Source organism: Podarcis gaigeae (assembly GCF_964106915.1).
Source record: "Podarcis gaigeae genome assembly, chromosome: 15".
Classification (NCBI taxonomy): Eukaryota; Metazoa; Chordata; class Lepidosauria; order Squamata; family Lacertidae; genus Podarcis; species Podarcis gaigeae.
The window spans coordinates 20,493,872-20,547,663 of record NC_139692.1 but is presented as its reverse complement, the minus strand read 5'-3'; the positions used below and the strand labels follow the sequence as shown (position 1 = coordinate 20,547,663).

General features: G+C 46.2%; 3 protein-coding genes and 1 long non-coding RNA gene across 11 annotated transcripts; 2 read left to right on the top strand and 2 right to left on the bottom strand.

Moving 5' to 3' along the window:
* The first annotated feature begins 5,030 nt into the window (after nt 1–5,030).
* Nucleotides 5,031–8,086, top strand: LOC310832410. Its single transcript, XR_014558271.1, has 2 exons — nt 5,031–5,348; nt 6,116–8,086. It is a non-coding gene; the product is annotated as an uncharacterized lncRNA (long non-coding RNA).
* LOC310832326 (alpha-1,2-mannosyltransferase ALG9-like) lies at nt 7,600–39,900 on the bottom strand. Of its 4 annotated transcripts, XM_083714018.1 has the most exons (18): nt 38,185–38,379; nt 36,849–37,005; nt 35,954–36,157; nt 34,923–35,081; nt 28,166–28,304; nt 27,722–27,856; nt 26,997–27,067; nt 25,867–25,955; nt 24,256–24,391; nt 23,139–23,226; nt 22,413–22,518; nt 18,487–18,609; nt 15,939–16,093; nt 15,128–15,257; nt 14,062–14,209; nt 12,130–12,259; nt 11,483–11,613; nt 7,600–8,619 (listed from the first exon to the last, which is right to left on the bottom strand). In XM_083714018.1, the coding sequence occupies exons 1-18, from the start codon at nt 38,366–38,368 to the stop codon at nt 8,496–8,498; spliced, it is 2,409 nt and encodes an 802-aa protein (XP_083570144.1). In that variant the 5' UTR covers nt 38,369–38,379; the 3' UTR covers nt 7,600–8,495. The 4 variants fall into 4 exon arrangements, with proteins under 4 accessions (XP_083570144.1, XP_083570142.1, XP_083570143.1 ...); XM_083714016.1 differs by lacking the exons at nt 34,923–35,081; nt 35,954–36,157; nt 36,849–37,005; nt 38,185–38,379 and adding an exon at nt 29,742–30,016; XM_083714017.1 differs by lacking the exons at nt 7,600–8,619; nt 11,483–11,613; nt 12,130–12,259; ... (9 more) ...; nt 27,722–27,856; nt 28,166–28,304 and adding exons at nt 32,956–34,325; nt 39,880–39,900.
* A 5-nt stretch (nt 39,901–39,905) lies between these two features.
* On the top strand, nt 39,906–49,335 carry CFAP68 (cilia and flagella associated protein 68). 4 transcript variants are annotated; one of them, XM_083714164.1, is made up of 5 exons: nt 44,499–44,732; nt 45,166–45,217; nt 45,555–45,782; nt 47,673–47,739; nt 48,591–49,335. In XM_083714164.1, the coding sequence occupies exons 1-5, from the start codon at nt 44,677–44,679 to the stop codon at nt 48,767–48,769; spliced, it is 582 nt and encodes a 193-aa protein (XP_083570290.1). In that variant the 5' UTR covers nt 44,499–44,676; the 3' UTR covers nt 48,770–49,335. The 4 variants fall into 4 exon arrangements, with proteins under 4 accessions (XP_083570287.1, XP_083570289.1, XP_083570288.1 ...); XM_083714161.1 differs by lacking the exons at nt 44,499–44,732; nt 45,166–45,217 and adding an exon at nt 39,906–40,024; XM_083714163.1 differs by lacking the exons at nt 44,499–44,732; nt 45,166–45,217 and adding an exon at nt 40,647–40,739.
* Nucleotides 49,259–53,463, bottom strand: CRYAB (crystallin alpha B). Of its 2 annotated transcripts, none has more exons than XM_083714176.1 (3): nt 53,016–53,463; nt 50,075–50,200; nt 49,259–49,609 (listed from the first exon to the last, which is right to left on the bottom strand). In XM_083714176.1, exons 1-3 carry the CDS (start codon nt 53,211–53,213, stop codon nt 49,406–49,408), a joined length of 528 nt encoding a protein of 175 aa, XP_083570302.1. In that variant the 5' UTR covers nt 53,214–53,463; the 3' UTR covers nt 49,259–49,405. The 2 variants fall into 2 exon arrangements, with proteins under 2 accessions (XP_083570302.1, XP_083570303.1); XM_083714177.1 differs by having other exon boundaries at nt 50,075–50,197; nt 53,016–53,444.
* Nucleotides 53,464–53,792: the final 329 nt, after the last annotated feature.

The window sequence follows — 53,792 nt, the reverse complement described above, 5'->3', positions numbered from 1 at the left end:
TGACCTAGTTGCTGTCTCTTGGCCTCAATGTTGCATCTGTAAAATGGGAATATATGACCTCTCTTTCACATTGCTGTTGTGATTGCAAAGACAATAAGCACCTTACAACTACTAAAACGTTTTACCCAGTGGCATAGCGTGGGTTGTCAGCACCTGGGGCAAGGCAAGTAGTTTGCACCCCCTAACCCATGGATTTGCGCCCCCTAACCTGTGGATTTGCGCCCCCTAACCCTAACCCCCAGATATTGCACCCAGTGTGGCTGGCCCCCCCTGCACCCCCCACGCTACGCCACTGGTTTTACCTCAAGTGAGCCTCTTTGGATCGGCAGAGGGGTTTGAGTTCAAGACCAGTGAATGGCCAGGAAGTGTTTTGTGACTTGCCGATTGAGGTGGGTTATTTATTGACACTTGCCTTTCTTTCTCTCTCTCTCTCTTCCAGTGAGCCTCAAGCTCTGAGGGGTCCGCACAGCCGACACTCCTTGCCAGAGCAAGCCTGACATCAGCAGTTGCCAAGGAAACGGGTTTATTATTATATTTATTATTATCAAAACCACGTTCTTTGGAAATTTAACGAAGTGCCCATCCGTCATTCCCTTTCTTGCCACTGTGGGGGCTGGTATCTTGGACAACACCTGGCTGGCATCCTAACCCCTCCAAACAACAACATAACATGTTTGTCCTTAGAGTCAGTGGCTGCCTCTGCAGGCTTGCTGTGAGCAAAGGGAGGGGCGGCATTTGGCATATTGAGTAAGTAGGCTTCCGCCTTGGCTGTCCCTGGTGAATGGGTAGGGGCAGCCATGTCACCTGTCACTGAATCGTAGAAAGGTAGAGTCAACTACCTGGAGGAGCATCCTTTCAGACTGGAAGGACAATGCAGGCTTTCTCCCGGGTAAGTGGGATTACAATGGCAGACTAAACTTTCCGAGTCAAAACAGCCTTATAGCCAGCTTTATCTAGAAACAAATACTGGATCCATTAATCCATTAATAGCATTAAGTCATTTCAAGCATGTTGGAAACCCGATATATTTCTGTTCTCACCCTTCCGTTTGGGCGTTCCAAGGCTGTTGCTATTTTTGTGTGGGTTTCCATCACAAACTGGCCAAATCCCGGCTGTACAATTACTGTTGATGGTTGATGATCAGACTTTTACCGTAAGGGAAGTGACTGGGAAACATCCGTGAAAGTGCAGGCCGACCCTTGCTTTGACGCAACCTCATCTAATCTCCCCACAAATTGGGATGAGTACTCAGCCAGCAAGTTGTTCAGAAGCATCCTAGGATTCCCACTGTCTTACCACATAAATTTGGGGTATGGGTCTGCCCAGTAGTACTTGGATTAAAAAAAAAAAAACCAGCCTGCAAAGCAATTTACACGCACTTTGTGGTAAGAGGTTGTCTGTAGGATTCAGCCACTGTGTTTTTTTGTGACTTGACTCCTGGACTTGATGAATGCAGACCCTCATTTTCTGAAGGCCTTTTGTACATTACGTGTGTCCGACACATATATTCCTCTCTGTGCCAGTATGCTTTTATTTTCTCTTTCTTGTTTTCCAAAGGGCTTATATAATTGTTTGATTTTTCAAATCAGAACCCTGTGGGAACTGCAGCTGCTTAGAAAATGCAAGCACCTCTGCTAACAACGGTTCTCATAATAACCTTCCCTTTTATACCAAAATTCCCAGGGATGCTTTGGAAGCCAGTATCCTTCCAAGTCATCTTAGTGTTGTAAGCTTTCAGGGATCCACCTCTACAAAGCAAGGAATTATGTGGATATTGGGGGGGGGGGGGGTTCTTCGTACCACCAGTTACAAAATATTATGATCATTCCTGTCTCTGCGTGTTCTCCGGCTCTCGGCCTGCAATTCTTGCCTCATGCCCCCGATGCACTTCAAAGCCCACTGGCTCCTGTTCCTGCCTCTCTTTTATCAGCTATTTATTTATCCTTGTTCCAGTTCAAAGTCCAAAACCTTCCAGTCTTGTTTTGTTAACATTTTCCCCCCTCAAAAACAAGCGCATTTTTGATAAACAGCCAGCAGGGCTGGGCTGAGCGTTCTCTTTGTGGTGGTACCAAGGGGAATTTATTCTGGCACTGCGAGGATCCCATCACAGTTGCTCATGAGGAGCAGCAAAGGTTGAGCAGCAACCCTTCCCCCTATTTGTTCCCTACTTAACATGCATGCCAGACCTCTTTATTACTTGCTGTGTTTTGAAAAACAGGGGTCAGATAAATGGCAAGCCCTTATTGGGGAGCACAGTATGATCCCCAAACAGCCCACTTCTTCACATTATTAAAAAACGAAACGATAAGTGAGTCTGGTATTCTTGATGCCACAAATAAACTATTAAAGGTATAATAAAACACCAAGTGCCGTTCAGTGAAATTAGCAACCGAAAGCCTCTGCCTCAAGAAATTTCCAAACGTTTGGCAGTCAGGGAAGTAGACATGGGCAAATACCCTTATACCAATTTGCGCCAGGAATAAGGGATTTTATGCAAGGGGCTCCCCTCATAAAGGGACATTTGAGCAATGGTTTAAAGGAAGGAAAGGTGGTGGCCCCCTGGCAGAGCATCAGAGAGGCAAGGAAGGGGCCACCGCTGCTTTTGCTTCTCCCCAATTCAATCCCTGGGATGCAGCTGGCGCTGTGGGTTAAACCACAGAGCCTAGGGCTTGCCGATCAGAAGGTCGGCGGTTCGAATCCCCACAACAGGGTGAGCTCCTGTTGCTCGGTCCCACCTCCTGCCAACCTAGCAGTTCGAAAGCACGTCAAAGTGCAAGTAGATAAATAGGTACCGCTCCGGCGGGAAGGTAAACGGCGTTTTCATGCGCTGCTCTGGTTCGCCAGAAGCGGCTTAGTCATGCTGCACACGTCCCGGAAGCTGTACGCTGGCTCCCTCGGCCAGTAAAGCGAGATGAGCACCGCAACCCCAGAGTCGGCCACGACTGGACCTATTGGTCAGGGGTCCCTTTACCCTTTACCTTTAATTCAATCCCTGGTGTCACCTGGTAGGGCTGGGAATGCCCCATCTGAAACCTTGGAGAGCCACTGCCAGTCAGTGCTGGTGAGGCTGAGCTAGATTCATCTCTGGTCTGGCTTGGTAAATGGCAGCTTCCTGCGTCTTAAGGGCCATATATCTCAGCAATGGGGGATTTGCTTGCCCACAGAAGGCCCCGCTTTCAAATCCCAGCAACTCCTGTTAGGACTGGGGAAACCTCCAGTCCAAAACTCTGTGGAGAGCTGCTGCCAGCCAGTGCAGGCAATGCTGAGCTGGAGGGACCGATTCTCTGACTCGGCATATATAAGGCAGCTTCCTCCCTTTGTCATTTATGTGAGAGAGCAGGCGAGTTGCACGCTGCGAGCTGTTTCCAGCTGGCAACTGCTGCAGCCCCGAGCCCAGCGCGAACTCATTCTTTCAGTCAACAGCGAGGCTTCGCAACAGCAGGGGGATTAATGCAAAGAGGCAGCTTGCTCGGCTCCCTCCGTGCTTCACCCACCAGCTCATCGCCCCCATAAAGAGGGAGGGGAGGTCGTCACTGGAAAGTCAACGTTAGTGCTTCAGACAGAGAGAGGTAGCCGGACAGGGTGACCTGTGGACAGAGAACAGGGTTGTCTGTTTTTCTCCTGCAGAGTGAGCGGGCCGAAGTTGTCACAGTGCGCTCTTGGATGCGAATCCAGAGGGAAACAAGAGCTCTTCTGAATGCAGATTGAGGCAGCAACTGGGAGGCAGCCAAAACCAACGCCAAGGCCTCAGGCTCCCTGGAGAAAGGGTCGCTGCATTCCTGGCGGCTGCCTGGTCACAAGGCGAGCCTGATGGTGACGCAACGCTGTCTGTTTACTGCCAGGAGCGAGCCCAGGAAAGAGCCTGCCCTGAGCAGACCCTTGCGGTGCCAAGGCGAACTGAGGTCAAGGCTCCTCCTTCTGGAAGCCAGGCAGGGGGTGACGAAAGACCCTGCTAAGGAGGCAAGGCCTCTCAAGTGCGGTGAAGGTGGATTTGGTGGGAAGTGAAGGGGGATTTCCCCCCTTTATTCCAATGGCCTAGTGTGTTTTGAGCATGGGCTGTTTTCCAAAGGGGACAAGTGCTGGCTGGTTCTCAGGACCGGCCCGAGAACTTCTGCTACCTGAGAGGGGGAAGGACAAATTGCATATTTCACGCCTGTAGGGTGGAAGGCAGGGAGACCAACAGTAGGTGGCGCCAGAGCCAATGAAAGTGGAGCCACCCTGAGCTCTTGTAGGTTGAAGGCAGACAGGTTGCTGGGGCAGTGCCCCCTTTTCCCCTAATGCAGCAGCCTCCACTGCTCACAACCCCTTCCATGCACAGACTGGCAGGTGGCTTTTCAATGTTGACAACGTCCTCTGCTGTACCTGAAGGCAGGATGAAGAGCACCTGTCACACCTCATGGTCCACATAGCTCTGTCCTCCAGTACCACCACCACTCCCCTTCCCTTCCCTTCCCTTCCCTTCCCACTCCACCCCACATTTGCTTCCTTCCTCTACCCAATATTAGGGCTGGCCTTTCTAGATCCCCAGCTCCAGATTACTTCTGTCCTCTGGTGAGCCCAATGAGGGGAGGGACGGGATGGGAGTGATTTGACCTCTGCAAATCAACAGACATAGTGGCTCTTGGAAAGTGTCAGGCAGTGGGGTTAAGGGGAAAGGATTATCCATAGATAACACATTTTTCAGCAGCTTTGAGATTTTATCGCGTGTTATTTTGCTGCCTTCGCCTTTTCTTCTTTGAGATTAAGGAATCCACAGGGCGAGCCTCTGGATCCAATGCTTTCTCTGGATGAATTCGTTTTCTATGCAGTTGGGAGTGTTTCCCCACAAGGGACATTAAAACCTGGACACATACCCTTGGCCTCAGGTGGTATATGCAACCCAGCAAAAGCTTCCCCATTGATTTTATAGCACCAGCCTGAAGATGACGAGTGAGACCTCGTCGAAACGTCGCCTAGACACCCCAACTTTTACACGGGAAGACACCCGAGGACACCAAAACCTGCATTCCTGTACCCGTGAAAATCTACGAAAGCATATATATATATATATATATATATATATATATATATATATATATAGTGGTCTGAAGAGGGTGACTCTTTGGTAAGTTATCTTGATCCTTTTTTGAGAGATTGAAAAGTTGTATTGCAAGGAGAGAGAACATTATCCTGCAACCATAGAACAGCAGAGGGTAGGTATTTTGGGGGAGGCAACAGCTCTGCTGGAGCAGTATGCTTGCACCACAAGCTTATGCCTGCCATGCTGACTCACAAGCTTAGTGGGCACAATAGATTGTAACTGGTGTGTGAACTGCTGTAGAGACAACCTGGAACCTCCTCAGAATTTGGTGCTGGTCCAGAAACCCCACCCTGCTTGTGTTCCAGGGTCTGTCAGTTCGATTAGTAATCCAGATGCAGCTGCTTTGTTGTTATGCTTGATAATGTTAGGCAGCCCCGAGGGAATGCACAATGTTTCACCCATTAGGCTGAATACACCCTGTTGTAAAACACACTTCTGATTCTCTTAGTAAGACCCCATTCGAACAGCCCTGCAGTGACCAGGTTTCTCTCACTGAGAAAAAGGTGTTGAAAATTTGGTCATAGATCATTGGTCGAGCCTCTGCCTTGAATGCAGAAGGCCCTGGTTCAGTCCCTCCCAACTCTAGGTAGGGTCAGGAGAGAACCAGTTCTGGTTGATGCCCACTGAGACCATTAAGGTAGAAACAAAGCTAACAGGCAGCACAGCCAGAGCCAAGGGCAGGTAGAGACATCTCTTGATTGGTTGCAAGTAAATAAAGTAGGCCGGTGCAGACTAGCTGAGGTCAGAGCTTGGTAAGGCTGTGCCCTGTTAGCCCTCACAGAGTAGCCTCCACTAGAGGTCACCCTGCCTGAAACCCTCAAGAACTGCTGCTAGTCAGTGTAGACAATGCTAAACTAGATGGGTCAATGGCAGCTTCATATCAGTGGACCAGGGTCACTAGCAGGAAGGAAATACTGGTTCCAGGTCTTAGCTGCAAAAGGATTCATTGGTCATTAATGTGATCGCTCAGAAGTCGGGGAGGGGGGAGTACCCAAGCTTTAATTGAAGCATGCAAAGTCAGCTTTTTACTGCAAGTTCCTGGTAGTGACAAATATTAAAACTCGGGCAACAACAAAGTTCTGTACTGGATGTCAAAGGTTAGTTGAGCTGCAGAAGAGGAATTCCTAAGAAGCAAAGAGCCTCTTATTTTCTCTGGCCAGCATCCCCTAGTTGAGAACTGTGGCAAAAAATAACTGATCTTTATGAGCAGATCTTGCATTGAGGCAGCAGTTTCCTAATCTAATAATAGGCCCCGAGCTTGTTGATGGCATGATTCATGCTGCATTGCATAAACCAGCTGGAAGGGTCGCTCCAGTCTCCAGAACATCAGCTCGAGACATCGTGACTAACAAAACTCCCAGCTGCTCTCTGCCTTTTTGTACATAGCAAGGCACACGTGAGCCTCTTCTTTGCCCTACTGAGCAAATGGGGACGGAGGCCACGCATGCACGGTTGCACCAATGTGCAAAAGCTCTTGTGGTGAGGACGATATGCCTTCATGCAGCCTGCTTTGTGTAGCAAGATATTCCTAGCTGTTAAGAAGGGTTGAATTTTTTTTGCCTTTTGCAAAGCTGTTACAAGGCACAGGAGAGCACAGTTTCGGGGTGTGGGCAGGAGAGAAGCCAGTGCTGTTTAGAAGGACTAAAATGGCAATCAGCAAGTACAGTGTTTAAATGGGACCAGCACTCTCCTATTTCTTCTCTAAAGTATGTTAAAAGGGGGGAAAATCACCAGATTCTGAATCAGGCCACACTGGAGATCCCAGGCAGCCTCTGCTGTTTCCAAATAGGGACCAACTCAGCTGTGGCTGGAGAGGCTAGCAGCTCTCCTTAAGTGTGTTTCTGACACAACCCTTTCTCTTCTCCTCTTCACAGCTTTGCCCAGCCACATCTCCTGCTCTTCCTGTGAGGATGATGCGCCGGTTTTCCAGATTCACAACCTCTGTGTGTTGTTCCAGTGTTGGGGTGGAGATGTTCATTCAATCCCACTTCTGGCCACCCTGGTGGCAATGAATCTTTAGCCTGCAGCCCTGTTCCCATGTGAAATATTTAGTAACGTTATATTTTGTGGAAAAACTTAGCGGCTGCATTTTCTTCCTTACAATTCAAGTGAACAAGGTAAAGTGACCAAAACCAACTCATTTGCTTCTGGGACTGGCTTCCTCAAACATTTCTTCAGAATAACATGTTTTGTGATTTTTTTTTTAACATGCATAAGTTTAGGGTGAAAAATCATCTGCTGCCTCCCACTTCTTCAGGGGCCCCGGCTAGATGCATTAGCTGTACATGGTGAAGGATAGTCTCATTGGATGCTTAAAATGTCAGCTCTAGCCTCAGAAGGGAGACCTTGGCCTTCCCGTCATGAAATAAATCACCTGTTGCTCCCACATGTCGTCAGCACTTTTCTCATCTACTTTTGAGGCTGTGGATGATGCAGTTAGACTGGAGCTTTGGGTGCATGAAAGACAGAGAGAGACCAACACACGCACTTTCCTTCCACACCTAAAACTGCATTTGGGGGGGGATACAAGCCTAATATTTAATCACTAATGACACAGTTTCATAGTACATACAATGCAGACTGAATGAGAAGCCACTGTATTTCACAGCGACAGGTGTGCAGTGAGGAGGAGAGCTCCCTTCCACACTTTAGTAAATTTGGAAACATATTAAGCCAGACATTTCACAAAGAAGCTAGAATGTAGAGGTGGGGAAAGGAAACTTAAAACAAAAAAAACACCCTACACAAACCCATGTTTTGGCAGCAGCTGACAAGACAGACAATGGAGGTTTTTAAAATAAAAACCCACTCACGCACAAGTCAATGTTTCACTAAATTATGTAATTAACAGAGTCACAGTTCTCGAAAGTGCAAGTTATTTCTGCTCCATCTGAGTCAAGGAGGGCCTTTTCCCCTGAAGACCCACCAGGGAGCGTTGTGCATTCCTGCTGGTGAGGCTGTTTTCTCTCTCCAAAAGGCCTCTTAAAACACACACATACACCCCCCTCCCAAAATAAAAACTTCCCTCCGGGGTTGGCGAGATGTTCTGTGGTGGAGGGGAAATACTGAAAGACCCACAGCAGCCCCAGGCTACCTCTCAGCCAGAAACTTGGTAAACGTTCGCACAAACCAAGATTTTTGCTCCTGTTGACTCCTCAGCAAGATGATGCCTTGCTCATACTTTCCAGGAGTTTCTGAAAGCGAAGCAGAGCCTCCAAACAATGGCAGATCAGGTGGTCAGTAATATTGCAGCACAGCCAGCCAAAAAAGGGAAACCTTCCCAAGCATTTCCCTACCCACCCACCACAGCCACTGCCACTCTTACAAAAAATGGGAGTGGGCAGGTGGGATTGAGACACCTGAAGAAGAAGCCAGCATCTTCGGCCGGTTCTCGTTGGATCCCCAGAGGCTCGAGCTAGCCTCCAGCTTTCTTCCTGGCTTGCTTGAAGCGCCGAGGCTTCAGGATGGTATAGTTCATGTACGTTGTGTGCTGGTGGGACAGGAAGGGGATGTAGAAGGCCCGAAAGAACTTTGAGGACCTGGAAAGCCAAGGAAGCTTTTGAAAATAAAATGTATGACACACACATTGCTAGCTATTAATAGCAAACTTGGTGGTGGGAAGGCACCAAAACAGGCCTACCCACAGAGAAAGTGAGGGTTTCTAAGACTCCCTAGATGTGCAGGGGAAAATTAGAACATCAAGGGCAGTTGAACATCACTTATAGAGGAAAGAGGAACAAAAAAGAATTTGACAGGGAGGGCTGGCCTGCTTAAAGCCCCTGGTAGCTTATTGTATGCTTGAGGGGGTGGGGAAGTGCTAAGGCAGCTGGTGGGGAATGGGGAGGGTCTCCTTGGTTTAAAAGTGCTGGCACATGCCTTTGCTGCCTCAGCTGGGATCCCTAATCCATCCTGCCCTTTCCTCCCCCAGAACTGGAGCGCTCAGCCAATGCAGAATTAAATGGACCCAGACAAAGCTGTTGCCTGAGTAGCATAATTAGTCGATGGCTCTGAGTGCTCTCTAATTCAATTAGCAGCACCATTTATCAAAGCCAACTGAGAGTTACCACGGCACTGGCTGACGTCAATGGGGGACTCTTTGTGTCCCAGAAGCCTCTGGTTCAGCAAGCATGAATCGAGCAGCCAGGGTCATTCAGTTTCCCAGAGAAGAGGAACAGTAGTTGTGAGAAAGATAAAACGCACTCATCAGGCAGCAGGCGCAGAGTGGCAGCCCAGCGCAGCAGCCCCCACTGGCTCTCCTGTGTTTGTGCACTGGTCCCTCCTACCCCAGCCTCCAAGCCCAAAATGTTACTTGAAAACCCATATCTCAGCTACAGCCCTGCTATATTACTACATTTACACAAATAGTTTCAAGAGCAGAATTGTGGCAGTCTCAGGTACAGAATGCAGCAGGAGCAGCTAAACTTAAGGCCCACCCATGCAGAAATTCCCTGAGAACACTGAGCAGTGGTCATGGTCAGGCCGGTGGTTTTTGATTTACACAGTGCCTGGAGACCACAAAGGGGGGGGGGGGGCAGAGAAACAGACAGTTGTTAGTCCGCATTCTCCCCTTGAGGGTTCAGGAGTTAGGCAGCTGGCTGCGCTGCAGTGGAGGTCAGCCGGGCTGAGAGAGGGGCAGCCAGCCAGAGGTTCGAGTCCGTTTGCAAGCAGCCACGTGACCTCCCCTCTCCCTCCATCTCCTCGGTCAAATTCCAGTCTCTGAAAACAGCCAATAGCTATTAACAGATCCATTCCCCTGCACACACCCGCCACTCTCTCTTTTTGGAACCGCTATGTTTGGATCGACGGAGCAGCTGCCAGATCTAGAGGCTGCCAAAATCCAGCATGCCCCCGGCTCTCACTCTTCCTCCCTCTGAACTAGGAGCAAGCAGTAACCAGCTGTCACTGCTACAGGCAAGTCAACGGAGGGTCTTCCACCAGGTTCCCATAAAAAGGAAGGAGTGGAAAGGGCTCAGGGCTTCAATTCATGCTTGCTGCTTAGAATATTCAGGGATTAAACTTATGCCAGGACTGATCCCCAGTAACTTTTCAGTTTTTAAGCCCCCCGCTTCCCTTTGGAACATATAAAATAATGAAAGTGACACTTCCTCTGAGCGTGTGCAGAACAAACACATCTGACATTTGAGGAAAGGATTTCCCCAAGGTGAGGAGGGCAGACTTAAGGTCAGATATCTTTCTTTTCAGAAACGAAAGCACTGGAGATATAGAAATGCATTGACAGTGAGACAAATATGTTTTGCGAATGAATAAGCCAAACCACAGTGAAAAATACCACTTCATCACACATAGAATTACTGCCAGGCTGCACAAGCTATGGAATATTTAACACCATGTAATTTCTTCAGATTCAGTATTGGCAGAAGTGGCCAAGGATGGAAGCAGCTGCTTCGGATGCTGCCTCTCTGGGTCGCCAGCACAGTCAGCTGAACCTCTTCCTGCCACCACCACACCCCCCCCCCCCCCGAGCTGCCAATTGAGATACTCCAGCAAGCTGGTAACCTATTAACACATCTCCCACTGCCACCTTCCTTGGGGAAATTCTCGCAGAGCTGGCTTCCCATCCACCCACTCATCAAGCTTTTTATTTATTTTTTAAAATAACAATTCTCGATCAGGCTCTTATATTTTAAAATATATAAAGAGAAAAGCGTGGGGAGTGCTGGGGAAGCCAGACAGCTGGTGAACACTTCTGAGGAGCCAGACATGTCGCAGCCATCAACGTGAGGCTGGAGGGGGAAGAGGAAGTGGATTGCATGGGACCCGAAATCCCACCCTCAGTGTCTCATGAGTCTGACAGATCTTTCCTGAAAGGTGAGCCCCCCTGGGACCAGTAGACTTGGGAGCAAAACTTCAGCCAGAACAGTTGCCGAGAGGAAGAGGATGACACAGGGGAAATGCAAATTTAGAAGTGAGGGGATGTGATTAACTTCACACCTCAGTAATCTTTTTAGCAGTCTACAACTCACTTGCAAGGGAAAGGGGGGAAGGTAGGAAGAAGAGTGCTGCTGGCTGCCAACAGTCCTCCCTGCTTGGGGGGGGGGTTCCTTCCTTCTCGACCTCTAGCATGACTCAAACCCCGGGCCAAGTCATCCCAAAAGGAAATTTTATTGAAAATCCACCAGCAGTGCAGGCTGTTGCCATTCCAAACACCATTGTGATAAGGAGTAGACAGAGCAGGTGCAGTTTGCCTGTACAGATTAAGAGTGTGTGCGCGCACACACACACACATGGCTACTGCTCCCTTTTTCAGGCAACGACTTTTCCATCCCTCCCTCCCTCCCCAAAAGATGCAAGTTCCCGAATTGAGTCTTGCAGAGATCCCTAACTAGGCAGAATGCGCCCCCTATAGCCCTCCTTTTCCCCTTGTGCTTTTCAGCATCTTACCTTGAACTATCCAGGAAAGGCTTGTAAGCGATACTGATCCATTCTTCCCTGTTGGCTGCATACCGTGGCTCCCTGGGTGCTTCGGTTGCAGTGTCTAAATCCACCAGGTAGTGGCATTTGGAAATGTCAAACTGGAAGGGAGAGAGGACATTTTGGGTTGGTTCCCATCTCCTACAGGGATGCTGCTCACACAGCATTAGGACTCCTACTCTTTGCAGGGACAACATCTCCTTGCCTGTCTCATCAGTAGAACAACAACAATTGGGATGCCTTTCTGCATTACAGCTGTCTCACATATGCACATTTGGGCCACAGGTTGTACTGTGCATAAGAGTTTATATTTTTAGGACCTGGGTGTGTCTGTTCTGCTTGCACCCTGTGACAACTTGGTGACTGAAGTTACATTTTGTTTTTTTAAAATACTTGAGTGTCCAGGCACTTATCACGGAAACAGCTTTGTCCAAATGCAGTGACGTCCCCCAGCTATGGCCGCTTATGTTTAAACAGGTACGTAGGAATCCCCCACATGCCAAAGAGAAGTTCTGCCCTGAAAGAAATCAAGAGTGCTGTTTCCCGTTGGGCACAGCAAGCGTGTCCTGTCCAAGGTACCAGAGAGAGGGGGGGGGGGGGGGAGAGATGCCACTTACGTATCTGGAGGGCTCTTCCTGGTTTTGGTCGTTCATGTCTGTTGGAATGATGCGAGTGGCCATTGGTCCCTTGGCAAATGGTTTTGGCAACTGGCCCCTGAACTCTGATGGAATGAACTGAAGCTGCCAACTGCAGGGAGTAAGAGGGAGGGGGTGATATTAAACCCTGTGGGCTTTTAACTTGCAAGCAAAATGCCACAGCAATAACCCAGCAAGGCAAAGGCTGTGAACACAGCTTGGGGTTGCCAGCTGTCCGCTACAGAACAGCTCACCGTAATCTGCAGGCCACAAGATGAGGATGTGCTTGTGATTCCTTCATGGGTGAATCAGGATTTGGGAGTGGGGTGTGTGTGTGCATGTTCACAGTCCCATTATCATTAACTGCTCTTCATGTTACATATTCTAGGGGCTTCCCTCATCAGAGGGCTGCAGACCATGGGGAAATGGAATGCTACAGTTGTGACAGGCCATTGGAGGGGGGCAGTGATAGGGGGAAACGTGCAGCACTCCTGAGAGTGCAAAGAGAACAAAGGCCAGAGTCAGGAAAAGAGGAAAACAAACAGGCTCCTGTAGGTACAAAGCCTTGCTAAATTCACATTTTGCCTACAAGCGCCAAGAAAGTTTACAGCTCAGGTATCATTCGGAGCCCGTCTGCTGCAACAGGGTCAGAGCAACCCTGGCAGAAGGTGCTTCAGTGGGGCAGGAGATCCAGAAAGCCTTTTTGTCCTTGATGCTCCTTAACTCATGCTCCAGTGACTCCAAGAACACAGCCCTCGGCTGCTGCCTGAGCCCTAATCACTGGCAAGGCCAGAGCTAATCCCAGCTCTTGCAACGCTGCAGCAGTTTTGACGTAGTCTTGGGCGAGTTTTGTTCCTCTTAATCATCAATCCCTTGTGATGGTGTTGGGATTTAATGCCTCGTTCTCTTTCTCTCTTTTTTTAAAGGTGGGGGGGGGGAGAGATATCCATCTGGCGCATTATGGTCTAGGTACCGTTAGGTTATTAAACCCTTGAATTTACAGCTACAGTAACGTCTGTGCAGGCAAAGCTGCCTCAGTTTGAAGCTGAAGGGGCAGGCATAAGCGCAGCCTGACGTGAGCATCAGTGTCACCATGAAAAGCTAAATGCAAAGCTGTGCTAATCAGTAGCACACACAACACACCCAGCCAAAAAAAATCCCACTTAAAATTCTGTGTTCAGCCAAACCAAAGTACATTACCGTAGGAGCTGGATTTGGCCATCTGCACTACCTGAGCAAATCTGAATCATGTCTCATCTTTTGAAAAGTCATTTTCTGCAATTATTTACATAATGGATGCAGATGAGGGGAGGAGCAAGGAGCTCACAGAAGCTCCTGTCCCCTTTGTATTAGCCATGAGGCCTAGAAACCTTGCTTTGTGGGGGTTTTTTAATCCTGAAGTGGGTTTTATAGGAAACTGAATTCTGCTCCTAATTCCACATTTTGCATTTTTTTTTGCTGCAGTCCTGCAAAATTACTTGTTTCATAAATTTATTTACTGCTTGATTGTAAACAAACAAACAAACATTCTCAAAGCGGTTTACAAAAAGAATTGAGCAATAAATATATTAGTAAAAAATATATATGAAACATTCGAAAGATGAAACCTGGCAATAAACCAAAAACACATCAAAATTGCAACTTCAACACAACACAACACTGCCCAGTGTTTAGGTCACAATGTCCAGGTCCTCTCTCCATCTCACAGGCCTCAACACCTTCCTTTGATTCCTGCAGTGGCCAAAAGCAACCCAGTTCTCATCACCATCAGTGAGCCTGGGGAGCTTGGCCACTGCAGCTGCTAATGAGGTCCACCCAAGTATTTACTCCTGGTCTATGCACAAATTGGTTATCTATGGTGATGAACAACACCTGCATCCTTGTGGGATAAACCCTGTTTGTGCCTTGACTTACTTATCTGGCAGGAGGAAGCTGCTGGGGAAACGGTGCCATTCCTTCCCCACACAAACGTGAACTGGCCTCCCCTCTGGCACAGTGTGGATTGTGGGATCAGTGGCGATTCTGTGGAATTCTGGGTACAGGTCAAGGGGCCCATGGTAACCTAAGAGGAAGAGACACTGTAAGTGAAAAAAAAGGAAGAAGATTTGGCTGTGCCTTTGTGCCTAAACAATTTTAGGAACCCCTTCAAGTCAGCATGAGCTTCCCTGAGCTATGATAAACTGTGAAAATGCCCTTCCCTTGCACTCAACAAAGTGAACCAGAAATTTACAGTTTCGAAAATGCCTTGTAAGGAGCCAAGCCACTGGCCCATATAGCTCAGCACTTTATCTACTAGGGATAGAAAACCTCTGGAACTCCAAATATTGGACTACACCACCCAGCATCTCTGACCATTAGTAATGATGACTGGGGCTGATGGGAGTGGGAGTCCAACAGGCTCCAACCAGCAGTGGCTCTCTAACATTCAGTCAGAAGTCAAGACTCTCCCAGTCTTACTTGAAATGCCAGAGACAGTATCTAAACCAGAGACTTCCCCAGTTTCTTAGCCACTATGCCACACCAGCTCTTACGATAAGGCCTCTTAACTTCAAAAGGGGCTCCTGCATGTGCTTTGCTAAGCATCCTAGGTTAGCTACCCAATTTCAGAACACACCTGAAGGATTTTACATTAAATCCCAAAGTCTCTGGGTATCCTTAAATCAGGAGAGAAGCAAAAGGGGCAGGAGAGAAAGAATCAAAAGAGTTGTTCAAATCCCATGGCTACCACCAATATTAACCACCAGAACAGACCAAAAGGCCTGAAAGACTCCCAAAAGATAGCTACGCTCAGACTTTGGCAAATAGGAATTCCAAAAGTTCTGATTCAGCTACCAAGAATGCCATTCTCTGCAGATGGTCAGGTGTCTCCTGCTCCATGGTTTCTGGATAAGGGAGGAGTAAGCGACCCCTGAAATGCATTACGATGTTTGTTTGTCCACCTGGGACTAATAAGCAGCAGGGCAGCCTCTCCAGAACCAACCTCTGAACAAAGCTACAGAGCGCGACAATGACAGGAGCCCAAAGACAAAGATGGTCCCCAGGGCCAGCCAGTTTGAAGAGACCGTGTAGTGCTCCAGGCGGTAACGTTGAAATATGAAGTGGTAACATTTCTATGGAAGGGGAGAGAGAAAAGCAAAATATGAATGTCATTTAGACTACAACAAGGGGAGGGGGGAATAGAGCTCATTTCAATAACCCAGTGGTGGAAGATGGTGGCTGCTGCAAAGAAGCCTCTAACAGCCTTTCCATAAGATTATATTTCTGCACAAGTTCGGGAAATACAAAGCGGAATGGGATGGTGCAGCTGGCGCTCTCCAGATGCTGCTATCATCCCTGGCCACTGGGGCTGAAGGAGTTGTGGCTCAAAACATCTGGAGGGTACTGGGTTGGCAAAGGCTGCACTGGAGCATCACTGGGAGACAACAGTGTGGACTTATTTTGGTGCCAGCTGCCCACTTTTATACTTTTTTTTGGCACAACCCCAGACCAACTTTGTGAGCTCCCAGCCCAGGACTCCTGTGTGCAGCTGGGACCACAGGAAGAAAAAAGCTCCTTGTGTGTTCCTAGATAGCACAGATTCCTGCAAACCTCCCTCTCTCTCTCTCTCTCTCTCTCTCTCACTATTGCTTCATGCCAACTCTTGAGGATACATGGAAAGCTCATGCGTCAAGTAGGGAACTCAGAGCAATGTGGTGAAGGGGGGGGAACCACCTAGCATGAACATGGCTTTGCCTAGGTGTGGGCCCTCTCCACCTGCACCCACACTCAGCCATCGCCACCTCCAAACGCACCTGAAGGGCAGAGAGTCCTACAGCACCACATAGGCAAATGAGGGGGTAGATGGGATACAGAAACCTCTCTTCTTTGTGAGGCTGGCTGAAGAAAATCAGGATCCAGATGTACATGGGAGAAAGCGTCAGCCAGTAAGGCCGTCCCAGATTCTGAACTGAAACAAAAAAAAGGGGGGGTTAGCTCCAGGATGGGAGAGGCTCAAGGACAACCAAGGCATTTGGTTCAGGACCCCACCACACCCTTATCTTGGAATGCAGCACTTTGCTGTTTATTTCAGCTCTCTGTTGGGCTTTTGGGTGGGGAAATCTGATGTGGGCTTCACAGGCTGAGTACACACTATGCCTTTAAAGCACATTTGATGAATGTTTTCTCCCTCAAAGAATCCTGGGAAATGTAATTTGTTAAGGGTTGCTGGGAATTGTAACTCTGGGAGGGTGACCATAATTCTTTTAGGGAAATAATGAGTGTGCTTTAGCAGTATACACAGTCAGACATGAAGGCACTGTAACTCTGAAGACCACCACTGGCAAGGGAGAATCACTCCTTCATGCTCAGTTTGTGAGCATCCATCTGGCTGCTGCTAGAAACGGAAAACTGGGCTAAGGAAACCCTTGGCCTAATCCAGAAATGCCCCTCTTGCATCATCATCAGGCATGACCCAGCTTTATGGAGCTTGCTTTATGGAGCTCTGATGTGAACCCTGAGCTGCATAGGTACAGGGGCTTCTGCCATTTCTCCTCAGTGCCAGTGAAAGTGCCTGGTACACAGCTACTAAATGCATCTAAAAGCCACCCATCTTGGGCAAAGGTATATAATTAATTCATATACCTCAAATTTCACAAATAAATACTTTCCCAGAGCGATAGGAAAAACGAGAACAGTCTTTGATTTACCAGCTACCTGGTAGGTGTAGAAATTCATCCAAGGGGGAATTCTAAGGAGCCTAAGATGTTGAAAGAAAAATGTGCTTGCTTAGGGGCGGGCACTTCTAAAACCTCCAATGCTTTGTTACGGCAGCAACAGAGTACACCGAGAACTCTGAATGCACATTCTCTCTCTTGAAGGAAAACAAAACCAAGGCACCACCTCCCTTGTCTCCCCTCGAATGAAGCAGGAAGTCATTTATTTGGAAGTAACAGCAATTACTTCAATTTGCAAGGGCTGCAGAGGCAGCTCAATATATGTCAAAATCCTGAATTGCCCCCAAAAGGAAAAGCTTGGGGTGTTAAAGCAAATCAGGATTGCACAGCGCTTCACAAAGCCCATGGGAACAAGGTGTGCAACTGAAGGGACCCCCCCTGCCGCCGCTTCGGGACACAATCTGCTAAGCAGAAAGGCATGAAATGGGTAGTTACAACAGCCTCCACTACTGGGCTTGGCTGGCAAGAGGCCTTTATGTTTCCCACAGTGCATGCAGCGCCCTCTGCAAAACGTGAGCGCTTAGTGCATTCTAGTGGACATCCCTGGAAGTACAAGCCTTCACTACAGAGATGGGCAAGACAGAAAGACAAACATGGCCCACCAGTAGACCACTGGTCAGTATCTGGCAGACACCCCCCTCCCCAGGGCCCCACTGGTTCCTGGGAATTTTTTGTTTGTTTGTTTCAAAACAAAGAATGCTGGAGTTTTTCCAGAATAGCATTCCTTGTGCTGTTAAGCAGGCGAGCCTTCCCAGGAACACCTAGCATGAACAAGTTACGCCTTAACTATTTAGAGATCCGAAGTAATATGCTCCCACTTTTAAAACTAAAATGTGCAAAGAAGGAACTTGTGTGTCTGCCCTGTGGCAAAGCTGGGCTGCTGCCATTTGCAAGTTGTTTAACTTCTATAAATACTGGATAAGCAAGACTGAAGCTAGCAAAGAAATTATTTTTTAAAAAGAGTAAAATAAACATTTCTGAGGCGTCAGGGCAGTAGGGGACCAGGCAGGGGTTGTGGAGGCAGGCTTGATGCTTTTTCAAAAAAAGCAGTCCTGATTGGAGAACTGGTGCCCTTTGGTTGCACACAGCCACTGACATACAGAACAAGAATTTCAGAATGGGGGGAGAAGAAAACAGAAAGCAGCGAGGTTGCATAAGCAAGGCACACTTCATTCATGTTAAGTACTTATGCTCTGCTTTTAAATTTAACAAAAAGCTTCCAAGGTGAGTAACAGCCACCAGCACTAGCCAGAGAAGAAGATGCAAGGAGTTGCAGGCAGACATCAAAGTTCCTGCTCCCCAGCCTTTGGAAAGTCCTGCTCAAGCTCCACTTGGACTTCCAGGATTCCAGCAAAAGCCACCTCAAACTTCTAATGCTTTTCTGGCGGTCATAAGGGCTAGAATCCTACTTCAATTTTTTGTGGCGGGTAATAGCAGGTTCTCGGCACACGAAATTCCGCCTGAGGTTCCCTGACTGCCCTGTCCTTCTGTGGCTGCTCTGAACACTTGCAGTCAGGAAGGATTTGGCCAATTCCACCAAATGAAGTTGCGCTTGCAAGCAAGCTGTCGCCTGACAGTCATACCATAGCTTCTAGCTGAGCTCCCAAAAACACACCGCAGCACTCACCATGAAATTTCTGCAGCAGACTTTCCATGAGGGAGGTCAGGGGTAAGGCCAGGAGTGCCAGCACAAAGGCCATGTTGAAGTTCAGAAAGCCATTTATGAAGTAGAAAGACCAGGGCTCTGTACCTAAGGGAGGCAAAGAGAGAAGAGAAAATTGGGAGGGGGGGGGAAATGTTGCAAAGGTGTAATATTTCCATACAGACTCCTGAAGAGGGCTCGTGATGCCCTTCTGCAGTCAGGGCCTATCACTTGAGACAGAGACTCTCCAACGCAATAGCAAAGTTCTGGACCCAGCAATTCCTCAGGCCTCTCCAGAACATAAAGAGCAGCCCTCTAGCCAAAAGGTCCAGCAGATGCCTCTGGGAATCCCACATGCTGGGCCTGAATGCCACAACCTTCCCCCATGGTTCCTCCCCAGCACCCGTTATTTCAAGATATACTGCCTCTAGAATTGGTGGCTTCCTATAGCCATCAAAACCAATAGCCATTATATCCTCCTCACACATTACTTTTTATTTTTTAAGCTCCTTGTTTATTTGCTTGTTTTAAGTGTTCACCTAAGATGTAAATGTGACGTTCAGGTGTGAACTTTCATATCGGACAGAAATGTTTGTCAAGAGAGCAGGGATGAACTGCAGCTCACTTTTAAGGGGGGGGGGGGAAACAACCCATAGTAAACACAGGCTCCTTGCTCAGCAACACCTGAAATGACAACTGGCAATCTGCAAATTTCAACCAGGTAGCAACAGGTAGCAAGAGTCCAAATATTATTTTCCCCTCAAACCAGGTTAATACGTGCTGTAACATGCTGGCCATAATTATCATTGCTCCTTTTTCTTCACATATCAGCCTTTCCCCAACATGGTGCCCTCCGGAGGCTTCAAATTGCAACAGCCATGCTGGTTGGGGCTGATGGGAGTTGTTCTTCAAAACATCTGGAGGGCACTAGTTTGGGGAAGGCTGTCACACAGAGTCATGCAGAAAGGGGAAAGGGTGCCTTGCTCTTGGGGTCTTCAGCAATTCCAAGGCAGCTGACCTTCCCCCCACCTGCCATGGCAAAGAACGAACGGTTCTTCTTTCTCCTCCTCCACCCCTTTAATTCTTTAGCAAAGGTGCTTTCCCAATTTAGAAGGCTTGGCAGAGGGCACAGGAGATTCAATGGATTAGAATAGTTCTGGGGTAACGCTGCATTGCGTAGTGGAGCTATAAAAAGCACGCAAGGAACAAAAGACATCGCGGTTCCACCTCAATTTAGAACGATTCATCCAGCAGCTGGCTGCAGACAGCCCTGAGAAGCAGACAACCTTCCCGACTTGCTTCAGCTGATCTCTTCTTCTCCTTTAAGACCCATGGCTCTCTCAAGAACAAGGGCAGCCCCCCCTTTAAAGAGGTGCAGAAGGTTGCTGGAGGGAAAATGGGGTTTTCTTCACCCTTCCTAGGCCAATGTGTATTTGGGGAAGTCATGATCCCCAACAGAGCAAAGTCAACAGCCCAAAGGCCAGCAAGACAGTCATCTATTTGTGGGGGTTTCTGAACTTGCGAGTGAACCTTCTCTAGGAACAGAGGCCTGTACCGCCTGCTGCCTAGTAGAGACAAAAGTAAAAAGGATGACATTGTGTGTCTTTGCCTTGCTTTCGTCTCCTGGGGGGCTTCTTCAGTCGCAAATTACTATGAGCTTTTGTATCTTTGGAGTGGGGCTTGTTAAGTTTTAGGCCAATATGACCACCACGTTACCCAATACTGTTCTAGCACAAGGTAAGAGCATTGCCACTGCTATGTGGATTATCAAGCAGCATCAAAGAATGGAAGCTAAGAAGCACTCCAGTAATGCCAAGAGCCAAGGTCACACTCACTTTAGTCCTCATTGCTTCCTGAAACTAAACCCAAGATTACATTCTTCTCTTACTTCCTTGTCTCCATTTTCCTCTCCTCTGTCAATTGCTATGTTTCTGCTTCTCTTCAAAATTTATATCTGATCCACATTGGGCCTATGTTAGCCATGTCTACTCTGAGTAGGACTAAGGTAAAGGTACAGGGACCCCTGTCCATTAGGTCCAGTCGTGGCCGACTCTGGGTTTGCGGCGCTCATCTCGCTTTATTGGCTGAGGGAGCCGGCGTACAGCTTCCGGGTCATGGGGCCAGCATGACTAAGCCGCTTCTGGCAAATCAGAGCAGCGCACGGAAACGCCATTTACCTTCCTGCTGGAGCAGTACCTATTTATCTACTTGCACTTTGATGTGCTTTCGAACTGCTAGGTTGACAGGAGAAGGGACCGAGCAACGGGAGCTCACCCCATCACGGGCACTGGCTAAAACCCTTTAATCTTATCTTGGAAGTAGAAAGTATGATGCATTAAACCAGTTCAGGATTCTGCAAGGTGACAATGGATAATAAGGGGTTGCATGTACTGGATCAAAACAAGAGCATGGTGATGAGGTTTATGGGTAGCAAGAACAGATGAAAGCAGCATATCCCAAATTCCAAGGTGCTGGTGTCCCATTTTTCACAGCCTGGGTGACAAATATAAATTCCAGCCCTGAGGAATAATTACAGGAAAAGGAAAAGAGTCTTCTTTTTCTGACCATCAGAAGTCCTCTTTCAAGCCTTGTTTTGTTTCCCCTTGCAAACATTTAGCAGCAGCCATGAGATCTAGAAACTTGCTTTTTAAAAACAAAAATTAAAATGCCAGATTCCATGCCTGAGCATTGAACCCAGATGGATGAGGCAAACACGGAATCTTACTTCAAAGTCAGAACAAACAAACAAAATCCATCCAGACACATCTGACCTTGAGTCATCCTTGAGTGTGTGCCTCGGTGACACTGTCTAAACACACACGGCATTCTGCTCTTCATCGTGTTTCCAGGCGAGACAGTATTAAAGCAGCTCTCTCATTAGCATGAAGATGTTACATAAGCGTCATTCTGAGTAAGACACTTCAGAATTCACTGGTCCCCTGAGGACAGCAGAGCCAGCTCATGCTCATGCATGAAATGTGTAAAGGTCAGGCTCAATACAGTGACAGAGAGAAGAGGCTCCGAGGTCCAACAGTGATGTGTGTCTGGAATCATTGTGCAGAGATGAAGGACTCACAGAAGGACAAAGATCAAGCTGCTGTTACAGCCACAGCCACAGAGCCAGAAGCTGCAGTCTTACATACATCATTGCCTCCCACTCAGAGTCTGGGGAACACCTCCAAGACCTGGGATAACCACTGTCAGTACAGAGTAGCCAGTATGGAGCTAGCTGAACCCAAAAAGTATGACCCCAATGTAAGACAGGCCCTTATAAAGGAATAAATGAAGGCAGTAACCAACTCACCTGAAACATCTCACAGGAAACTAAATTTGCTTCCCAACCCGCTGCATAAATGTCCTCATTTTGGACTTATTCACCAGCAGTTTCAGAGAAGGTTAGACTCACTAAAACCCCTATAGTCCACAAATTCCCATAACTACATACTGCCTGCCTGCCTGCTTCCTGCTGTATATTTCAATGAGACCAGCTGTCTGCATGGCAGAAATCCCATTTCAAGTCTGCAGGTGGTGCATCTCTTTACCAAGGTAAAACATCTCTTCTTATGCTTCAGATTAAGTTAAGAAGTTCCAAACTAAGAGCAAGTTCAGGTGTCCCTTGATCCCTCAGAGGCCGCAAGACTGTATCAGCGACTCATGCAGTCTGCTTGAAGTAGCTGTGATTTTAAGGACTTGAGTTCAATCTAAGAGGTTTGCTCCCGGATTCCTTCGGAGAGGCTGCTGGGGCTTGCACAACCCAAGTGTTTCACGGTATGGCTGTAGAGGAAGCTCTGCAAACAGGGCCAGCTCTGGGAACAACCCATAAAACTGTGCACCATTATCACACCTTAGCTTTTGTGGTCCCTACCCAGCACCCCAAAATATTTATGTATGTCCTACAGGTGTGGACTCACCATAAAGATCCGGTCCATGTGGTGTGAAGACGTTGTACAAGACAATGTTGAGAGGAGTAATCACAAGCTTCCCATAGTGATAACTGTCAACAGCCACCAGGGGCACCTTCATTCAACAAGAAGAACACAGCTGTTTCTAGATTGTCTCAATTCCAGGACAGCACTTGTGTTTCCCACATTTGGAAACCAAGTGAAACAGCAGTGCTGACCAGAACTTAGGGCACAACTACAGGCTGTGGCAGATGCAAGGCTGACACTGAACATAGCATCCTCCCATCAAGTGTGTGTGCACATATACAGCACCCCCCCCCAAAAAAAAACCGCTGTAGTTATCACTTCTACCATGAAGGGCATTGCAGTGTATGTTGCCCTCCCACAGCCAACACATTATCTACTGCTGTCAAGGGAGACTTGTTGGAAACACACATTGTGAAGATGCCACAATATGGGAGGAGACATGAACATTACTGCTCCTTCCCAGGGTGCCTATTTTAGCCATAGAGAAAATACCTTCCTGTCCAGAAAGCCATGCAGAAAACAATGGGATATGCCCACATGACTTCACTGAGCAGAATACTCCTTTGGAAGGAAGAGTGGGGGGTCAGAAGTGCAAGAACTGTGGAAAAGAGACCCTTCCTCCTCAGTAACCCCTTTGGAAGAACTCAGTTCCCATTATACAACACTCCCCTCTGAGTTATTTCTCCACAAATAACTTGGAAAACTCACCAGAAACACTACTAGTGCGACCAGAAACCATCTCAGGAAGCTTCTCCACTTTCTTTTCAGGATGAGGAAGTCCAGGGCAATAGGAAGCCTGGCAAAAGGAGATGCCAAAAATATTCCCATCTCAACTTGGATTTTAAAAACATTTATCAGTTGACCCTTGCACACTCACTCTAGTCCTCCCCCCCCAGCCCCCCAAAACCAACCATGTGGAGCCCCACCCACCTACCTTTGAATATAATCCTGTTTCTAAATTAATCAAGGATGCAAAGGAATTCATTTCCCCCCCCTGAGAACAGCAGAGGGAGTAGGGAGTGACATTTATGAATCATGGGAATAGATAAATAGCACTGTAACACAGAGCAGCAAAAGGAACAGAGATTAAAAAAGCATAGTTTGGAACAATTTGGCTGGATAACTTTGGAAATAGAGGACAAAAAAGGGAGGGGTGCAAAGAGCGGAGAGAGGTAAGTTAGAGCAATCCTTTTGGAGTAATAGAGGGAATCCCCTTTCCATGGTGAACATAGCAGGATAAGAGCTACCTGTTATCTCTCCTCTCTCTTTTCTAGGGAAGCACTACTGCTACAGAAACCTACTTAGTGCCTACAAAGCAGTGTCTTAAGGTATCACTTGTGATGGCAGTATGCAAAGTTCTCTGCTCAGAATTTTATAAATCACATGGTGATATAATTTCTTAACTTGAACAATTCCAGTTGCAATAATAGCTGAATGCTTCCAGTTTTACTCTTAACTAATGGAAGCTCTCGCTAATTTTGACGGTACCTCCCACATATTTCTGAAACTTTCCTCTAGCCACCATGGGGCCTAGGAAGCTAATTAAAGAGTTTTCAATAGCTGAGTGTCACAGCACCTGAATGGAATGCAAAAGAACCAGGTTCCAAAACTCAACATTTACACTTTTTCAAGGAGCAACAATTGTGCAGCTACAATCCCAAGCAAGTCAAACATTGCAGCCCTGCTCACAGAGCTATAATAACCTGAGGACAATAGTGAAACTGATCAGTCTTGGAGAGACATCATTGCCCTTGCAGCTGGCTAGGGCCCACCTAGAGCTACCTGTCCCTGAAAGCTTCCACATTCCCCACTCCCTTTTGCTTACCCAAGTGCTGCACTGAAAGGCCAGCCCACAATGGCTCCTGCAGCCACGCCAAGGACCGCCAGAGAGATTTTATCCATGTACCACCCCGTCATTGCTATTACTGTGCTGTACATGCAGAAGCTGCTGGGGAGGAAGGCTGAAAAGCAAAAGAAGCAAAAAGGAATCAGGGTTTGGGAGAAAGCAAAAAGCATTCAGAGCCCCACAGATGACTTGGGGTCATTTCAGGACTCCTTATCAGCAGAAGATTTTCTCAGCACAAACCTAAGAACATGTGACATAGGAAAGGCGCTGTAGCTCAATGGGAGAGCATCTGCTTTGAATGCAGAAGGTTCCAGGTTCAGTCTCCAGTTAAAACTATTAGATTGGAAAAGAGGGGAAAGAACCCTCTGCCCAGGTTGCTGCAAGTCAGAGTAGACAGTACTAGGCTAGATGGGTCAGGGGCTGTACACAATGTAAGACAGATTGGCAGGGGTGGGGGTACTTGAGGTTATATATGAACCAACATAACGCTTGGAATCCTTCTGCTGGAAAAGGTGATTCTTAAGCAACCTCTTGCTAACTGGAGACTCATTCTTCATCTCTGGAAATGTTCTGCAACAGATGCCAAGATGCAGGGGGCTCAGGGAGCAAGGCAAGTCCTTTACTCCAGTTACACCTGAGGATCCAGGCTAAGTTCTCCAACAAATAGTGAGGACTCTTGCAGTAAGCAAAGTGAATGCCTTTCATGTTCTGATTCTACTGATCTTAAAACCAGAAACAGTCCTTATGCATTGCTAATTCCACAGAATCTGGATGCACAAAAGTCTGAACTGACTACCTAGTGCAAAATCCAATGTCCTTTTCAGAATCCTGAACATCTCAGTATTTATTTTGGTTACAAGTTTCTAGCCCCCATTAGTATGAAGAAAAGATTGAAAAGTATATGCCAGAGCTTTCCAAACTTTTCATGTTGGAAAAACAAATAAATAAATAATTGTCCAGCAGCACCTTATAAGACCAACTAAGCTTTCGTGTGCATGCACACTTCTTCAGAAGTGTGTCTGAAGTCTAAAGTGTCTATGTATCTGAAGAAGAGTGCATGCACACGAAAGCTTATACCAGAACAAACTTAGTTGGTCTATAAGGTGCTACTGGACAATTATTTATTTATTATTTTTTACTACGACTGCATCAGACCAACACCGCTACCTACCTGAATATTTTCATGTTGGTGACACGCTTTTTAGACATGCATCATTTCGCAACACCATAATTCAGTTTTACTAGAAAACCAGAGGTTAAACTAACTCCTATCCAGGCCTGGGAGGAGTGCAGGAAGTGTTCACACAACACACCTACACACTGCAGCCGACACACTAATGTGTTGCGACACACAGTTTTGAAAGCTCTGGTATATGTGAATGTTAGGTGAATCATTCAAACAGCATACAGGGAGCTGGAAAGAGAGAGAAGGAAAGATTTGCCTACACAGACCATATAATTCCCACCTCTCATGCAACCTCTTACCCATCTCTACCCAAAAATGCAAATTCTGCAGGAGAATATCCTTGCCCATCAAAAGTCAATATGAAATCGGTTCCTAACCCTCAAGCAATTCACTTCTTAACTCACCAGCGGCTGAGCAGAACATCCCAGTGCTGAGTACCAAGAATGCCAGCATGAGACGACTCACATGCAACCCAAATTTCTTGCACACGGCCCTGGGGAAGTAGAAGGTAAAATAAGCGCAGTTCCAGTGCACAAAAAGTCCCATGACCTGCAGAAGCCAAGAACTTGCGAGCACAGCAGACAACAATATGGACCAAAGGCATGGCTCAGAATAAGGCAGCTATGTTTTCAGACCTGTCACGTAACTTAGTGACAAAGCAGAGGTGTGTTTTATGCAGCTAAAGGGGGCTTAGGAGTCTGGGCTGGGAAAGACCCAGGAGTGGGCTAAACAGGCCAAAGACTAGCTCCAGACGAGGTAGCATCTCCCTCAACTAAAGCAGCCATCTTGCTCTGAAAGAAAATATATTTTGCAGAAAGCTTCCACACCCTTTGTAGCTTGTCTTGGCTGTTTAATTATGTAGTTTTAATTTATGCATACTGTTATAACATTTTTATGTTAACCACTTGGTGAGGTTTGCCAGAAAAGCAGAAAAAAAAATCTTACAATAAATAAATGATGAATACAACACAGCTTTAGATGTTAACGGCTTATGGGCACCTCTAAGGTACTAACATGACCTCTGGCCAGTTCTGTACTATGAATCCAGCTACCAGCATACATAGTACCAGGCTTTATATTTCCTTCTCAATAAGTCTTCTGAACTTCTCCATTCAACCCCTACCACCTCTGCCCCCTTATGCCTTTTTGCTGGAGTCTCCCAGCTACATGCCAGTTGAGACTGGTGTGCTGAGGGATACCAGAAGCAGCAGGTTTTGTACAGATAGCAATGCTGAATGGCAGCTCAATGGTAAGACTGTCTCATCTGACAGTTTAATAATGATTTATATCCTAGGCCAGCCTACAAAATTGCTCCAGCTCTTAAGATTTCTAACTGAATCAGATCCTTAAGGTGGCCTACAATGTAAGATATGCACACAGAAAACATGCCCAAGATCTCTAGAAATGTACTTGCCCAGTAGTTTATCAAGGCACATTTCTTATATGATGAACTGACAAATTCCCATTCAGTGACAGCTGTGTCAATGGTCATAGTATTCACAACAGTAATAGAGGAGGCACTTTCTGTACTCACTTATAAAAGTAAAGCTCGCAAACACAACTCAGGAAGGCCAGAAGACAGCGCAAGAAGTAGAAGATGAGAACCTAGGATGAACAGTTACAATTACAATGCTTGCAGACAGAGTCAAACCCACATACCCCTGTCCTTGTGAGTAAGGACTCATAAAGCCAGAGCTTTCACCAAGATGGACTTGCCCAGACTAAAAAAGAAAGGGATATTTGATTAACAAACAGAATGTTAGGCTGTTTTCGACTCCAGTAAACTGTGGGCAGACCCTTTGCAATGTGCAAACTGGGTGTCCCACACTGCACCAAGGATATAGGAGTCCATGTTAGCAGAAGGGAGGGAAGGAGGTTGGGGACAGGGGAAACTTGGGTGAGCCATGGAGGAAGCACCCAGCACATAGATGAAGTCAAGGTATGCCATGGGGGGAGGGGAATATCTTTCAGACTGAGGGCTACCCAACCATCTGAGCAACTTTCTAGGCATCACATACTAGCGGTAGGTGATGGCAGAGGTGGACAGAGCAATGTCTTTGTATTCTAAGCTAGTTTCCACACAATCAAGAGGCATTAGTTAAGTTCAGTGACACATTCCAGGCAGGCAAAAACATTCAAAGAGGGTATGACATAGGGCTGGTGAGGGTGTGTGGCCTTGGGTGATAGCAAGGGCCAGACAGAGAGGGCTGCGTTTGGCCCTGGGCCTGGGATTCCTGACTCCTGAAGTATACACATTACCTTGTTTGTTTGCAGAACTCTGGCGTGGAACAAGGCTGGTAAGGCATGGAGCCACAGGTATGCATAGGAGCGGATGGCATAGACAGGAGAGTATTCCCATGTCTGGAAGCCTTTACCATAAACAAGGTAGTGCATCTGTAGGACATGTTACAAAATCAAGTCAGAAGATGTTCCAATTCTCGCTTTAGTAAGATGTGTGCGCACACACACAATGCTAAAAGCTAAGCCAGTTATGAGCAAAAGATTAACAGGAAGAGCAAAGGATTTGCAGTGTCACCCTTAGGAAACATGAACCTGCAGGATCGTGATCCTGCATCACAACAAACCACAGGGTATACCCTGGATACCACTACTACTCAATTCAGGAGTGATTAAGGATTTGGGTTGAACATGTACCCCCTTCACACCCCAACAAGGCACTTCACAGACATGAATGAGACTCACAGGTTCCCAGTAGTTAAATGTCTCATCGCAGTCGGAGATGTTACTCAGCAGTGCAGCACAGAACCTGGCTGAGATTAGACACTTGAAAGCTGTAGATCCTTCAGGGGCCCAGACATGTCCTGCTTTGCTCCCAGACGACCTAGGGGAGAGCCAAAAAAAGACAGGTGTTAGCCCCATGAGTGGATGATAAGGTGAGGGGATTAGACCGAAGTGGCAAGTTGATTGAAGCTGAGAGAAGGGAAGGGTGCTCAGGGAATCATTCCAGATTTTAAAATGAAGCATTTTTAAACACCCAGAAATACTGCACACATCTAAAAATTCTCACTGTGGAGACGACTGCAGATCAATTCTCACTGATTTGCACATTGATCAGTGATTGCAGATTCTTCTTCTGACAAAATACTGATCGGCCCAAACTTTGGTTGGCCTATAATCAAGAAGGATGTCATGTCCACCCCACGGGTTGCTAAAGGTTCTTTTCTAAATACCTTCTTGCATGGCTGCTGGCAGGAACAAGAACTGTGTTAATTTCTTGCTTTGAGGCAGTATCCTGCCTTCAGTTCAAGAAACTATGTACAAGAATGCAAAGCTACACACACCCAAATGGGAGCCTGTGGCATTAGAGAAAAAGAAGTATGTCTCTCTGCTTCAGAATCCCCCATGAAACATCCCATTTATATGTGGAACAGCAACACATCCTATTGGTCTTGATGCAGTCTCCATAGAATTGGGGAGAGTCCCACAAAGCTCTTCCTCTGTGTGTGTGTGAATACTACTGACCCTGTCTATTTATATGATGCTGTTATGGGACATGTGTGGTTTTGTTTTTGTTTTTTTTGCAGTGCGGGGAGGCAGCTGAATAGGGTGAGGGAGTTACAAATAATAGGGAGACTCTATCCTCTGGACAATGTCCTCAAGTCTGCTTCATGTCTCCTACAGGATTGAGGGATGTGTTTGTTTATGCGTGTGGAATATGACAGTGGTGGACAGAGATTCAAGGGAGGGAGTTACACGATTCTGAGAGGTGCAATTTTTTTGTGGGAGCCCTTCTACTTCCAAGCAACAATCTGTATCTCAACATGGCTTATATCCATGATGCAACACAGCATTTTACAAAGCCTAAAGCCAGTCAAGTGTCTCCCACCCCTGCTCCACTTCCTTTTTCTTCTTCAAATTTTCAAATTCATTTAATTTTTCCAAATTTTGAAATTTACAATCATCCAACGACCAAAACAAAAAGAGAATTCCATAAATTCCATTTCCAAAGCCCCACAGCTCATGACCCTTTGAGCCCGACTCTTAAGGAAGCTTCCCTCAGCCCAATGCCCCCATAAAATAAAAATTAAAAAGTCAGGAAGACCCTAGTAATTCAGGCGCCACAGGACCCACCCCCACGAGTCCACCTCGAAAGGAGACTTCCCTACCTGACCCTCCCTCAAATTCCTCGAGGGGACCCCATTTACCTCAGGCAACCCTCCCCCCTATAAAGTGTCTCCGTGCCTCTAAGTCACCACCTAATGGCAGCCCCCCCCCCCATATCCTCCTCGCTCACCCCACCCCATTATCTGCCACCTACTCGGCTTTGGTCTCCTCAGTGGCCGGCGGGGGCGCTTCTTCTCGCTGGCGGGAAACGGCAGCCGCCGCTGCCGCATCCCCACCTCCCCCTCGAGGCCGCTGCCGGGGCCCCTTGGCCGCCATGCCGAGTGTGGGCACGAGAACGGCCTCGACGGCAGGCTCCTCCCGGCAGTCAAGAGAGGGACACGTCAGAGCTGAAGGTGGCGGTCGCCATGATGGGTCCGGGCAAACAGACACGCGCAAGCGCAGTCTCTTTCCCTGCTGGGGCGCCGGCGGCCGCTAGGAAAACGTGTCTCTCCCTCTCTCAGGGCGAGAAGACTCTATAGAAAGGAGCCGCAGCTGTTACCTTATGCATTCTCAGACTGTACCACTTCACTTTCCAAGTGGGAGGGTCGCTTTTGAACGTGCCCTTTCATGTTGTTTATTATCCCTTGTATGTCATCAGTTAGCAGAGAAATGTTGAGCCTCTCGCTGATGCGCTAGTTTTCTCCTTGCAGGGATGCGGGCTTTTTTATCTACATATATAAATGTGAACGGGAAGTAGTATTCAAAAATGTGACCCCTTCCGTCTTTAGCAGCAAAATCCAGAATTCCACTAACTCACCAAGTAGGGCACTGCTGTGGGTGGCTGCTCAGGTTTTCCACGTGGTGCATGCCATGGCTTGCTCCCTTCCCTCTCGGGCTGCTTACAGCTGTACCTTTAAAGCACATTCAAACTACAACTTCACCCTCAAAGAATTATGGACACTGTGGTTGGCTATGAATTGATGGAAATTGCAATTCAGGGTGTGGTAAACTACGGTGCCCATAATTCTTTGAGAGGGAAATGTGCTTTGGATGTGCTTTAAAGGTATAGTGTGTACTCAGTCTCACACCCTCAATGCCTACAAGGGAAATGCCTCAGCTTTAGGGTGCCCTTGCTATCCTGGACATGTTTTTACTCAGAAGTAAGTATTTATTGAAGTAAAAACTGCTTCCAGGTAAGTAATTGAAGATTGCAGATGCGCACACACAGCTGGCAACTTGAGCACAAGATGGTAGTTTTACAGTATGCTCCAGTTGCACAAATGCACTCATTATCTCTCCCCACTCAGCACTGGCAGATAAATCCTAGAATTGCATGCCCAAAGTATGTAGGACTTACTGCTGAGTAAAATGTGTTCAGGACTAATACTTACCTCACTAACCTCCCTACCCTCCTGTGCCTTTTTTAAATTAACACCCATTGTGTGCCTTACAGTTTATTTTGTGCCAAGAGTGAGTCTGTGGCTGAGATTCTACGTACATGCAAGCAAGACCCATTTTTTTGGGAAGAGACTTGCTTTCCAGTAGATTACCACGACTCAGGGTGGTTTGCATTGCCTAAATTTTATCTGGATCTTGCATACCAGCCATCATTACATGATTTTGCTCTTACTGCATTCAAAAGTTTTCCACACTCCACTTGAAGCAAACCAATGAACAAGGGGGGGGAATAGAATTTGTCTCCATCTTTCATGCATGTTTGCTGAAAAGTGCATCACCCTGTTCCTATGTATTTATTCACAAGCCCCTCTGAATGTAATGGAGCTTACGAGTCTTTATAAGCTTGCAACAACGCTATGCCTGTTTACTTGGTCGCATTCAGTGGGGCTTATGATCTGTTTAGTATTACAACATTGGCAGTAAATATCACTGTATGTGCATCTTGAATTCACCAACATCACTGTGCACCACGTGTGCCAATATGAAGCAGGGTAGCAGAGAAGTGACTGCATTGGTTTTAAATAAGACCTGAGCTCATCCCAGCTTGTGAGCATCCAGACTGATTGGATTAGTTAAGGCTTGGCTGGCATAAGACCCATTCTCCCTTCTTCCAGCTATCCTGCACAAGCTTAGCAGACTCAAAGGGCTCAGGATTCTCTTATTTTAACCAAAGAAACAACTGTGACAATCCTCTCTAAAAATAAGAAACAGCACTTGCTGATTTAGGTCTTTGCCAGACCTGATTATAAATATGTTGGCATTTTGTTACTCATACTCTTTGCATTCCACCACCTAAAGATGTGGGCATGGCCGAGTCAACATGGTGACATTGCACAGCAAGGTTGGGAAACCTCAGGCCTTTGGACCAAATATGCCCCTCCAGGCCTCTCTACCTGGCCCACGGGACCCTCCCCAGTCCACACCCCTCTCCACTCCTGCTTTGCACCCTTCTTGGGTGTTTTTGCCTGGGTGAAATGTGCCCTTGAACTCTAATCCTGCTTCTTGCTTGCCTGTATTGTGGACAGGGCAGGGCATGTGTGAGAGAAGAAAGTAGTTGATTGTACAAAGGTAAAATTCACCTTTGTTGCTATACTCACTTTTGCATCTGCCCCCCTCCACACCACTAGCATGTGGCCCCTGAAAGGCTGTCCAGAAAGCAAAGTGGCCCTTCAGCTGAAAAAGTCCCCCCACTCCTTCTGTAGTAGAATTTCCTGTATAGAAGCTGCTGTTAATGTTGCAGTCAGCACTTTGGACTCGGATGAGGGAGGCCCAAGGTAAAGTCCCTGGCTCAGCCACAAGCCTTGCTAAGTGAACTTAGGCCAGTTACCATCTCTCAGCCTAGGCAGGTTGTTGTGATGGTTGAATTGTGTGCATTGCCATGAGCCTGTCTGCAGGGTAGCAGAACTGAAATCTAACTTCTTTTTTAGTTTATCCTAAAGCCTTTGCAGGAATTCCAATTCAAAAATATTACCTCTTCTGATATGCAAACTGAACAGCTTAACAAGGGGTCAGCAAACTTTTTCAGCAGGGGGCCGGTCCACTGTCCCTCAGGCCTTGTGGGGGGCTGGACTATATTGGGGGGGTGAACGAATTCCTATGCCCCACAAATAACCCAGATATGCATTTTAAATAAAAGCACACATTCTGCTCATGTAAAAACATGCTGATTCCTAGACTGTCTGCGGGCCGGATTTAGAAGGCAATTGGGCCAGATCCAGCCCCCGGGCCTTAGTTTGCCTACCCATGGCTTAACCCTATGTACTTTACAGTTACATCTCCAGCGTTTCCATTTATGCCATTCCAAATAAGCAAACGAAGAGTGGATGGGACTCAATTAAACTGCCTTGTATTATTTTCTCTGACCAGCTACAGCCTCCATAAGCTTTTGAACGGGAGCTGGATACAATTACATCGGCCTGCAATGAATAACCTCTTCCAAAAAGAACTCACTGAGAGTGACAAGAGTTAAACAAGGTTTATAAAGTGTTTGACTTTATTGCCTTAAATAGGAAAATAGAAAAAGGTGGTGTATGCACCACCTTCAAGCCCATCCAGCCTTTATAAAAGGCTTGCTACGGTTGCCTGATGTTAACACACACAGCTAATTTGAATTAGGGAGTCCAACAAAACCTGTCTGCACAGAATGATAAAGAACTACCTAAGTGTCACATGCAGACAGCGCTGTATTTCTTTCCTAAGGTTTATCTGCATCGTTGCCACCTGCTGGCGACTCAGTGCTTTGTCACAAGACTGGTAAGTGATCCTGTAGCAGAGGCTGGTTTGCCCTGTGCCTGGGTGCCGAAAGCTGTCGAGCAGTTGGATAGACACCACTGATTCAGAAGACACACACCTGGCAATGGCATGGAGCTGGGTCTCATTAAACTCTTCTGGTTTCGGAACCCAGAAGCTGACGTCATGAACGTAGGAGACCGGGTAGAGGGAAAAGCTCTTGAACGGACCTAAATGCCCTCCTGCAAACTGATTTAGGAAGCGCTCGTCAGAAGTCCAGAGCATGCGCCAGTCAAAGATTTCACATACATGCATGGCCAGAAGATCAAGGTTCAGCGAAGCACAAACAATTTCTCGATCAATGCTTGTAGGCTGCCACGGCGTTGTACTTACGGTCCCTACACAAAGTTTATTTGGGTCTGGGTCAGAAGTGTCAGGGGTCACACTGAAAAAGTACTTTGATTTAAGGAGCTGAAGTTCAGGATTCGCAAAAGTATTTAGCTGTGTCTTTGGCTTGTCCGCTGTACAGTCTAGCTTGAAGCCTGAAGGCTGGAGCAGAGCACATAAAGTACTTGTAAGGTTTTCTGCGAGGAGCTGGCTACACGCTTCTTCTGTGCCCTTATTAACCACACAGATAAAAACAGACTCATGAAAAATGGGCAGAGCATGAGCAGAGAGCTTGCATTTCCTAAATGCCAGCCCACTGAGGACCAGGAAAGTCCCCAGAGGAAGTTCTCTGTCTCGTACAGTTCTGTGAAGAGAAACAAGAAGGGAAGGTCGGAGACAATAATGTCCAAAGATCCAATCTCTTTCCCAGCTGATCAAGTTGACACCCTGATCTGTATCATCCCAGCCAGGAAAGCCAGAAGGAAAGGCAAAGGCCTCTGTATCCGCTGCAGTTTTATTAACCACAGACTTGGCTTTTGGGTTATTTTGGGCAGCAGGAACCATCCAAGTGGCATCCAGAGTGGAAGAAGAGCTGTGACGATCTTGGAACATCAAGGAAAGAGAAGCACTCACTTTCTGAACTGGGAAAGACTTGCCAAGCTCATCAGTGAGCTTTTCGTTTATTGTTCTTATAGGATGTTCCGAATTTGTATCCAGGAACCCCCTATTTAAAAACAGGGAAAAAACAACAGAAAGCAATATTCTTAGGCAAGTCATTAAGCTCGGATTTTGTATTTTAAAGAACAGCACTCTGTTCATGTAGCGCCAAAATGTGCAAAGGAGCTATATGATCCTTAGTGAATTTTGCAGGTGGGAAGACCATCTGGCAGCAAATATTTCTTCCAGATGATCCAAGGCAGACAGGACTATTTGTCTTTTGACAGCTGGAGCCCCCTTCCAGTAGTAACGGCAGCAGGATATTGTATCTCTAGTAGTTCAAAGCTACAAAGAGATCCCATGAAGCAGAATTTGAATGCAGCTTTCCCCAGGATTTGGATTCAGCAAACATCCATTAAACCACAATATATTTTATACATTACAAACTTTAGATTAAGATTAGACTGTAACGCCAACCATACCTACGCAGAAGTAAATACTAGTCAATGGAACTTGTATCAAAATTAACATTGTGAGGACTGGTCTAAAGATCACCCCAGGGCTAAGAAAATAAGATGCCTACTGAATTTTCCACAGCCCTCAACCGAGTGACTATGCTGTATATTTATTAACTTCAAACGGGTGCTGAAACTCAGTTACATACCTGTTAATCTTATCTAGAAATATCTCTGGAACAAGGAAGGAAACCAACGTTCCTTCCAGTTCTGTTTGACAGATCATAGGCTTGGGATGCTGAAAAGGCACACTCTGTGTGAATATGTGATTCAAAGCTCCTTCTACATGAAAAGGTTTATCCTGACTCCTGCAAACAAACAAGCCAAGAATGATTAAATAGACACTCTTTATTTGCACAAGCATAAAACCAAACTATGCTGAGCTACATGATCCACAGTAAACCAATTACAGTGGTACCGCTGGTTACAAATGGGATCCGTTCCGGAGGCCTGGCCGTATCCTGAAAAGTCTGTAACCGGAGGCGCCCTTCTGTGCACGGACGCGGTGTGATTGAGCGCTTCTGCACATGCGTGTGGCATGCAGAGCACTTTTGCGCATGCATCCACAGCGAAAGCCGGAAGTATATTACTTCCGGGTTTGCCACGTTCACAACCCGAAGTTTACATATCCAGAGGGATATAAGGAGAGGTACGACAGTAGATTCAGGGCCTTGGCATAAATGCCAGACTGGCTGAAAGTAAATGGTGGAAGGAAGGCATGGGAAAGTACTGGAGTCCTGACTCTTTCTCCAGCATCTCTGTAGCACTGAACTGGAGATTGAGATCCAATCCATTCCCTCTATCAACTAACCTGATAGAAGTCCTGAGAACCAAAGACAGTTAAAATGCAGCCTTCCCCATCCTGGTGTCCTCCATGAATTTTTAATTTCAACTCCCATTACCCCAACCAGCAAGGTCAGTGAGTCAGGGCTGGTGGGAGTCAGCAGTCAAAAACATCTGGAGGGCACCAGACTGGGAAAGGCTGGTATAAAATATAGCACTCTTTCTGCTAGAGGCAAGAATCTTATACTGCAACATTCAGCAAAGAAACTTCCTTGCTGTTTCTTAAACACAGAGGCAGCTTCAGAAGCAAGAGTAGATGCTAATATGCTGGTTACCATGGCAACACCCACAATGACATCTGGAATGCCACCATCTGCTGTGCTGTGCTGCAACTTACCTGTAACCTGTACATTTATATCCACAAGCATCCCCGATGTTAAATGGATGAATGTCGCTCAAAATAAATCCTGCCTCTGCTGCCATAGCCACTACTTGCCAGCTGTTATGCCATTCCCTCACAGGCTGGTCTGCAGGGGTACCACCCTGCCCTCTGCAAAGTGCCACATGGACCTCGCCTTTCTCTGCCAGGACTTTTGCACAGCTGGAAAAGGAACAGAGGAGTGATGGGTAACATTCTTTTGTGCCTGAGGCAACACTCTGCTGCCTTCTTGAGCTGCTTCCAAGAAGTCCTTGGATTGTGTTGCTTTTAGCAATATTTTAGGGGGTGAGGGAAGGATTGTGAGAGTTGCACTCTGAGAGGGGAAAGAGTGTGCTATATGACTGGTTACTGTGCTTGGGCAGGTATGACAAACTTTCAGCAAAAGAAAGATTACAAAGAGAGGGAAACACATAGTGCTTATATTTTCTCACTGGACCTTATCAGCTCCAAATAGGATCTTTATAGTTCCTCTAACTGGAGGTGCTGGAAAACTTGCAAAAATGAATAGGAACTCCAAGGCGCAGAATTATTAGTTCTCTGCCCATCACCTCTTGCATGAAAACCCTGGTGCATTTCCCCTACTTATACAGACCATCTGCTACCACACTGCCTCGTTGCACAAAACAGCCAATTGCAACAAAGCATTTATTTGTATATAGTGTTTAAAAGAAAGCGCATCAACTAAATATGCCTGCCTGTATAAAACCAGAACATCTGAACTTAGCTGGCTCACATTTATATCAATTTTATATTGAAGACAGGTTTTGGTGTTAGGTAGCAACATCAACTGAAATTAACACACACTACCTTCCCAGTAACAAGAGTACATTGACATGGTTCATTTTGGCCTCACCTAAAGAAAAACCTGGCAAGAAGCTCCCTGTTCTTTTTCACTCCAGCTTTTCTTCCACAGTGGGGGAAGTTGAAATAAATGCAATCAAATTTCCAATCAGCTGGCAAAAAATGCTCCTTCAGTTTTGTGCAGTCAACACAAAAGAGAACTTTAGCACCTGGAATGGTAAAAGAAAAATGATATGTAAGATACTAGGAGATCATGCAATACACACTTTAATGGGCACTTTAATGGGCACTTGAAAAAGGCAGAATCTTTATTATTATCATTACCTTAATGAGACACTGCCTGGAAGGGTATTCCCAATGCAACAAAGGTAACAACTGAAAGCAAATTTATATATTCTTTAGGCTTGAATTTGCAGGGTCCTCACCCAATACCCACATCACAGTTCCTTGCTTCAGGACAAGGTCTTCCACAAATTAATTCACCTAAACCTGATTGTTGTGCCCACAAGTACACAGCAGATACAATAAATAGCTTCAAGTGACTCAAGAAGCAAGTCAAGCTAGACTGAAACATGATCCTTTCCAGCTCTCTAAATGTGCCAAGAATGTAGATGACAACGCTGTAACTGATTCCTTTTGACTGTGTGACTGTGGCCTGGCTATGGTGGAGCCATGATTTGTTTTCATTTAACTGCTCTGGGAAATCACTGAACAAGTGGAACAACTTCCACAAGCGCAATCCAATTTTTCCTCTCCCTCCTACAGTTTCTAATAATGTTTTTATTTTCAATTTTCTTCAACTTGCTCTAATCAGATATTGTGAAAATGCAACCGTGGCTTCTGCACACCATTCATTTACCTAGTCCCTTAATCCTGCTTCTTCCATCTGACCTACTGCAGGGCAAGTCCAACTTGCTATAAAGAGGAGGACAGATGGACTTATTTAGTTACTTATTTAGAAGGTTTACATGTCCAGTTACTTATTTAGAAGGGTTACAGATAGGTAGCCGTGTTGGTCTGCCATAGTCAAAACAATTTTTTTTTTTCTTCCAGTAGCACCTTAAAGACCAACTAAGTTAGTTCTTGGTATGAGCTTTCGTGTGCATGTATCTGAAGAAGTGTGCATGCACACGAAAGCTCATACCAAGAACTAACTTAGTTGGTCTTTAAGGTGCTACTGGAAGAAAAAAAAATGTTTGTTTTATTTAGAAGGTTTACATGTCTAGGCAGGATCAAAGCAACCCCATTTATCCTGTGGCATCCCAGCAAGCCCATTATCAGAGTCCCAAGAAGCCAATTTGCTCTGGTGAAAATAGTTCTCCAACAACAGCCATCAGAAATTATGCAACAAACAAGTTTTCTTTTTTTATTTTTCTTCTTCCTTTTACCTCTGTCCCTCAGATATTGTATGTTGGACTTGGCAACAGCTTGTCTAGTTGCAGTAGCTTCACTCTCATAGCAAGTAGCAACAATGTGAGCCTCACAACTCCTTGCTTCACACAAACTGGCAGAGAAGGAAAAGTTTCCTTCTCCAACTAGGAGGAGACAGGGCTGGTGATGCAGAGGCCTCATGGTGGCAAAAGCTTAAGTGGAGAGAAATGTAATAAAAATAATTATTATTATTATTTATATCCCGTCTATCTGGCTGTGTTGGCCCAGTCCCTCTGGGTGGCTTCCAACACATATAAAAATATAATAAAATGTCAGGCATTAAAAACAAAAAATATAGGAATCAGGCTGGTTTCAAAAACATCTAGAGTTGTCTCCAGTCAGAAAAAGCAGCATTTGCTAATAATATCCACCAGGCCAGCCTAGCTGCCATGACAGCAATGTAGAAAATCCTTCGTGCAGGACAAAAATTCAAGTTCATAAGCAAGCAAGTATTCTAATCTTACTTTAACATACACAAATACATGCTGAAAAAAGGTGTATGGTGACAGGAAGCTGGAGACAAAGCCAAGATGTGAATCAAACTAGCAGCAAGCGGTTTAGATTGTTTCATTAATCATGTTAATTCAATGCCGTGGTTTACCACACCTTCATTCCTTATACTCCCAACACTGCAAATATTCTGTACAATTTTTGTTTTTTAAAAAATACCAATAATGAAGAGTACAGTGAAGATTGAGCATTAAAAAAATAGTAAATTTAGAAAAGCAAGTCCTCTTGGCTCTCTAAAGGTTGGATATACAGGTGAGTAGATTCCCCCCTCCTTGAAGCAGTGGTGAGTCGGTATGAGACTGTAGTAACTCAGTACCTCACACTGAGATTAGGGGAGAGATCCAGGGTCAATACCCCGAAGCCATGAGGTGACCTTTCCTCAGCTAGTCCACTCCACTCTGCTGCCCTTCAGCCGCTGCTGGGACTATGATGCCCCTTCATTCCTGACCAGTCCCTTAAAGCATGTTGTGAGAGAACAAGCTGGAGGAGGTTGAGCTGGGAGACAATTATGTTTACACCACCTTGGAGCTCCTTCACGAACTGGCAGGATATACTGTATGCAGTGCTTTTTTTTTCCTAAAAAAAAATGTTTAGGGTTATTCTCATTTTGACTCAAGAAAATCACCATTTTATAGTTCATATCGGGGAAATAAAAACAGCAAACGGGCAAAAGTGCAAAGATTCACAAAATGTTTAGGTGTATGCGTACCCATGCGTACCCCCAGAAAAAAAGCACTGACTGTACATAGCTGTCAACGTTCCCTTTTTTTGCGGGAAATCCCCTTATTCCAGCGCCGTTTCCCGCTGCTATCCCGGACTGTTAGATAACCCGTAGACTGTCCCCGGGACAGGTGAGGCTGCTGACCCCTTATTTTCGAGGCTCCCTGGGACAGGTGAGGCTGCGCTGCTGATCCCTTATTTTCGAGGCTGCTGAGCCCTTATTTTCAAATCTGAAAGTTGACAGCTATGTGACTGTATGTAAACAAAGAAATAGGGGATTCCTAGGGGGCGTGGCGTCCCTCTCTTTAGGACCCTCCCTCACGCAGAGGGCATAAAGGAGGCAAATTACGGCTGCCCCCCCCCCCGCCTTTTCCCTTCTTCATCGGGTCTTTTAACCCACTTAGGTCTCCCTGCAAACACACCTTTCCACTCTCCCGAAGCCGGCGTCGTGGTATGTTTACGTCACTTCCGCCAGCGTGCGCCTTCGCTTCCGGCGCGCGCCGTTTGGGCGGTTGCCTTGGAAACGGCTTCCTGCTTTTCCTTCCCCTTACTCCGCCTTTTTATCAGGTGGGCATAGGGAAAGGGCCGGCCTCCGCTGAGACCGAGGGGAGGATGGAGCGGGGTGGGAAGGGGCGGAAGGGAAGGGGCCACCTGGCGAAGGGAGCTGAGGAAAGGAGTCTTTAGGGATGCTGCTGAAATGGAGCCAACATATTCAGATGCAGCCTACCATCTTTTCCTGTTCTTAACCTTCCTTCCTTTTTTTTTTTTTACAATTTATAAAATAATTTTTATTAAATTTTAGTTACATTCCAATAACAGCCACATTATAACAATACCAATTTATAATACAATTACTAATACCAATCGTTCAGATACCGAATGATATAATTTAGGTGGCCCCCCGTGTGCTAGAATGGAGGCTTTGATGATTTTCTTTATTTCTGCGTTCCAAAATCTTATTAATTTCAATTACATTCCGATCATGATAATCCCTTATACAACAATTGCAATATTAAAAATAACATTCAATGATTTATGCCATCAGATCATCATTTTTTGGACAATATTATTGAGGCCATCACAGCTAACAGGAGAGCACGGACGCCTCGGAAGCAGCAAAATTAAATAACAAAATGAGGGAACTTTTTAATATATCCAAAACACATGTCCATATCACACATGTGGACATAGGTCTCCACAGCAACTACATTAGGAAGATTAGCCTGAGAGTGACTGGTCAAAGTTCTTCCACTTGACAGACTCTTCCATCTGATCCAGCAAGGTGATTCTTTGGTTGGGCTCAATGATGCATTGCTCGTAGGGGTGTGCAGTACTGTTCAATGCACATTTATTAGAAGTGTGTCCTAATAGCCTCCATGGTGCTTACAAGTGTGTATAGGCTTGTAAAAAAAAAAAAAAAAGGTAAATGATCCCTGGACGGTTAAGTCTAGTCAAAGGCAACTATGGGGTTGTGGTGTTCATCTTGCTTCAGGCCAAGGGAGCCGGTGTTTGTGCGCAGACAGCTTTCTGGGTCATGTGGCCAGCATAACTAAACTGCTTCTGGCACAACGGAACACCATGACGGAAACCAGAGCGCACGGAAACACCGTTTACCTTCCCACCACAGCGGTACCTATTTATCTACTTGCACTGGTGTGCTTTTGAACTGCTAGGTTGGCAGGAGCTGGGACAGAGCAACGGGAGCTCACCCCATTGTGGAGATTCGAACTGTTGACCTTCTGATCGGCAAGCCCAAGAGGCTCAGTGGTTTAGACCACAGTGCTACCTGCTGTAGGCTGTTTTCAAATCAGGAACTTGCTCATCCCTAAAAGCTTTTTCAAAAGAGCAATAAGGGAGTGAACCTGCCTTTAAGCATGCACAGATTGCCTTCCATTTTGTTTCTGAGCCATCAGAACCAGCGTTATCAGAAGGGAGGGCAGAGCTTTCAGGTACACACTCTGAGTGTATGGCAGGATTGTGTTCCAGTATGTCATATGCACACCTTTGTGCTAATAATGTTTCTGGGAAATTAAATATATCAGGCAATATTGTCCTTATTTAATGTTAAGATATTAAGATACAAGGCTTGTAGCATTGGGGTGGTATTCAACTAAGTTTTATTCAGAGCAGTTCCATTGAAATTAGGGGATGTAACTTAGACATGTATGTTAATTTCAGTGGGGCCACTGAATACTACCCTTAATTAAAAAGATGGTTCTTGGGAACTCGAGCGGTGAGTTGTACAGATCATTTTTTAAATAATTCTAGGTCTCAAATCTCATCAATATGCAACTGACGTGGCTGCTTCAAACATTTGGTAGTATTTCTGCCTGCATGTTATTATGCAGTGCAACCTTTTGAATGTGTTTAGGCAGATCTACCCCTTCATTGATCACTGCCTTGCCGTGGCGAAGGGGCTTGAATAACTCAGAGAAGCTATGAGCTATGCCGTGTAGGGCCACCCAAGATGGACAGGTCATAGTGGAGAGTTTTGACCAAATGTGATCCACCTGGAGCAGGAACTGGCAAGCCACTCCAGTATCCCTGCCAAAAAAACTCCATGGACAAAGACAAAAGGCATATAAAAGTTATGACGCTGGAAGATGAGCCCCTCAGGTCGGAAGGCGCCCAACATGCTATTGAGGAAGAGCGGAGGAGAAGTACAAGTAGATTCAGAGCTGATGAAGCAGCTGGGCCAAAGCCGAAAGGACGCTCAGTTGTGGATATGCCTGGAAGTGAAAGGAAAGTCCAATGCTGTAAAGAAAAATATTGCATAGGAACCTGGAATGTAAGAACCATGAACCTTGGTAAGTTGGATGTGGTCAAAAATGAGATGGCAAGAATAAATATTGACATCCTGGGCATCAGTGAACTAAAATGGACAGGAATGGGCGAATTCAGTTCAGATGACCATCATATCTACTACTATGGGCAAGAATCCCGTAAAAGAAATGGAGTGGCCCTCATAGTCAACAAAAGAGTGGCAAAAGCTGTACTGGGATGCAATCTCAAAAATGATAGAATGATCTCGATACGAATCCAAGGCAGACCTTTTAACATCACAGTAATCCAAGTTTATGCACTGATTGGTTCAAAATTGGGAAAGGAGTACGGCAAGGCTGTATATTGTCCCCCTGCTTATTTAACTTATATGCAGAATTCATCATGCGAAAGGCTGGGCTGGATGTATCCCAAGCCGGAATTAAGATCGCCGGAAGAAATATCAACAACCTCAGATATGCAGATGACACAACCTTGATGGCAGAAAGTGAGGAGGAATTAAAGAACCTTTTAATGAGGGTGAAAGAGGAGAGCGCAAAATATGGTCTGAAGCTCAACATCAAAAAAACGAAGATCATGGCCACTGGTCCCATCACCTCCTGGCAAATAGAAGGGGAAGAAATGGAGGCTATGAGAGATTTTACTTTCTTGGGCTCCATGATCACAGCAGATGGTGACAGCAGCCACGAAATTAAAAGACGCCTGCTCCTTGGGAGAAAGGCGATGGCAAACCTAGACAGGATCATTAAAAGCAGAGACATCACCTAACCAACAAAGATCCGTGTAGTTAAAGCTATGGTTTTCCCAGTAGTGATGTATGGAAGTGAGAGCTGGACCATAAAGAACGCTGATCACCAAAGAATTGATAATTTTGAATTATGGTGCTGGAGGAGACTCTTGAGAGTCCCATGGACTGCAAGAAGATCAAACCTATCCATTCTTAAGGAAATCAGGCCTGAGTGCTCACTGGAAGGACAGATCCTGAAGCTGAGGCTCCAGTACAGTGGTGCCTCGCAAGACGAAATTAATTCGTTCCGCAAGTTTTTTCGTCTTGCGAGTTTTTCGTCTTGCGAAGCACGGTTTCCCATAGGAATGCATTGAAAATCAATCAAAGCGTTCCTAAGGAAACCGGCTTCAGTCCAGGTCCGGGGACAGTCTGTCCCCTGACCTCTTCTGAAGGCTGGGGGGGGGGACAAGGGCTTTTCTTCCCACCCCCAGCATTTTAAAAAACCCTGGGACAGCAGAGGACTTCTCCGCTGTCCCGGGGTTTTTTAAAATGCTGGCGGGCGGCAGCGCTGCCGCCCACCAGCATTTTAAGATCGCCCCGGACAGCGGACTTCTCCGCTGTCCCGGGGCGATTTTAAAGCCCCCGGGAAGGCAGGCAGGGGGGGAGCAAAGACTTTCACCCCCCCACCAGCCTTCAGAAGAGGTCCAGGACCTCTTCTGAAGGCCGGCGGGGGGCGAAAGTCTTTGCTCCCCCCCACCGCCTGCCTTCAAAAGCCGTCCGGGATAGCGGGAAGCGCTTCCCTGCTATCCGGGACCGCTTTTAAAATGCTGGCGGTGGGGAGCAAAGCCTTTCGGCCCCCGCCGGCCTTCCTGGACCTCTTCTGAAGGCCGGAGGGGGGGGGAAGGCTTTGCTCCCCACTGCCAGCATTTAAAAGAGGTCCCTGGAGATTTCTTGCGAAGCAAGCCCATAGGGAAATTCGTCTTGCGAAGCGCCTCAAAAAACGGAAAACCCTTTCATCTAGCGGGTTTTTCGTCTTGCGAGGCATTCGTCTTGCGGGGCACCACTGTATTTTGGCCACCTCATGAGAAGAGAAGACTCCCTGGAAAAGACCCTGATGTTGGGAAAGATTGAGGGCACAAGGAGAAGGAGACGACGGAGGACGAGATGGTTGGACAGTGTTCTCGAAGCTACCAACATGAGTCTGACCAAACTGCAGGAGGTAGTAGAAGATAGGAGTGCCTGGCGTGCTCTGGTCCATGGGGTCACAAAGAGTCGGACACGACTAAATGACCAAACAACAACAACAACACGCAGATCTAAATGCTGCTTATTTCAATGGGCCTTACTCACTAGTGAGGCTGTATAGGAATACAGCTGTATCTTAGTGCTTGACCTCCTTGATGACAAGGTCCGGTCATACTGATTTTTGGATAAAAGTCTCTCACTCCATGGATGCTCAGAAACCAGTGACATCAGGACTAGCTGATGATCAGGAAGTTGCATCACAAACAAAAGCAATCAGTTTTTCTGGTTGCCTGCTCCAGTTCCTCCTGCCACCTTCCTTTGTAAGGGCTGCCAAAAAAAACTTCAGCACTTTTTAACATCAGCTACAGCCTTGAACTTCACTCTACTGAGGCTGCGCATTTTGGCTGAGATCCTGAGGCAAAAATACAATTAAAACCAAGACAAATAAGCAAGAAAATGTGGGAAAATGTGGATCAGCTCAGTTCTTCAGTTCTATCAGCTACAACCTCTTCTGATTCAGAGGTATTCCCCTACCGAACTCCAGTTCCAAATTTCAGCACAATCCATCCTTCTAACCTATCCACATGATGAAACCATCCCCATATGTTTTGGTTAAAATAAGATCTTTCAGCAGTTAATATCACTGTCCAGTGTCAGGGAATCAGACTGATTTTGGTGTGGGAAAAGAACTGGAGAAGCATAGGGCTGAAAAACAAATTTTAAAAGAATGTAAAGTTATGTTCTAAAATGTACAAATAGTTAAATCCCAAGTGTGATGAGGAAGTAAGTCCCACTAAAGGTGGGTTTTCAGGAGTACACAAGTTTATAATTAGATTGCAAGAGGTGTAGTAGAGGAGCATGTACCATATTAGTGGCATAAAATAAATATTAAAAAGTAGTATTAAAGGAGAAACATAATTTTAGGAACAGTGATTAATACTGTCTTTTTTCTGAGACATACCTACACAACAGACAAGGAGTATGTGCCTGTGCAGGTTTATTCAAAAGTAAGTTGTACTGATTTCAACTGAACTTTGTCTAATAAGTCAGTGTGTATGGGTTTGCAGTGTTAAAAGGTCATCTTGAACATGTTTGCCCTGATGTAAACCACTATACTGGGGCATACAGTTTGTGTGATTAGGATTATAGCTGTAACCTCCTTTAATAGTTACTTCCTTAGGGGGTATTAGGAGTTTTCTGAGAAGGCAGCTCAGGACATCTTCAAATACGGTTCCCAGAATTTGCTGAGAGAAGACATGGCACTTGATAGTTTTGTAGTGTAGTTGTGCCTTCCCTAATACAAGTTGTTTCCTGTCCTCATTTGACTTTTCTGTCTCTTCCTAGGCCATGTCCCTGTCTTGCTTCTTTAACCCCCATCATGGCTGTTTATTACGCGCCAATGGTCATGGAGAAGTGTGGACAGATTGGAACAGCTCTGCCAAGTTCTTCCAGTATGGCTGGAGGTGCACCACCAACGAAGACTCCTACACCAACAAAACCCTCTTGGGGAACTGGAACGAAGAGCGCTATGACATTCGGAAAATACTGGAGCCCAAGCCTCTCCCTTCCCAGGTCAGAGTACCATATTCACATCGCCCTGTTTGTTAGCTTGTTAACGTAAAGTGAAATATTCAACCCTCTGGCACAGGGGCGACTAACCTGCGGCCCTCTGGATGTTCTTGGACTTCCATTCCCATCAGCACCAGCATCCAGTTAGGGATTAGGGGAGATGTAATTCAGCAGCATCTGGTGGCCAAAGTTCCTCCACCCATGCTCTAGTACAGGGGTCAGCAAGGTTTATCTTTCCTGTGCTGGATTGCGCCCCTGTGAGCGTGCACCCCCATGATTTTTGGCTTCTGTGTCTGCACAGACGCAATTTTCAGTGCCACAGAAGCGAAGCGCTGCGCTGTGCCATTTTATCGCAGCGCGCGAGCAGGCAACGTGGGCCAGTCAAATGACCTCCATGGGCCACTTCCTGCCCATGGGCCTTAGGTTGTTGACCCCTGCTCTAGTACTCTGTGTTTAATTTATCTTATAACCTGTTGAATGATTCCAGCCCAGCTTTAGAAGAGCAAGTGTTAAGATAAGATACTTGAACTGCATTACTTTCCTGTTTGGCCACGGTGGTTACTGGTCTCTGGAGTCCATCATTCTCTTTCAAGCTAATCTATGTCACAGTGCTGTGATGAGGATTTAAAAGGCGGGGGCACCATGTAGGCCCCTTGGGGGAAAGGTGGGATATAAATGTTCTGTTGTATTTTATATTTGAAGGGGAGCTTGGCTGACCTAAATCAGGCATCACCTAGGAGTTCATGTCTGTTGCTCCAAGCTCCAAGGAAGAAGCAGAAATGTAATAGTAGGCAGCATTCCTGTTTATGATGTTGTCCTTCCTAGCTTTCCGTCTGTTCAGTTCCAGTTTATTTTCTTTGGCTGCAATCCTATGTACACTTCCCTGGGAAAGAGTCCCACTAAACACTTTTTATGAGTAAACTTGCATAGGATTGCAGTATTAGCCATTTCATCCCACCAAACCCTCCACCACCATGCAATACCTAATTATACCCAGCCCTTCTGCCTCGCTAAGCCAAGCCAAGCCAAGCTGGTGTTGCTTTGGTGATAAGGCTCATCCTCTTAAAAGTTCTACATGATTTTTTGTCTAGAAAAAAAGGCAACTAAAGGGGGGCATGATAGAGGTGTACAAAATTATGCATGATACAAGTATATGAAGTTGCATGTAGTGTGAATATAATGGGTAAAGAGGCATTTATTTCCCATAATACTAGAACCTAGTGTGGTCATCCAATTAATCTGAATGTTTCAAGACTTGAGGCAGACAGAAGGAAATTCTTCTTCACAGTTAAACTATGGAATTCACTCCCACAATATGTTGGGATTGCCACCAACTTAGGCTTTATCTACACTTAGCTTTTGCCCGATCTTTCCAGGCACAGATCCGTGTCCAAGAGGTTTTATTTTTTTTAAATTGTGAAAACCCACTCTTAAAAGCTGAAGCACAATAAATGGCAATTTGGGTTTCCTGCAGATTGCTGCAAAGCAAATAATAATAATAATAATAATAGGTGCTTGAACACGGAGGTTTAAAGTGTGGACCATGCCTGAAAAGTGTGGAGAAGAGGTAACTGTGGATAAGCCCTCAGAGGAATTTAAAAGAGGATTAGACAAATTCGTGGAGGTTAAGGCTGCTAGTCATACTAGATATATTCTACCTCCAGGATCAGAGGCAATATGCCTCTGCCTGAGTACCAGAACGTGAGCAAGAGAGTGCTGTTACCTTCATGCCCTGTTTGTGGACTTCCCAGAAATATCTGGTTAGCCACTATGGGAATTGGGATTCTGGACTTGATGGGCATTTGGTCTGATTCAGCAGCCAGTCTCTTCTTAATATTCTTATGGTTTCTCAGTTACTGTAAACATGCACTCAATCTGGGTTTTCCTTTTCAGTTTGCTCACTATTTTGAGTCCACCTACACATCGGACTACTCCAAGGATATGCCCCACAGTACAAGAAGTAGGTACATAAAACTGAAATGCAGGCACTTAATTTAAAAGCTGCAAGAAAACTTTGGGAAGATCGAATTCTTTCCCCAGTTCTGAATCCTCTATTCTCAAATATTCTTAACAGAGCAGTCCAAAAAAGAGGGATACAGAAGTGATAATGTATAATTTGGAGTGCCTTGAGGGGCCAAAGTGCAGCTTAGAACAACAATAAGTAAATAAATAAATAAATAAATATCACGAGTCAAGTGTCAGTGGTGACAGCAAGAGGCCTGTAGGAACCCCAAAAAATCCATTGCAATACGTCCTGAAGTACTAGCAGTCTGGATGCACAATTGAATGGTGCCACCCCCATCTCCCCTGAAGTTGTCAGCTATCCGTGGGAACTGTTTCTACTTAGAAAGTGGCAGGCATCATCACCATTATTATTCATATGATTTCTTACCCATTCTTTCACCATAATGTCCCCAGGGCAAGTAACAGCAACATAAAAAGGTAGAGTTAGTCCATGATTTAGAAAGCAACCAAGACCACCCTGATAGTGCAAGAATGTAAATTTAGGATATATACATGATTGCATATGCTGAAATTTGCTGGTATGCAAATTGGAAACTGCACCCATAGAAATGGGTGGATTCGGGTGCAGAATCTTCCGTACTGCACTTGTGATAAAGCAGCTTGTCCCATATCACTTTCCTAATGTGCTTTCTCAGGTATTCAGCTCCCTTTTAGATTGGCAGAAGCTAAGACTGCCTTTGGCTGCTGTCGAGTTTGTTCAGTGCAATGTGTTCATTCCGTTTTACTGGCTTGCAACTGCCCTGCCTTCTTTTGAGCTCCTCAGCCTTGTCCTCTCTCTGCTCTTAGGAGTTATGCGAGATGTTCACTGGTTCCCTGGACACCAGCCAGAGCTGGAGCCTCCTCCAATCAAGCCAACTGCCCGGTCATGCTACATGATAGATTATGAGCCTCCACAGAAGAAGGGAGCCTGCTGCTTGGTTGACACGAAGCCCAAAGAAGAGCAAGGGACTCTGCTGAAGCAGTAGGACTAGAGTAGGGCTCTCTTCCGCTTCAGGACAGTTTGGGTTGCTTGAAAAGCCCTGCCTGTGTGACCCAGTTGCCCCCTCTCTTCCCCACCCACTTAAAAGCTAGGCTGCCATGCAGCAACTCACAAACCATGTCTGTGAATAAAACAGTCTGCGTCAGAGTGAGGAGGAGATTCTTCTTCTTGTGGCTTGGGGTGTGTGTGTGTGTGTGTGTACAGTTTTTACTGTACTTTCCCTCTGACGTTTGTGAAGCACCACCTAATTTTTGTTTGTTGGCTGTTACATTTGTTTTACTGTGTAGCCAAAGCTAGAAGTAAAATTATTTTCCCCCAACATTGTTTGTGGTTGCTCTGCCGGAGCAGAAGGGAACTCTGCATGTGCTCAGAGCTATTCTCCTTCTCTTTTTTTTTACCACAAGTTTGCATGCTGTCGGGCTGAGCCCTGTCTCAAATTGACCCTGCCCGAAGATTGAGGAAAGAAGCCGCCAGATGCTTACTCATCGGTTTATTTGTTAGTAAACAAGCTCATTTGCTTAGCACAAATAAATAAGAACAGCCAGCCAGTGACACCGCCTGCTGTTTGCATCCAATGAAAAGGCTTTCTTGGGTATAAAAGAGTAGGTCTCAAAGGGCATGTCTACTTCCTTTGCGCTGCTGGTACGGCAGATTTCTCCTCCCTGGCAATGGGGATGGTGCGCTCTGGGACTTCCATGGCTTTTCTTGGTCCATTCACTGTCAGCACACCATCCGAAGAGAGGGAGGAGGTGATGGAGAGGGGATCCACATCAGCTGGGATCCTGTACTTCCTGTTGAACTCCCTGGCAATGAAGCCGTGTTCATCCTTTTCAAAAGAGAAGGGGGCGAGGGGAAGAAGAACATAACCATATATGTCTGGTTGCAAATGGTTTACTATAAGGGGAGCTCATAGTTCATTGTTAAGACGCACTCTTCCCATTCAGAAAGTTCAGTCCCCTGGGATACCCCAGTTTAGGGGTATCAGGGCCTGTTAAGACCACTGCCTGTAAAGACCACCTGGGAAAGCTGCTGCCAATCAGAGTGGCCAGTACTAAATGAGCTGGGCCAATGGTCCTTTGCTGTGGTCCAGCTTTGGCTTTCTCAGATTTAAAACCAAATGAATAAATGAATGAGGGACCATTTCTATTTCCTCTGCCCAAGGCAGTAACATGGCACTGTCAACGTCTCCTTCCTTGGTGGGCAACCTTGTTTAGAATGGATCAGTTTCTCCTTCCTTCCACCCTGCCTCCCATCGCCCTGCCAGCTGCGCTCATGCCAAGACCAGACCAACCTGGCGCTCCTCATGTTTTCCGTGAACTTCAATCACGTCTCCCAAAACCTTGACTTTTAGCTCCTCAGGTGAGAAATGCTTCACATCGAGGTTTACAGAGAACTTGTCCTTATCCAGTCGCATCTGCTAACAAAAGAGTCTAGTTAGGGCAGTTACAATATTTAATGTTTACTAATTGTTAGGTGTTGGATGTGGAGCAGATAATTAGACACAAGGCCTTGCCTGTAGCCTTATGATCGGTGTGGTAGATCATTTGCTATTCCACATCCCCAAAGTGCAAGACTGTTCTGTATGCTACTTTCGTGGTAGCATCTGGGTTAAGGTCAGGCAACATTTCTTCATGTTGAGGGCTGCAGTCCTCCAAAGGAAATCTCTTGGAACCAGTACTGGCAGTGAGCCACGTTCCCATTCTTCCCTCTTTCTGTCTCTACCCTTCAAACACACCCACCACATAGAAACAGGAAGAGAGTTGGCTGTTGAGTGAAATCTTTTCTATAAGCCTTCCTCACATGGCAATTGTGCTTAGGAAAAGAAAGTTCCCATTGATGTGAATGAGGTTTTTTTGTTCAAAGTCTAATTTCAAGGGGGTAGGTGGGGCTGCTGCCCATCTCCACAGCTGACTAGGAGTGGGGCGGTGAGATAAAGGTCATGCATGTTGATAGTGATGATGATGATGATGATGATGATTATTTTATTATTTTATACCCTGCCCATCTGGCTGGGTTTCCCCAGCCACTCTGGGTGGCTCCCAATAGAATATTAAAAACACGATAAATACATACATAAATATGAGGGTTTGTTCCCCCTTGTAGCATTGATTGGCAGTAGACTCAGGACAGACAAAAGAAAGGACTTCCCCACACATTGCATAATTAACTTATGAAATTCACCCCCATGGGATGGGATGATGGCCAGTATATTTGCTTGCTTTACAAAGGGATTAGACAAGACTATGGGGGAGGAGAGTTCATGTCAACCAGTGTTCAAATCCTCACTGGGCCGATCACTCCGTCTCAGCCTAACCTACTGCGCAGGGTTGTTTTGAGGACCGGAGGGAGGCAGCTTGAGCTTTTCGGAGCAAAGGTGGGATAGAAATATAATAAAAATACTAGTCATGGGGGCTATATAGAACCTCTTCAGTGTATCACTGAATGCCAGTTGCTTAGGTAGCATCAGTGAGGGATGCTTATTGCCTTCAGGCCCTGCTTGTGGGCCTTGCAGAGGCATCTGATTGGCTGCTGTGAGAAACAGGTTGCCGGGTTTAGATCGTCCTATCCAACCAGGTTCTTGTGTTCTTAATACAGAGAAAACTATGGCTTTGATGTGATGGATTCTCAAAGCCATAATGCTAGAAATGAGCAGTGCTGGCATGGAAACTCTACAATACAAAGGCAGAAGGGATCCACTAGTGTAGCTACCAGAACTGTTCCCCATGGCGTCTCCTTTTCCCTTGCAACTCGCTACCACTGGAAAGTCCCCCCCACCTGGCACCCAATTCTCTTCCTCTGTTTTTAGATCCAGGTTCTTTGAAAACAGATCTGTTTGACTTACCGCAATTTACCCTTCTTGGCTTTTATTCTCCCTCACCTACTTCCCCATTGTGTCGTGTCCTTTAGGTTGTAAGAGCCTGTGTTGCTGGTTTTTAATTTTTGTACAGCATCTAGCAATTTTAGGGTGTAATAGTAATGTGAAAATGCATATTGCATGGTACAGTTGCGTCCTAATGAAAAAAATATAATGAAAGAAATTCCATGCATGGAATGATTAACAACTGCAGTAAGGCAATAACAATGCTAACTGTCAGCCATAAAATACAGGGTGGCTAATCCAACAGGGCCTAAACCTCAAAGTCACACAGAGTTGGGAAGGACTTTGGAGGTCATAGAATCATAGAGTTGGAAGAGACCACAAGCGCCAATTGAATCCAACCCCCTGCCAAGCAGGAAACACCATCAGAGCACTCCTGACATATGGTTGTCAAGCCTCTGCTTAAAGACCTCCAAAGAAGGAGACTCCACCACACTCCTTGGCAGCAAATTCCACTGTCGAACAGCTCTTACTGTCAGGAAGTTCTTCCTAATGTTTAGGTGGAATCTGGTTCAACCCGGTGCTCAGTGCAGGATCAAGCTGTAGCTACAGGATCTCTTGACAGATAGACATCCAGCTTCTGCTTAAGTGGAGGATGCCCACCACCTCCCGAGGCTGGCTGTTCCATTTTTGATCACTTCTTACCTCTTAGGAAGCTTCTTCTAACATTCCCCATTACAATTCCTAGTCCTTCACAGACATCTTGCCCTTGTTGACTACCATATTCACAGTGTGAGTGCATTCTCCGCAGCAGCCTCCCAGGCTACAGAACTTTGCTCCCTTTTTTGACTCTGTATTGCACAAATCCATCAGGAACTTCTCCTGTGTGCGTCCCATGGAAATGGATACTCTTACACAGCTTTGATTATGACCTACACAGAAGAACTCCCTTTTGTCTTTCCGCCTCCCCCCTGCAAGCAATCCTTAAGCCTGAGGTTTCTGTTTCCAGAGTTTATCATTCAAATGAAGTCTACTTTTAGATCTAAATCTGGCTGTTTTCTGTGGGCTTTCCTGTGTGAATAATCTTCACAGATGACTCATTCCAGTTTCAAAGGTATTCTTAGCGTCACAGGAGGAAACAACAGGTTTTCGTGGCGGGGTACGTTAAGGGGCAGATATCGATTTTCTTCGCCTTCATTCTTGGCGAGTCTTTATGTTCCCTTTGTCAAGGATTTCCACGTCACCAGTTTTAATGCTAATGTCTCTTGATTTGTATTTTAAGCTCATAGTAAGTATGCAGTTAAATAAATTAACTGATGAAGGGCACAAAGTGCAAAGGGGACAGGTGTCCCTCTACCTGGTTCAAGGACTGCATGGGAGCTGGGGGAAGTTTAGCAAGAGAAAATATTTTTACCTCTGAGAGTCGGCTCTCAAGCCAGCTGGGGTTCCTTAGGATGGAGGGTCTCAAAAAGAAAGAGCTTAAAGCTGAGGAACTGGGGAGCAGTTCAGATTCCACAAGGTGCTCCCCAAAAGTCTGGTTGAAGATGCGGCTGGGCAACAGGCTTGATAGCAGGGGTCTGCGGAAGAAGGGGTGGTGAACGGTGATATCCATCTGAGTTGGTCCCGGAGGAGACAGTGGGCAGCAGTGCACTCCAGCAAGCCAAGAGCCAGGGCTTTATATGCTCCCTGGTGCCAGGCTGTGCCCAGGCTGAATTCTCTGGAACGGTGATGTCAGGCATTTCATTATCCCTGTTCTCCCATCTGCACCATTCAGCGCTGGCTGGCAGATTAGCTGGAGATTTGTACACCCCACTCAGCAGCCACATTGCCAAGGAAAAAGAACACAGCTAAATTCTAGCAGGTCAGCATGAAATCTCCTCTCGCCCCCTCCCTTCTTATTATATATTTTTTATATTAAAAAAAGCCCAGTCAGGCTGATCTGGTATTCTCCCCTACTTCAGATGCCAGCGCCACTCACACAGTTACTATCTTTGTCTCACACACAGAGAAACAAGGCACTGTTGTATCTCTGTCGCTTGGAATCTTCCTATTTCCATTGCAGCCTGGCTGCGTCCTTCCTCTCCACTCTGGCTGTGTTGAAACAGAAAGGTGACTCAATGAGACATCTTGGTCCCCGTGATGTAAAACTGATGCTCAAAGAGTTGCCCAAGAAAGTTGATTTGTGGCAGAA

Coding starts and splice junctions, on each gene's coding strand:
- LOC310832326 (XM_083714018.1), bottom strand. CDS start 38,368: ATGAGGCCTCTGCATCACCAGCCCTGTCTCCTCCTAGTTGGAGAAGGA. Junction 27,068..27,721: donor GAGTTCTGCAAACAAACAAG/GTAATGTGTATA, acceptor TGTTCATCCTAG/GTTCTCATCTTCTACTTCTT. Junction 24,392..25,866: donor GATGTTCTGCTCAGCCGCTG/GTGAGTTAAGAA, acceptor TTTGCTTTTCAG/CCTTCCTCCCCAGCAGCTTC.
- CFAP68 (XM_083714161.1), top strand. CDS start 39,911: ATGTTTACGTCACTTCCGCCAGCGTGCGCCTTCGCTTCCGGCGCGCGC. Junction 45,783..47,672: donor CCAAGCCTCTCCCTTCCCAG/GTCAGAGTACCA, acceptor TTTCCTTTTCAG/TTTGCTCACTATTTTGAGTC. Junction 47,740..48,590: donor TATGCCCCACAGTACAAGAA/GTAGGTACATAA, acceptor CTCTGCTCTTAG/GAGTTATGCGAGATGTTCAC.
- CRYAB (XM_083714176.1), bottom strand. CDS start 53,213: ATGGATATCACCGTTCACCACCCCTTCTTCCGCAGACCCCTGCTATCA. Junction 50,201..53,015: donor TTGAGAGCCGACTCTCAGAG/GTAAAAATATTT, acceptor CTCTTTTGTTAG/CAGATGCGACTGGATAAGGA. Junction 49,610..50,074: donor GAAAACATGAGGAGCGCCAG/GTTGGTCTGGTC, acceptor TCTTTTGAAAAG/GATGAACACGGCTTCATTGC.